The sequence below is a fragment of the Lolium rigidum genome, chromosome 1 (genome assembly GCF_022539505.1).
Source record: "Lolium rigidum isolate FL_2022 chromosome 1, APGP_CSIRO_Lrig_0.1, whole genome shotgun sequence".
NCBI classification, from domain to species: Eukaryota; Viridiplantae; Streptophyta; class Magnoliopsida; order Poales; family Poaceae; genus Lolium; species Lolium rigidum.
In genome coordinates, this window is record NC_061508.1 from 15,035,961 (window position 1) to 15,102,311 (window position 66,351).

Here is a 66,351-nt window from a genome sequence, read left to right on the forward strand (position 1 = left end):
CATCGGATCCCGACAAACACAACATATAGAATTACGGATAGATGATCTTGATCATGTTAGGCAGCTCACAAGATCCGACAATGAAGCACATGAGGAGAAGACAACCATCTAGCTACTGCTATGGACCCATAGTCCAGGGGTGAACTACTCACTCATCACTCCGGAGGCGACCATGGCGGTGAAGAGTCCTCCGGGAGATGATTCCCCTCTCCGGCAGGGTGCCAGAGGAGATCTCCAGAATCCCCCGAGATGGGATTGGCGGCGGCGGCGTCTCAGTAAGGTTTTCCGTATCGTGGCTCTCGGTATTGGGGGTTTCGCGACGAAGACTATATGTAGGCGGAAGGGCAGGTAAAGGGGCGTCACGAGGGGCCCACACACCAGGGCCGCGCGGCCAAGACCTGGGCCGCGCCACCCTGTTGTCTGGCCACCTCGTGGCCCCACTTCGTAAGTCCTCCGGTCTTCTGGAAGCTTCGTGCAAAAATAGGACCCTGGGCGTTGATTTCGTCCAATTCCGAGAATATTTCCTTACTAGGATTTCTGAAACCAAAAACAGCAGAAAACAGCAAAGCGGCTCTTCGGCATCTCGTTAATAGGTTAGTGCCGGAAAATGCATAAATATGACATAAAGTATGCATAAAACATGTAGATATCATCAATAATGTGGCATGAAACATAAGAAATTATCGATACGTCGGAGACGTATCGGCATCCCCAAGCTTAGTTCCTGCTCGTCCCGAGCGAGTGTAAACGATAACAAAGATAATTTACGGAGTGACATGCCATCATAACCTTGATCATACTATTGTAAACATATGTAATGAATGCAGCGATCAAAACAATGGTAATGACATGAGTAAACAAATGAATCATAAAGCAAAGACTTTTTATGAATAGCACTTCAAGACAAGCATCAATAAGTCTTGCATAAGAGTTAACTAATAAAGCAATAAATCAAAGTAAAGGTATTGAAGCAACACAAAGGAAGATTAAGTTTCAGTGGTTGCTTTCAACTTGTAACATGTGTACCTCATGGATAATTGTCAACATAGAGTAATATAACAAGTGCAATATGCAAGTATGTAGGAATCAATGCACAGTTCACACAAGTGTTTGCTTCTTGAGGTGGAGAGAAATAGGTGAACTGACTCAACATAAAAGTAAAAGAAAGGTCCTTCAAAGAAGAAAACATCGATTGCTATATTTGTGCTAGAGCTTTTATTTTGAAAACATGAAACAATTTTGTCAACGGTAGTAATAAAGCACATGTATTATGTAAATTATATCTTACAAGTTGCAAGCCTCATGCATAGTATACTAATAGTGCCCGCACCTTATCCTAATTAGCTTGGACTACCGGGATCATCGCAATACACATGTTTTAACCAAGTGTCACAAAGGGGTACCTCCATGCCGCTTTGTACAAAGGTCTAAGGAGAAAGCTCGCATTTTGGATTTCTCGCTTTTGATTATTCTCAACTTAGACATCCATACCGGGACAACATGGACAACAGATAATGGACTCCTCTTTAATGCATAAGCATGTAGCAACAATTAGTGTTCTCATATGAGATTGAGGATATGTGTCCAAAACTGAAACTTCCACCATGATTCATGGCTTTAGTTAGCGGCCCAATGTTCTTCTCTAACAATATGCATGCTCTAACCATTAAAGTGGTAGATCTCTCTTACTTCAGACAAGACGGACATGCATAGCAACTCACATGATATTCAACAAAGGGTAGTTCATGGCGTACCCAGAAACATGGTTATCGCACAACAAGCAACTTAATAAGAGATAAAGTGCATAAGTACATATTCAATACCACAATAGTTTTTAAGCTATTTGTCCCATGAGCTATATATTGTAAAGGTGAAGAATAGCAATTTTAAAGGTAGCACTCAAGCAATTTACTTTGGAATGGCGGAGAAATACCATGTAGTAGGTAGGTATGGTGGACACAAATGGCATAGTGGTTGGCTCAAGGATTTTGGATGCATGAGAAGTATTCCCTCTCGATACAAGGTTTAGGCTAGAAAGGTTATTTGAAACAAACACAAGGATGAACCGGTGCAGCAAAACTCACATAAAAGACATATTGTAGACATTATAAGACTCTACACCGTCTTCCTTGTTGTTCAAACTCAATACTAGAAATTATCTAGACTTTAGAGAGACCAAATATGCAAACCAAATTTTAGCAAGCTCTATGTGTTTCTTCATTAATAGGTGCAAAGTATATGATGCAAGAGCTTAAACATGAGCACAACAATTGCCATGTATCAAATTATTCAAGACATTGTAGAATTACTACATGTAGCATTTCCCGTTTCCAACCATATAACAATTAACGAAGCAGTTTCAACCTTCGCCATGAACATTAAAAGCTAAGAACACATGTGTTCATATGAACCAGCGGAGCGTGTCTCTCTCCCACACAAGCATTTATTCAAACAAAAACAAAAATAAACAGACGCTCCAAGTAAAGTACATAAGATGTGACCGAATAAAAATATAGTTTCAGGGGAGGAACCTGATAATGTTGTCGATGAAGAAGGGGATGCCTTGGGCATCCCCAAGCTTAGACGCTTGAGTCTTCTTAGAATATGCAGGGGTGAACCACCGGGGCATCCCCAAGCTTAGAGCTTTCACTCTCCTTGATCATATTGCATCATTTCCCTCTCTTGATCCTTGAAAACTTCCTCCACACCAAACTCGAAACAACTCATTAGAGGGTTAGTGCATAATAAAAATTAACATGTTCAGAGGTGACACAATCATTCTTAACACTTCTGGACATTGCATAAAGCTACTGGACATTAATGGATCAAAGAAATTCATCCAACATAGCAAAAGAGGCAATGCGAAATAAAAGGCAGAATCTGTCAAAACAGAACAGATCCGTAAAGATGGATTTTATTGAGGCACCAGACTTGCTCAAATGAAAATGCCCAAATTGAATGAAAGTTGCGTACATATCGGAGGATCACGCACGTAAATTGGCATATTTTTCTGAGCTACCTACAGAGGGGCAGGTCGAAATTCGTGACAGCAAAGAAATCTGTTACTGCGCAGTAATCCAAATCTAGTATGAACCTTACTATCAAAGACTTTACTTGGCACAACAAAGCACAAAACTAAGATAAGGAGAGGTTGCTACAGTAGTAAACAACTTCCAAGACTCAAAATAAAAAACAAAATTACTGTAGCAAAAACATGGGTTGTCTCCCATAAGCGCTTTTCTTTAACGCCTTTCAGCTAGGCGCAGAAAGTGTATATCAAGTGTTATCAAGAGGTGGAGCATCGACATTACCTTGGGTGTTGGGAGTTTTCTCAACCATGCATAGTATGTTGGATACATAAGTTTCAGCGGCTCCCTTTTCATTAGTCTTGGGCTTGCTACTCTCATCAAACAAATTTTCAGGAACAAACCAAGCATAGTTATTTTCTAGCGCTTCATTCATCGCCAGGAGCTTACATGGTATTGGTGCTTTGATCTCCCCACCATCATTAATATTATTAGTGTACCTTACTCTCTCCATGTCCATCTTTTCAAGGATACTAACAAAATTAGTATAAGAACCAAGCATCTTATATTTAATAAAGACCTTTCTAGCCTCTCTTGCTATACCACCAAATTCTCTAAGAAGGGTTTCTAAAACAAAGTCTTTCTTTTCCCCTTCTTCCATATCACCGAGTGTAAGAAATAAGTGTTGGATTATAGGATTGAGATTAACCAATTTAGTTTCCAACATGCGAACTAAAGCAGCAGCAGCAATTTCATAAGTAGGAGCAAGTTCTACCAAGTGTCTATCTTCAAAATCTTCAACGGTACTAACATGATTGAAAAATTCTTCTATATTATTTCTCCCAATTATAGACCCACGTCCTACCGGTATGTATTTTACGGTAAAATTAAAAGGAAACATGTTGAAATAAGTAAAGCAAATATAAGTAACTAATTTTTTTGTGTTTTTGATATAGAGTGCAAGAAAAGTAGTAAATAAAGTAAAGCTAGCAACTAATTTTTTTGTGTTTTGATATAATGCAGCAAACAAGGTAGTAAATAAAGTAAAGCAAGACAAAAACAAAGTAAAGAGATTGGATTGTGGAGACTCCCCTTGCAGCGTGTCTTGATCTCCCCGGCAACGGCGCCAGAAAAAGAGCTGTTGGTGTGGGAGTTGAAAATCTTTGTGGTGTAACTTTCCTTCGTTCCCCGGCAACGGCGCCAGAAAAAGAGCTTGATGGCGTGTAACTCACACGTTCGTTGGGAACCCCAAGAGGAAGGTATGATGCGCACAGCAGCAAGTTTTCCCTCGGAAAGAAACCAAGGTTTATCGAACCGGGAGGAGCCAAGAAGCACGTTGAAGGTTGATGGCGGCGGGATGTAGTGCGGCGCAACACCGGGGATTCCGGCGCCAACGTGGAACCTGCACAACACAACCAAAGTACTTTGCCCCAACGAAACAGTGAGGTTGTCAATCTCACCGGCTTGTCTGTAACAAAGGATTAGATGTATAGTGTGGATGATGATTGTTTGCGAGAAAACGATAAAAAACAAGTATTGCGGTAGATTTGTATTTCAGATGTAAAGAATGGACCGGGGTCCACAGTTCACTAGAGGTGTCTCTCCCATAAGATAGCATGTTGGGTGAACAAATTACGATCAGGCAATTGACAAATAGAGAGGGCATAACAATGCACATACATGACATGATGAATATTGTGAGATTTAATTGGGCATTACGACAAAGTACATAGACCGCTATCCAACATGCATCTATGCGTAAAAAGTCCACCTTCAGGTTATCATCCGAACCCCTTCCAGTATTAAGTTGCAAAACAACAGACAATTGCATTAAGTATGGTGCGTAATGTAATCAATAACTACATCCTCGGACATAGCATCAATGTTTTACCCCTAGTGGCAACAGTACATCCATAACCTTAGAGGTTTCTGTCACTCCCCCAGATTCACGGAGACATGAACCCACTATCGAGCATAAATACTCCCTCTTGGAGTTAAGAGTAAAAATTTGGCAGAGCCTCTACTAATAACGGAGAGCATGCAAGATCATAAACAACACATAGGTAATAGATTGATAATCAACATAACATAGTATTCTCTATCCATCGGATCCCGACAAACACAACATATAGAATTACGGATAGATGATCTTGATCATGTTAGGCAGCTCACAAGATCCGACAATGAAGCACATGAGGAGAAGACAACCATCTAGCTACTGCTATGGACCCATAGTCCAGGGGTGAACTACTCACTCATCACTCCGGAGGCGACCATGGCGGTGAAGAGTCCTCCGGGAGATGATTCCCCTCTCCGGCAGGGTGCCGGAGGAGATCTCCGAGAATCCCCGAGATGGGATTGGCGGCGGCGGCGTCTCTGTAAGGTTTTCCGTATCGTGGCTCTCGGTACTGGGGGTTTCGCGACGAATACTATATGTTGGCGGAAGGGCAGGTAAAGGGGCGTCACGAGGGGCCCACACACCGGGGCCGCGCGGCCAAGACTCGGGCCGCGCCGCCTCGTTGTCCGGCCACCTCGTGGCCCCACTTCGTAAGTCCTCCGGTCTTCCGGAAGCTTCGTGCAAAAATAGGACCCCGGGCGTTGATTTCGTCCAATTCCGAGAATATTTCCTTACTAGGATTTCGAAACCAAAAACAGCGAGAACAACGAAGCGGCTCTTCGGCATCTCGTTAATAGGTTAGTGCCGAAAAATGCATAAATATGACATAAAGTATGCATAAAACATGTAGATATCATCAATAATGTGGCATGGAACATAAGAAATTATCGATACGTCGGAGACGTATCAATGATCTTATTAAAGTCCTCCCATTCAGGGGTGCCAGGCTCAAAAAGGTCAAAAGGGGGGCATCAGGGGCCTTGGCAAGTGCAATTTTCCTACAACGCTTAGCAGCATCATCTAGGACCGGAGATCTCGCAGGGCTATCAACAGATTGATGTTCACGGGCATCCTCAGATGGGCAAGAGGAGTCTCTAATAATAGCTGGCTGTGGAACATCCGATGCAGCGCGGTGTGATGGAACATCAGAATTTCTTGGTGCAAGCTCAAAATCACAATCTTCTGAGTAAGCCGTAGGAATATCATCATCATCATCATCTGCAGAACCATCCTCTTCTGGATCATCCACATCAATATCAGCACCCTTAGACTCCTCCTCATCAACATCCTCATCACTAGAGTCCTCCTTGTCAGACTGCTCATCATCATCTGCATTAACATCCTCTCCTAGATCAGTGTTTACATCTCCATGCATACTTTGGAATGTAACACTTGGACCTTCTTGTGTCTGCGATGCAACATCAACATCACAAAGGAGAGCAGCCATCCTTTGAGACTGCATACGCTTGACACCAGCAACATAATTCTTGTTTGCTATATCAAATTCAGCAGCAAACAATGTCTTGTGCTTCTCATGCAAATGCTTATAACGGTCCGGAACTCCGAAAAACATAATCATTTGAATGTAGCAAAATGATATATGAGCAGTTCATATTAAGTATTGTAGCAGTTCATATAAAGTATTGGAGCATAAAAACAGATACAAAAATTACAGCACCAAAAAACAAAAAGATAATCTATAATTAGCAAGTACAGATCAGTAGCAACCAAATGTGCATGAAGGTAGCAAAGATGTAACACTAAAGTAGCAACAATAAAATAAGATTGCAGCATGAACAATACATCAAGTTCCTGGCTGCTAGGGAAAACAAGCCAATCATTTAGTGAGGCTGAAGGGTTCACTTCAGGTTCAACAGGAGCTCCCTCGGCACGTCCAGGTAGTCCATTTGCATACGGTGTTTCACTTATATCAAGGAACTACACACATAACAAAAAAGAAAGGAACAAGGAAAAACATGATAAGAATCCTAATTGAAGCAAGTAAGAAAATAACAAACAAAACCATGGAAATGCAGGTTACTTCCTTACCGGTCTCCTACCAAAAACCTTGGTGTTGTGAAGAAACAACTTGGAAAGGTTACATTGAACTGCAAAAACAAAATCACTGCATTTGACATGACAAACTCTTGGCAGTGAATAGTCTATGACATGACTGCTGGGAGGAAACTGAAGATGGTCCAAATAGATTATCTGCAAAAATAAAATAAAGAGAAAAACAGTAAACAGTACGTGAGCAACCAAAACTATGCTTGTAGAATTAAGTGCAGGAAGTGAAACAAGTTGTCGGAATGAAAACATACACCAAGAGCAGCAAATGGGCCAGAGATCCAAAACTCAAACTTGGGATTCCCTTTCTTAAGAGAAGGAGTCTTTAACCTTTTCTTCTGCATCTTCTTAACCTCTTGCATCAACTGCTCCCGGATGTACTCATCCCAGGCATATTCATGGGTTATAGATGGATGAAGCATGCTACCTAAGTAGTCCATACCAACATGATTGCTGCTCTTTGATACGTCTCCGACGTATCGATAATTTCTTATGTTCTATGCCATATTATTGATGATACCTACATGTTTTATGCACACTTTATGTCATATTCGTGCATTTTCTGGAACTAACCTATTAACAAGATGCCGAAGTGCTAGTTCCTGTTTTCTGCTGTTTTTGGTTTCGAAATCCTAGTAACGAAATATTCTCGGAATTGGACGAAACGAAGACCCAGGGCCCTATTTTTCCACGGAGCTTCCAGAAGACCGAAGAACACACGAAGTGGGGCCACGAGGTGGCCAGACTATAGGGCAGCGCGGCCCAGGCCTTGGCCGCGCCGACCTATAGTGTGGGCCCCTCGTTAGCCCCCCGACTCTGCCCTTCCGCCTACTTAAAGCCTCCGTCGCGAAAACCCTGATGCGAAAAACCACGATACGGAAAACCTTACTGAGACGCCGTCGCCGCCGATCCCATCTCGGGGGATTCTGGAGATCTCCTCCGGCACCCTGCCGGAGAGGGGATTCATCTCCCGGAGGACTCTACACCGCCATGGTCGCCTCCGGAGTGATGAGTGAGTAGTTCACCCCTGGACTATGGGTCCATAGCGGTAGCTAGATGGTTGTCTTCTCCTCATTGTGCTTCATTGTTGGATCTTGTGAGCTGCCTAACATGATCAAGATCATCTATCCGTAATTCTATATGTTGTGTTTGTCGGGATCCGATGGATAGAGAATACCATGTCATGTTAATTATCAAGTTATTATACATGTGTTGTTTATGATCTTGCATGCTCTCCGTTTCTAGTAGAGGCTCTGGCCAAGTTTTTACTTTTAACTCCAAGAGGGAGTACTTATGCTCGATAGTGGGTTCATGCCTGCATTGACACCAGGACGAGTGACGAAAGTTCTAAGGTTGTGTTGTCTTGTTGCCACTAGGGATAAAACATTGGCGCTATGTCCGAGGATGTAGTTGTTGATTACATTACGCACCATACTTAATGCAATTGTCTGTTGTTTAGCAACTTAATACTGGAGGGGGTTCGGATGATAACCTGAAGGTGGACTTTTTAGGCATAGATGCCGTTGGATGGCGGTCTATGTACTTTGTCGTAATGCCCAATTAAATCTCACTATACTTATCATGTCATGTATGTGCATTGTTATGCCCTCTCTATTTGTCAATTGCCCGACTGTAATTTGTTCACCCAACATGCTTTTATCTTATGGGAGAGACACCTCTAGTGAACTGTGGACCCCGGTCCATTCTTTAATACTGAAATACAAATCTGCTGCAATACTTGTTTTTACTATTTTCTCTGCAAACAATCATTTTCCACACAATACGGTTAATCCTTTGTTACAGCAAGCCGGTGAGATTGACAACCTCACTGTTTCGTTGGGGCAAAGTACTTTGGTTGTGTTGTGCAGGTTCCACGTTGGCGCCGGAATCTCTGGTGTTGCGCCGCACTACATCCCGCCGCCATCAACCTTCAACGTGCTTCTTGGCTCCTCCTGGTTCGATAAACCTTGGTTTCTTTCTGAGGGAAAACTTGCTGCTGTGCGCATCATACCTTCCTCTTGGGGTTGCCCAACGAACGTGTGAAATACACGCCATCAAGCTCTTTTTCGGCGCCGTTGCCGGGGAGATCAAGACACGCTGCAAGGGAGTCTCCACTTCTCAATCTCTTTACTTTGTTTTTGTCTTGCTTTATTCTATTTACTACTTTGTTTGCTGCACTTATATCAAAACACAAAAAAATTAGTTGCTAGCTTTACTTTATTTGCTATCTTGTTTGCTATATCAAAAACACAAAAAAATTAGTTTACTTGCATTTACTTTATCTAGTTTGCTTTATTTACTATTGCTAAAATGGCTACCCCTGAAAATACTAAGTTGTGTGACTTCACTAGCACAAATAATAATGATTTCTTATGCACACCTATTGCTCCACCTGCTACTACCGCATAATTCTTTGAAATTAAACCTGCTTTACTTAATCTTGTTATGCGAGAGCAATTTTGCAGTGTTAGTTACGATGATGCTTGCTGCCCATCTCAATAATTTTGTTGAACTATGTGAAATGCAAAAATATAAAGATGTAGATGGTGACATTATAAAATTAAAATTGTTTCCTTTCTCATTAAGAGGAAGAGCTAAAGATTGGTTGCTATCTACTGCCTAAGAATAGTATTGATTCCTGGACTAAATGCAAGGATGCTTTTATTGGTAGATATTATCCCCCTGCTAAAATTATATCTTTGAGGAGTAGCATAATGAATTTTAAACAATTGGATAATGAACATGTTGCTCAAGCTTGGGAAAGAATGAAATCTTTGGTTAAAAATTGCCCAACCCATGGACTGACTACTTGGATGATCATCCAAACCTTCTATGCGGGACTAAATTTTTCTTCGCGGAATTTATTGGATTCAGCTGCTTGGAGGTACCTTTATGTCCATCACTCTTGGTGAAGCAACAAAGCTCCTTGATAATATGATGGTTAATTACTCTGAATGGCACACGGAAAGAGCTCCACAAGGTAAGAAGGTAAATTCTGTTGAAGAATCCTCTTCCTTGAATGATAAGGTTGATGCTATTATGTCTATGCTTGCGAATGATAGGACTAATGTTGATCCTAATAATGTTCCATTAGCTTCATTGGTTGCTCAAGAAGAACATGTTGATGTGAACTTCATTAAAAATAATAATTTCAACAACAATGCTTATCGAACAATTCTAGTAATAACTATAGGCCATATCCTTATAATAATGGTAACGGTTATGCTAATTCTTATGGGAATTCTTACAACAATAATAGGAATACACCCCTGGACTTGAAGCCATGCTTAAAGAATTTATTAGTACACAAACTGCCTTTAACAAATCTGTTGAGGAAAAGCTCAATAAAATTGATATTCTTGTTTCTAGAGTTGATAGTCTTGCCTCCGATGTTGATCTTTTGAAATCGAAAGTTATGCCTAATAGGGATATTGAAAATAAAATTGTTACTACAGCAAATGCCATCCAAGTTAGAATTAATGAGAATATAAGATTAATGGCTGAACTGCGTGCTAGGTGGGATAGAGAAGAAAATGAAAAACTAGCTAAAAAAGAAAATGTAGCTAAAGTTTGGACTATTACCACCACAAGTAATGTTGATTCTTCATATGTTGCTGCACCTCCTACTATCAATGGTAAAATAATTGGTGTTGGCAATGCTTCTACTCCTAGTGCAAAGCGCGCAAAATTACCTGAAACTGCTAAAACTGCTGAAACTGCCTGTGATAAAACTGCTGAAATTTTTTCCAACCTTGGGGATGATAATCCCATTGCTTTAGATTGTAATGATTTAGATTTTGATGATTGCCATATCTCTGAAGTTATAAAGTTCTTACAAAAACTTGCTAAAAGTCCCAATGCTAGCGCTATAAATTTGGCTTTCACAAAACATATTACAAATGCTCTCATAAAAGCTAGAGAAGAGAAACTAAAACTTGAAACTTCTATTCCTAGAAAGCTAGAGGATGGTTGGGAGCCCATCATTAAAACGAGAGTCAAAGATTTTGATTGTAATGCCTTATGTGATCTTGGTGCAAGTATTTCTGTTATGCCTAAAAAAGTCTATGATATGCTTGACTTGCCACCATTGAAAAAATTGTTATTTGGATGTTAATCTCGCTGATAATGCTAAAAAGAAACCTTTGGGGAAAGTTGATAATGTTCATATTATGGTTAATAATAACCTTGTCCCCGTTGATTTTGTTGTCTTGGATATTGAATGCAATGCATCTTGCCCCATTATATTGGGAAGACCTTTTCTTCGAACCGTTGGTGCCACTATTGATATGAAGGAAGGTAATATTAAATATCAATTTCCTCTCAAGAAAGGTATGGAACACTTCCCTAGAAAGAGAATGAAGGTACCTTATGATTCTATCATTAGAACAAATTATGATGTTGATGCTTCATCTTTCGATGTTACTTGAGATACACTTTCGCGCCTAGCTGAAAGGCGTTAAAGAAAAGCGCTTATGGGAGACAACCCATGTTTTTACTACAGTACTTTGTTTTATATTTGTGTCTTGGAAGTTGTTTACTACTGTAGCAACCTCTCCTTATCTTAGTTTTAAGTTTTGTTGTGCCAAGTAAAGTCTTTGATAGAAAAGTAAGTACTAGATTTGGATTACTGCGCAGTTCCAGAATTCTTTGCTTTGTCACGAATCTGGGTCTATCTCCCTGTAGGTAGCTCAGAAAATTACGCCAATTTACGAGCATGATCCTCAGATATGTACGCAACTTTCATTCAATTTGAGCATTTTCGTTTGAGCAAGTCTGGTGGCCTAATAAAATCCATCTTTACGGACTGTTCTGTTTTGACAGATTCTGTCTTTTATTTCGCATTGCCTCTTTTGCTATGTTGGATGAATTTCTTTGATCCATTAATGTCCAGTAGCTTTATGCAATGTCCAGAAGTGTTAAGAATGATTGTGTCACCTCTGAACATGTGAATTTTTATTATGCACTAACCCTCTAATGAGTTGTTTCGAGTTTGGTGTGGAGGAAGTTTTCAAGGATCAAGAGAAGAGTATGATGCAATATGATCAAGGAGAGTGAAAGCTCTAAGCTTGGGGATGCCCCGGTGGTTCACCCCTGCATATATTAAGAAGACTCAAGCGTCTAAGCTTGGGGATGCCCAAGGCATCCCCTTCTTCATCAACAACATTATCAGGTTCTTCCCCTGAAACTATATTTTTATTCGGCCACATCTTATGTACTTTGCTTGGAGCGTCGGTTTGTTTTTGTTTTTTTTGTTTTGTTTGAATAAAATGGATCCTAGCATTCACTTTATGGGAGAGAGACACGCTCCGCTGTTGCATATGGACAAATATGTCCTTAGGCTCTACTCATAGTATTCATGGCGAAGTTTCTTCTTCGTTAAATTGTTATATGGTTGGAATTGGAAAATGATACATGTAGTAACTCTAAAATGTCTTGGATAATTTGATACTTGGCAATTTTTGTGCTCATGTTTAAGCTCTTGCATCATATACTTTGCACCCATTAATGAAGAAATACTTAGAGCTTGCTAATTTGGTTTGCATATTTGGTTTCTCTAGAGTCTAGATAACATCTAGTATTGAGTTTTGAACAACAAGGAAGACGGTATGGAGTCTTATAATGTTTACCATATGTCTTTTATGTGAGTTTTGCTGTACCGTTCATCCTTGTGTTTGTTTCAAATAACCTTGCTAGCCTAAACCTTGTATCGAGAGGGAATACTTCTCATGCATCCAAAATCCTTGAGCCAACCACTATGCCATTTGTGTCCACCATACCTACCTACTACATGGTATTTATCCGCCATTCCAAAGTAAATTGCTTGAGTGCTACCTTTAAAATTCCATCATTCACCTTTGCAATATATAGCTCATGGGACAAATAGCTTAAAAACTATTGTGGTATTGAATATGTACTTATGCACTTTATCTCTTATTAAGTTGCTTGTTGAGCGATAACCATGTTTATGGGGACGCCATCAACTATTCTTTGTTGGATATCATGTGAGTTGCTATGCATGTCCGTCTTGTCTGAAGCAAGAGAGATCTACCACCTTCATGGTTGGAGCATGCATGTTGTTAGAGAAGAACTTTGGGCCGCTAACTAAAGCCATGATTCATGGTGGAAGTTTCAGTTTGGACATATATCCTCAATCTCATATGAGAATAAAAATTGTTGCCACATGCTTATGCATTAAAGAGGAGTCCATTATCTGTTGTCCATGTTGTCCCGGTATGGATGTCTAAGTTGAGAATAATCAAAAGCGAGAAATCCAAAATGCGAGCTTTCTCCTTAGACCTTTGTACAGGCGGCATGGAGGTACCCCATTGTGACACTTGGTCAAAACATGTGCATTGCAAAGATCCGGTAGTCCAAGTTAATTAGGACAAGGTGCGGGCACTATTAGTATACTATGCATGAGACTTGCAACTTGTAAGATATAACTTTCATAACTCATATGCTTTATTACTACCGTTGACAAAATTGTTTCATGTTTTCAAAATAAAAGCTCTAGCACAAATATAGCAATCGATGCTTTCCTCTTTGAAGGACCATTCTCTTTACTTTTATGTTGAGTCAGTTTACCTATTTCTCTCCACCTCAAGAAGCAAACACTTGTGTGAACTGTGCATTGATTCCTACATACTTGCATATTGTACTTGTTATATTGCTCTATGTTGACTATTATCCATGAGATATACATGTTACAAGTTGAAAGCAACCGCTGAAACTTAATCTTCCTTTGTGTTGCTTCAATACCTTTACTTTGATTTATTGCTTTATGAGTTAACTCTTATGCAAGACTTATTAATACTTGTCTTGAAGTACTATTCATGAAAAGTCTTTGCTATATGATTCACCTGTTTACTCATGTCATCACCATTGTTTTGATCGCTGCATCCACTACATATGTTTACAAATAGTATGATCAAGGTTATGATGGCATATCACTTCAGAAATTATCCTTGTTATCGTTTTACCTGCTCGGGACGAGCAGAACTAAGCTTGGGGATTCTTGATACGTCTCCGACGTGTCGATAATTTCTTATGTTCTATGCCATATTATTGATGATACCTACATGTTTTATGCACACTTTATGTCATATTCGTGCATTTTATGGAACTAACCTATTAACAAGATGCCGAAGTGCCAGTTCCTGTTTTCTGCTGTTTTTGGTTTCAGAAATCCTAGTAACGAAATATTCTCGGAATTGGACGAAACGAAGACCCGGGGCCCTATTTTTCCACGGAGCTTCCAGAAGACCGAAGAACACACGAAGTGGGGCCACGAGGTGGCCGGACTATAGGGCGGCGCGGCCCGGGCCTTGGCCGCGCCGACCTATAGTGTGGGCCCTCGTTAGCCCCCCGACTCGCCCTTCCGCCTACTTAAAGCCTCCGTCGCGAAAACCACGATGCGAAAAACCACGATACGGAAAACCTTGCGAGACGCCGTCGCCGCCGATCCCATCTCGGGGGATTCCGGAGATCTCCTCCGGCACCCTGCCGGAGAGGGGATTCATCTCCCGGAGGACTCTACACCGCCATGGTCGCCTCCGGAGTGATGAGTGAGTAGTTCACCCCTGGACTATGGGTCCATAGCAGTAGCTAGATGGTTGTCTTCTCCTCATTGTGCTTCATTGTTGGATCTTGTGAGCTGCCTAACATGATCAAGATCATCTATCCGTAATTCTATATGTTGTGTTTGTCGGGATCCGATGGATAGAGAATACCATGTCATGTTAATTATCAAGTTATTATACATGTGTTGTTTATGATCTTGCATGCTCTCCGTTTCTAGTAGAGGCTCTGGCCAAGTTTTTACTTTTAACTCCAAGAGGGAGTACTTATGCTCGATAGTGGGTTCATGCCTGCATTGACACCTGGGACAGTGACAGAAAGTTCTAAGGTTGTGTTGTGCTGTTGCCACTAGGGATAAAACATTGGCGCTATGTCCGAGGATGTAGTTGTTGATTACATTACGCACCATACTTAATGCAATTATCTGTTGTTTAGCAACTTAATACTGGAGGGGGTTCGGATGATAACCTGAAGGTGGACTTTTTAGGCATAGATGCAGTTGGATGGCGGTCTATGTACTTTGTCGTAATGCCCAATTAAATCTCACTATACTTATCATGTCATGTATGTGCATTGTTATGCCCTCTCTATTTGTCAATTGCCCGACTGTAATTTGTTCACCCAACATGCTTTTATCTTATGGGAGAGACACCTCTAGTGAACTGTGGACCCCGGTCCATTCTTTAATACTTGAAATACAAATCTGTTGCAATACTTGTTTTTACTATTTTCTCTGCAAACAATCATTTTCCACACAATACGGTTAATCCTTTGTTACAGCAAGCCGGTGAGATTGACAACCTCACTCGTTTCGTTGGGGCAAAGTACTTTGGTTGTGTTGTGCAGGTTCCACGTTGGCGCCGGAATCTCCGGTGTTGCGCCGCACTACATCCCGCCGCCATCAACCTTCAACGTGCTTCTTGGCTCCTCCTGGTTCGATAAACCTTGGTTTCTTTCTGAGGGAAAACTTGCTGCTGTGCGCATCATACCTTCCTCTTGGGGTTGCCCAACGAACGTGTGAAATACACGCCATCACTCTTCGGATCAACAACAGTAGCCATACATAGGAGGTCCCAGGACCTAACTATAGTATCCTCATCAGTATCTTCACAACCTTTCAGGACCTTGATGGTGGTAGGAATGTCAGGTCTAGGATTAGAACCCCTGTAAACATCTCGAAGGGCACTTTGTTCAAACTTTTTGAGTTCAACAACTGGGGTTTGCCCTGAGCGTATACCAAACACCTAGGTAATCATATCTCTGGTGAAAACAATCCGCTTCTTCCCAACTCTGAACTCATGGAGAGACGGTGTGATATGTTGCGCAACATAGTCTATGAGCTCATTCGGTATGTTGAATGGTGCAACATTTAGTAATGAACTAAAGGCACTCTTCTGCTCAATAACAGCTCTTTTCTCAGGCTTCAACTCATCTGCAACACCACGCAGACGCTTCACAGCAAAACGGTCTTTCGAAGTCCACTTAGCTTGATCCTCTGCACTAGGCATAGGTTGCTTCCCAGCTTTTTTGGAAACCTGAAACAACAAAAAATGAACAAAAAATAAGTGGTATATCAAAAAACAAATGAAGCAAAAAAATGGAATAATGTAGCAATACACATACATTTACCAAAAAATGATGCACATGGACATGGACAGATATAAACACAAAGGAACAAAAGTTTGGTACAAACTACCATAAACAAACACAAAAATGCTGCAATGGATCCATGAGCACACTATAAAATACTACATAAACAAATAACTAACAAACACATGAACATCTGCTGGTAGAATAAAAGGAACATCTGCTAGTACATCCTGATATTTCAGTGGAAATACTCACATCCATCTGTAGCAAAAGTGGAAGTTTCTTCCTTCCTTGTCTACCAATAGATCATGGCGCCTTCTACCTTCAATACTATGCCAAAAATGCCAGAAATAGGAAGGAAATTCCATTAGTGAGGGGGAGGGGGTGGGGGGAAACATGCTTCAAATCAAGCAGGAGGACATCCATAAGCAGCAGAAAGGAACAAGAGATGAGAAGGGAAGCTACTCACCCGAAGAGATCGGCAACGAAGAAGAACCCGACGCGGAGGAGGAGATCGGCGTTGATGAACCTACATAGCTAGGGGTTGAGAAATCGAGCGAATGGCGGGGAATGGGGTCTAGGGTTCCATGAGAGGAGCACGAGAGGACGACGAACCTCTACTACAAAGCTTGGCGCCGCCGTTCTCCAGTGAGCGGAGGGAAATCGTCGTCGGCGGCGGTTGAATCGTCGTCGGCGGCGGTTGAATCTCCCAGCACGCTCCACAGCACCGCTCGCTTCCTCCGCCACCTCGCGCGAGAGCGTGATTAAGGGCTCGCGGAGAGGCGCAATAATGAGGGCGGTCGGGTGCGGCGCGGTCGGGAGAGACGCGGTCCGGCGCTCGTATAACACGATGATGTGGCGCAACGTGAACGGTTCGATGGAAACGATCCAACGAGTCTCAGGTGGGAGGATTAGAGAGCTGTTCCCCCGGGGGAACGTGAGCGTTTTCCAATCCGTAACCCTGCACCGTATCTCAAATTTCCCCTTTCTTCTCCGCAAATTGTCATTCTTTGCAGACTCAATGTCCAGATACATTCATATTCGTCATAACAATTACCAAAAAAAAAAGTAAAGCTAAAAGAAAAGTAACTTGGAAGTTGTAGGAACATCTTAATCCATCGTGCCTCGCAAGACGTCCAACTTCTGTTGAGCTATTGATGGTCGGAGCTATCATGCACCGGCACAATGCCGTTCTGCAATGACACGAGCTTTCTCATCCTTTTAGCCACCACTTGCCATTCAACAACACACTTCCTCACTCTCATTGCTCCTTGCGTCGTCTACAAACTATCGCAACGGGTGTGCGTGCGTGTTCTGATGAGGAACATAGGTCGCCCGCAACGGTTTCAAATAAAAAACGTGTGATGTGTTATGATTTTAGGGACGCTAGGATGATTTTTCTGACCGCCAAATCAAACTCCTAGTCGATCCAAGGATTTATATTTATGTGTGTATCATCGACATACAGTCACTAGCTAGATATTATCCAAGCCTTCATATCTACCAAATGAAAGAGCCATTCTTACTTCATAGGTTTCAACTAACTCTCTCCTAATGTGATCTCCTCAATCAAGGTTGTTGTTGCACGCCGCAACACACACGCCCCTGCATCACAATACCTGACAAGGTAAATAGGGCACCATCAACATTAACTGGACATATCCTTCCGACGAGGGAGTTCAAGAACCTACCACAGAGGGCCCACGCCTACGGATTGTTTTCGATACATAGTAATGCATTCGTCGTGGATAACAACATGGTAATCAACTTGGCCAACAAGAGGATTCTACCCGTCATACGGCTAATCATAAATCACTGGAGTAGCGCTTACTTTCGATAATCATGTTGTGCATGATAAGTTGATAACACAAGAATTAATGACCTCTCAAACCTCTATGCCAGGGAGGGCCATTCAATTGCGCTTATTAACATAGAAGACAAGAGATAATCATCAAGTGCTTGTCATCATCGAAAACATTGGGTTCCTCCTCTTGCATCGGATATTGGATAGTCAACTTATTATCATCATGTATAGTCTAATAATAAAAAATGAACCAATCGAACAAACACTATATTGTCTAAATTACATAGACAAATATCTAGATGGAGAACATACCAAGGCAAACAGTTGAACACCTTGTGTGTGAGGAAGGTATGAGGTGTCTCGGTCGGAGTTGTGTGTCCGGCGAGTCGACAAGCATCGACCATCAAAAAAGAGTTGCTAGCCGGTCCAGATGGTATAGAGGAAGATGCTAGAATGGCATGCACAAGCAGCGGTGGCATTGAGTTGCCAACGACCAGATCCAGGTACCATCGGCGCCTTCGAAACAATGGCGAGAGTGACAGTCGAACCGTGTGAGGGTTTGCGTCGTTGTTGGGAAGTCACCATCGAACTCTCCCCATTGAAACGAGGGGCGGGGGTGGTGGCAACACGAGAGATGCAATATGAGGGGTGGATAATGCGTGGGTTGCTACCATGTGGTAGCCACATGTTGTTATCCTACACGGTGCCACCTTCTAGACGTATCCGACACTTCGAAGCCACTCCCTATGGATTGGCACTAGGGTGGGAGTGATGGACAGTTTATCGAGGCACGTTTCACGAACGGGTGATGTAGGAGCCGACACTAGGGACCTCGTTTCATTAATAGAAAATTAAGTTATATGAGTAAACAAGATGTGAAAACTTTGTGAAGACGTGCATCAAGGTCCCTTCCCTCACACCGCCGGAGCGGCATGAAGGAGATGAGACTCATGCTATGGCTGGTGGAGATGGGAGGGAACCCGTCGCCGTCTATCTCACGCAAGAGGAAGACAGCCGGCCGCTAGGCCTTATGCGCGTGTAGAAGACGAGACGACGCTATTGATGGCGAAGGCTGCATAGAAGCGGAAGCGAAGATCGCTGAAGTGATGTGCTCGAAACCGGCCTTGCGCAGCGGGCCCGTGGGAGAAGCCAGCGCGGAAGATACTTTGAGCTTTAATCGGGCCGGCCCACTGGATCTGATCTGATTACGCCACGACAGCCCAGCCCAGTCACAAAGCAAAACTCGGGCCTGGTCCAGCACGGCAGGCCGTGTTGTGTAACAGTTTCTGGTGCCCACGTTACGGTTCGTCCCTTCCCCTCCCCCTTTTCTTCGTCTTCCTTTCTTTCTTTTATATACGAGACGAGACGAGAGCAAGGTAACAGCCACCACCACCACCACCTCCGCCACCGCCAGAGACGGAATCTCTAGGGTTTAGGGTTCCGGCGATGTCGACCACCAGGCGCCCTACCTCCAACCGCCGCGCACCCGCCTCCGGCCCCGCGCCGCAGCCCGGCAGCAGCAGCACCGGCCCCCGTCCCGCCGCCCCCGTCCCCGCCGCGGGCGCCGGCCCCGTGAAGCTGCGCAAGCCCGTCTTCACCACCGTCGACAAGCTCGAGCCCATGACGGAGGGCAACAACCTCGTCGCCCGCGTCCTCTCCGCCCGCACCGTCCTCGACAAGCCCCTCCCCAACCTCACCTCCTTCCGCCGCACCCAGGTCGCCGAGTGCCTCGTCGGGGACCACACCGGCACCGTCCTCTTCACCGCCCGCAACCACCAGAGTATGTGCCCCGCCCTACTTTCCCCTCCCATCCATCTACAGGTGCCCGCGCGCTCGATTGGTCCCATGAACCAATCTGCCTTTTTGACGTGCCCGTACGTGCCCGTTTATTCCGGCCGCCACGTATCAGTTTGTTCCAAGATCGACGCGTCCTAGATCAAGTTTACTTCGCTAGTCCATGGCCGATGGTTTTGTTAGATCTGCTTCTCCGTCGCTGCTAGCTGCTGCATTGTCCTGTACATGCTTCTTCTTGATCTATGGACTGTTGGGGAGATCGACACAATTGCTTGCAGTTAGAGTGGATGGGTACAGTCATCATTTGATTTCCTGTTACATGCGGCTAGTGTTGGTACCGATGTATTTGGGTCCTGCATTTGGGGTACGAAAGCTTTAAAAGTCTTGCATTTGCTTTGGATAAATCCTTGAGCTTGGATTGTGTGCGTATGATTTCAAGGGACATGTAGCTTGCTCTGTTGTTTATGCTTGTTTCTCATCAACTGTTGGGGTTTCAGTTTCTGTTTCGCACTGGGGGGAAATTGACCTGTTGCATAAATTCAAAGGGACACGCGCAAGACGAATTCACTTACACTGCAGTTGCCATATCAGCGTTATATCTTCTGTTACAGTGACCATGTGCAATTTGCACAACTAATTTGGATACATGTTTACTAGTAGTAATTATCACGCTAGTCGTGCGTACATGATTTAAAGGGCGTGTGGCTTACATTGTTGTTCATCAGCTGTTGGGGGGATCAGTTACAGTTACCATGGTATTAATCGTCATTGTTTGGTTTTCTGTAACACTAATGCTGGTAGCTCTCCCTTTGGAAAATGGTTTAGCATCCATTGCAGAAAGCTCACTTGCTGCATATATATGATTTGAAGGGTCATGCACAAGATCAATTCACTTAAGCTGCAGCTACCTGTATCAGCATTTTATTTTCTGTTATAGTCATCATACAGCCTCACTTTACTGCCATGTTATTTTTTATACATAATATGCACTAATAACTTGAATGTGAGATGTGTCCATTAGGATATATATGTACCTAAGCAAGATAGGTTTGCCTGTCGTGTTGAAACATCTGTAAATTTGTCGTTTATGCTGGAGGTAGATGCATGTGACAAGTTAACTCATTTTCCAAAGTAAGATTCATATATGCATATGCTCCAGGCTTGATCCAAGTGAAACTGTGGATGATGTTGTGCATCTGTGGTTGATTAGGGAATAATAGTGGACGCCCATAAGCTGGTTATTTAAGTCTGCTGGATGATGTGTGTTTATACGCTTGTCACTTCTTGATATAGAAACCATACTACATAATCTGTTATCCCTGCATGTTTAGTTCACACATGTTAATGTTTTATTCATCTGATTTTAGTTTCATTTAAGTTATATGAATAACATCTTGTCTATAGTAATGCTCTGCTTACAAAGTTGCAGCACACAGGCTAATCTAACGAGTGGCATTTTCCTGTCAACAGTTGAGATGGTGAAGCCAGGGAACACAGTGATCTTCCGCAATGCCAGGATCGACATGTTCAAGGATACGATGAGGCTGGCGGTGGACAAGTGGGGCCTGATTGAGGTGATCGAGGAGCCTGCTGGCTTCAAGGTGAATGAGGACAACAACGTATCGAAGGTGGAGTACGAGCTGGTGAACGTGGTGCCAGAGAAGCCGAAGAAGGCGGAGAAGGCAAATGTGAAGCCGGAGAAGGCGAATATGAAGCAGGAGGAGCGTTATTGAGCTGTGTGTCGGACCGGCTCTCTCTGACTGTGGACATAGATTTTGAGGCAGTGGGTAGCAGTAGATTCACTTTATCATCCTGGAATGCGCCATTAGTAAGGCTCTTAAGCAAGTGGCTTTGTCTGTTGAAAAAACGGAAGGTCTGATCTCTGTTCGGGTTTATGGATGGAGTGTGTTTTGTGTTGGTGGCGGCGTGTAATTGGCCAACCTACTAGAACTTGTTTAAGATGTTGCAGTTTCGAATGTTATGATGGCAATGTTCTGGGATTATCAAGTGACGTGCTCTTCTGATTTCTGATTACTAATGTCGACAATTATTTCTATATATCCATATATGGGCTCTGCAGGTTGTATAATCTCCCGATTCGAGGTAGCAGAAGATTGTCAATCATGAATCCTGATACTTGATGCCTGCTGCCATTTCATATCCTTTTATGTGGTTGCTGTTTTCGTGTTGTCATTTCCCTATATATTTGTGATGTGATTTAGAGAAAATCCAGACCATTTTCCTGATTAAGATTTGTGATTTCATAGCAGGATTATAGTCCTCGGCGCTGCCTCTCTTACCCCTTCATCGACGTAACCTCCACGTGGAACATCTGCAAGAACCACTGTAAGGAATTGACCTGCCTTCTCGAATCAATTTCTTCATGCTGATCCACCCAATTAAATCTCTCTGTTTCTTACAATTGCACACTTTAACACTTGTCTCATGTATACCCCCCTTCAAGCTTATTAAGATCATCAACAAAACATGCCCTGATGCCATGAAACACATAGCCAACCAATCTGCTACCCCGAGCAATAAATTAGATAACCTATCATCTATTGGAAAGACGATGTAGTTTAGGATAAGTAAGATTGAGGCCACTTTCAGAGGCATCTCTCCTGGTGATCCTGCTCCTAGTGATAACAGCGAAGATAAGGATAAAGACAAAAACAAAGATGACAAGAGCAAGGATGATAACTACAAATCACTTTAGTCTTACAACTCAAGTATATTGCAGTATACTTGAATATAGCACAAGTCGCTGATGTTAAAAAAAAACGGAAGGAGAAACGATCCCACTGCTAGTGCAACCTTAACAGACAGGCTCGATCTAACAGCGAAGATAAGGATAAAGACAAAAACAAAGATGACAAGAGCAAGGATGATAACTACAAATCACTTTAGTCTTACAACTCAAGTATATTGCAGTATACTTGAATATAGCACAAGTCACTGATGTTAAAAAAAAACGGAAGGAGAAACGATCCCACTGCTAGTGCAACCTTAACAGACAGGCTCGATCCACATAAGGATGAGGATCCTTTTGAGCTTTAGCACCTAGCTGTAGAGTCCAGCAATGGAGTCCAGCATCAGACTTGTGATAAGTTGGTATGTTGTCTCTGTTGGATGGACGGCATCCCAGTAGAGATACTTGCTAGGATCTGGGCATGTCCTTCGCCCTCTGCATGTCTGACCAACTTCGATCATCCCTGATCCGCAGCACCCTCTTGATACCTCCGACAACCCTACCGTTCATTCATCCAGTCATTACATAAAAAGAAAAGATCGATTAATCACGCTTAAGAAATGCTGCATCTTGCCAATGTCCAAAAGAAATGTGAAATGCATACCATAACTCTGAGGGTTATCTGTTGCCGCCTGTATGATTGTGTAGGTGTCAATGTAGGCACTTCTTAACCGGGGTTGATAGTTGATGAAATTCGATAGCTGAATCAGCCTCGAGTTGAAGGAAGCCGCTAGCTGGTTTAAGTTGCTGTCGCATCCATCTGGGCCCCTTCCAAGCAATGTTCTCGCTATCGGTAAACATCCGATCGGTGGTAGCCCGACAAATAAGAATCTTCTCCCTCCAAGCATTCTCATCACCTGCATGTGACATTCAACGTTGATTAGTACAGAACATCCAAGCTGTATGTGCCGGATGCTAGCTAGTTTGGTCCAAATTCATGTGTACCTGGGTATAGTTGCCGAGGCGTGATATCAGGTTGTTCTCATAACGCAGCATGCCAATAGGACCAGCTGACCGGTTTGATGCGATGTAGTTCAGAAGCATGTCATTTGTGCCAGCGCTTATGATGAAGGTAGCCCTGTTAACAAGCCTCTCCGCTCTTCTCGGTCCGTGCAATGCTCGGATCAGTAGCTTGTAGCGCCAGAAGTGCCATAATTGTCTCCGAAATGGCAACGCGCTCTGTAAGTAAGAAGCTTAGCTTGCTATGCTACTACAGTACTAATTGTGGAGTACTCTCCAATTAAGTTTGCACAGGTTGCTTTCCATAAGCTTACCATCTAAGAAGTTTCTCTGCTTAACTCATGTTACCATTTTGATGTGCAATCGTAAATGAGTAGCTCAATTTCGTTTTGATTTCTTCAATAGCATTACATTTTATATTTACCCTCCAAGTAAGCCTTACGAATGAAGTGAATGGAACAAGTACTCCCTCCAGTTCATATTAAATGACTCAACTTTGTCTAGATAGGCATGCATCTAGTCCAAAAACTTAACTAGATTCATACGAATCTATACAAAGTAGAGTCCATCAATATGAACCGGAGAGAGTACTGAACTTTTTGGTGCTGTTTGGATAAACCTTGATGCATGATCAGTCATGACTTTGTGGCCTACTATATATGTATAAGTTAACTCTACTACATGGTAGATTCTTTCCATGTGAATAACAAGACATGAATTCGCTAATATCACTATCAAATAGATGACTTTCATGCAGTGATCTAACAGAAAATATTAACAATTGTTGTCAATGACGTACTAATGTGCTGGCAGTGATATCGTCGTATCCAGAGCCTGCCGACGCAAAGCTCACACCCTTCCTGAGCTGGCCCAGCTTCAACGTCGGGTCAAGAAAGCCTGGAACAGTCCTCTGTATGCGGAGCCTATCCGCTGCACAACCGGCAAATCTGTCAGCCAGGTATCCTAAACAGTAGACAGAAAAATGTGTGGAAGGGGAGGGAAAAGTGTGCTCTGTTACCCAGCATATCGGTGGCTAGCCTGCCATTCGAGAAGCGTCCAGTCGGCCTCCGGCCATAGAAGTTGATGCCGTAGGGCAGGAAGTTTGCCTTGGCGGTCGTCCTCAGACGGTTGTTGTTTCCAGGATCCACTGTCGAGTCCCCAAATATGAGGAGTGTAGTGCAGCCGACAGTGTAATTGTTGGTCCTCGCCCTGGGTGGCGGTGGCGGTGGTGCCGCCAATGCGGGTTCCTGTGGAGGCACAACCTGCCGTGGTGGCGACGGAGGGTTGGGCCTCGGAGGAGCCACTGGCCGTGGTGGTGGCAGCGGTGGATCCTGCCCCCGAGGAACCGCTGGCGGCGGGGCTCGTCCGTGCGGCGGTCCGTGTGGCCGTCGCCGTGGCTGCGGTGGTGCTGTTGCGCGCCGCGGTGGTTGAGGAGCCTGCAGTGGTGCTTCTGGCTGCGGTGCCTCTGTTGGCAGCGGTGGAGATGGTGTTGCCGATGCCTCTGCTGGTGAGGGTGCTGTTCTTGCGCAATGCAGCTCTCCGGCAAGCAGCAGCGCTGCTGCTACAACAATCGCAAAACCCCTCATGGCTCTCGTAGACAACACCAGAACGTCAGCTAGTTTTCATCTATATGGAGGATGCAAAAAATCATGCCTAGTATATGTGGATGAAGAGGGGGCAGGCCTGGTGAGAAGAGTGCGGGCTGCAGCCACAAGGTTGCAATGCAAGGTGGCTTGGTGCCCGTTAGGTGAGCGCTTGTTACTTTGGGTCACTTTGTGTGAGCAGCAGCTGGGTAGAGCTCTGCACAGGATTTCTAGGTGTTTGCATTCCCTTGCTAGTAAGTAGTTGTAGGTGGAAAAACAGGAGTGGGGGTAGATAATTTGCTTCACTGGTTTCTCATCTTCTTGTGTTACCTGTTGCTTCCAGACAGGTTTAATCCACTTTGTCTGAAAACCCCATCCATGCGGCGAAAAGGATAGTCTTTGATGAACTTAAAAGAGATCTATTTATTAGAGCGCTGATCTATATACAACCTCGTGCATTTTTGTTTTTTGCTTCAATTCACAGCTTTTGTTATGATTACATTTTAGTGTCTATTTGTATTGTTCATGATTTGAATAGGCAGGGAAGTATTTGGGTGCTGATCTTGAAGACAGGTAGTGTTTTGCATCCTAGGGGTATATATGCATAGGTGTTTGGCTGTGAGCTTTGAAGATGCCAAGTTGGCAACCTAGGAGGTTTGGTGATTTTCAGTTTGTTTACAGAGGTCTCATGAGGTAACCGTGTTTCAGGTATACATATTCAGCAGGAAAGATAGGCAGCGTGTTTCAGCAGTCAGTCACTGACTGTAACTGCATTTCCAGCAGTGAGGGTGTTGAAGTTTGTTGTATTATATACAGGCATGACAGAGGTATTTACATCTAACTAAGGTACAAGTGTTTAGCACTAGTATGGTATTGTGAATAGAGTCTGACTCTCTAGTCTCTCCATATATGTATTGAGATCTGAAGCATCAAATGGGTTGTTAATCTGCTGCTAATCAACCTGGTCCGCTGGCTGGATATTTTGGACGGCTGCGATTCCAAGACTAGTAGTAGATGATGAGGGCGCTGAGTCAGCACCAGCGGGAGTTTGAGATCAACTCTGACGGACACTTCCAACACACAAGCCGACGACGACGGCGAGCAGAGAGAGTCAGTCACGGCTTGCTTACTCGCCACTCGCTCACCGCCGGCCTCCCGGAGCTACACGCATTCGCCAGCCACTCGCCATGTCCAACTCCAACGACCCACGGCCACCGCCGCCGCAGCTCGAGGTGGACGACACCTACAGGTACCTGTCGGGGCTGGGCAACAGCTTCTCGTCGGAGGCGGTGCCGGGCTCCCTCCCAGTCGGCCAGAACAGCCCGCTGCTCTGCCCGCTCGGCCTCTACGCCGAGCAGCTCTCCGGCACCTCCTTCACCACCCCGCGCCACCGCAACCTCCGCACGTACCCACCCACCCACCTACCTACCTTCTTCCTCCCCGGCCTGCTCCTCCAAGATCCATGGATTCTTACTCACTACCAACCGCAGGTGGCTGTACCGGATCAAGCCGTCGGTGACCCACGAGCCCTTCCACCCGCGGGACCCGCCCAACCGCCGCCTCGTCGGGGACTTCGACGACCGCACCACCACCGTCGCCACCCCCACCCAGCTCCGCTGGAGGCCCCAAGAGGTGCCGCGCGCCCCGCCGCATGTCGACTTCGTCGACGGCCTCTACACCATCTGCGGAGCCGGCAGCTCCTTCCTCCGACACGGATTCGCAGTCCACATGTACTACTGCTCAATCTGCCTCGCTGCTTGTAGCTTACTACTAGGCTTTACGCTTCAGTGTTTAGTTCATGCTGGTGGCATCATGTTCCAGGTTCAGACCAAATGGAACGACTCATTAACTGCTCACTCATGTTGTAGGTATGCTGCCAACAAGTCTATGGATGGATGCGCCTTCTGCAATGCCGATGGTGATTTCCTCATTGTGCCTCAGCAGGGAAGTAAGTTTTTCTTGCTTCACCCCATGCAATTTACACACATCTCTTAAGACTCTCAGTGTTACTTACCTGTCGACAAACATGTTCATGGCTTCTACTTGTCTCTGCTGTCCTATCGCTTGGCAGCCATTTTAGTGGAATTGTCTCAAATTCAGCCACACAAAGCACCATTTTTTTTGTTACTAACACCAGACCCCACTACCACTACAGTTACAATCACATCTTTCTGTTGTTCCCCAAAATTTTGTGCTCTGGCATCCTTTTCAGTGCTCCACCTGTGCCGGTTTATGTCGTTACGTGCAATTGCTGACATACTTTTATATTTCTAAAAGAAATAGAAACATTTACTTAATGCAACTCCTGTCCAGCTATGCTTACCTTTGATGGGAATGTCTATCCTCATTATCTTCCATGGTTTTGGTGTCAAGCCCAGAGTTATTGATCACAACTGAATGCGGAAAGATGCTAGTGCCGCCCGGTGAGATTGTGGTCATTCCTCAAGGTTTCCGATTCGCTGTCGACTTGCCTGACGGCCCTTCGCGTGGCTATGTTTCCGAGATTTTTGGTGCCCACTTCCAGCTCCCTGATCTTGGCCCAATTGGTAATACTCTTGTGCCTTCGCCTTTTATTTTTGTACTGTGAAAGATCGGCAGCTCATGCTCTTAGAAGATGCCTAATAAGTGATTGTTGTGCAGGTGCTAATGGTTTGGCTTCAGCGAGGGATTTCCTTTCTCCCACAGCATGGTTTGAGCAAGCCCACCGCCCTGGATATGTAATAGTGCAGAAGTATGGTGGTGAGCTATTCACCGCCACGCAGGACTTTTCGCCGTTTAATGTGGTAGCGTGGCATGGAAATTATGTCCCTTACAAGGTAACCAGCCATTTCAGCAATGCCAGTGCCTGGTTGATTCACTTTTAACTGTTAAACATTATCTTCAGTTTTCTGCATAACTGATCAGGAATAGCTGTCTGGTTGCTTCGTGCCCACCACATGCTATATTTGCCTAACTTGATCTTATTTCCTTTCAGTACGATCTGAGTAAGTTCTGTCCATTTAATACCGTCTTGTTTGATCACGCTGACCCATCAGTAAACACAGGTGATTGCTTCGCACTGAGATAATTCTGTTTGGGGGCATTTTAGCTGCTTCTTGGGTTATGTTGTGTGACTAACGTTTTCTCAATTTTCAGTGCTGACTGCTCCAACTGATAAGCCTGGCGTCGCACTACTTGATTTTGTGATATTCCCTCCACGATGGCTTGTGGCCGAGAACACGTTCCGTCCTCCGTACTATCATCGCAACTGCATGAGCGAGTTCATGGGTTTGATCTATGGGATATATGAGGTAATCTCTAGCCTCCTTATCATAAATTCTCCGTGGTGAATTATTAATCAAACTAGTTCTAGTTGTGTTGGATGGTGGTTGTTCCCTGAACTGAACTGAACTTGTGGTGCAGGCTAAAGCCGATGGTTTTCTCCCCGGAGGCGCCAGCCTCCACAACTGCATGACACCGCACGGACCGGACACCAAGACGTACGAGGCAACAATCAGCAGGCTCGGTGGCGAAGCAAACGAGCCATCGAGGCTGAGTGGCACTCTGGCCTTCATGTTCGAGTCGGCACTGATCCCCCGTGTGTGCCGTTGGGCTCTCGAGTCGCCGTCCCGGGACCTCGACTACTACCAGTGCTGGATTGGGCTCAAGTCCCACTTCTCACACGAGGAAGTTCATGGAGACGATGGACCTGCGGCAACCGGCGGCAACAAGGATGACAAGAACGAATAGTTCCCTAGAATCAATAGCTCTGGTTCCTCAGGTAGGAATAAATTCCCAGGCCATGTATACTAGGTGCCTGTGTAAAGGCCAATAATCCAGTAGGAATAAGCAGCTGCAGCATGTACAAATCTATCCTCCTAGCCAACCCAATCCAATCCCATATTCTTATCCCATCGTGTATGTGTATACCATAAGCAAAGAAGCATGTCAACTAGACTAGATTGGTGTATGTAACATAAGCAAGGAGGAGCATGATGAAGATTGTTTGTACGACAAGAGGAAGAAATAAAAAAGCATATACTTGTAACTTGTTGGTGATGCAATGACATTGGCCATGATGTGGATGTGTGAGCTTTTCAACAAAAAAGGAGGAGAAAAGGAGGTGTGGTGGTGTGACATGCAACTGCATCAGGATCAGGATAGCAGCAAGCAGCCTTGAGCAAGGCAAGAGCTGCCGGTGTCTGTTTCTGAAGCTTTTCTCGGGTAGGGACTGTCCTGGGCAGGGGAATGCTTGGTTCAGATTCAGAGTCTTTGCGTGCTCTGTATCTGGTGGAATGGATGGATGCGGAAGTTGGAACAAACAACATGTTATATTGTTTTCTTGTGGGAGTGGCCCATCCATGTGTTGGTTGTTGGGGGATTATCTGCTGATTGCTGATTGGAGATAGTACTAGTACTATATATGGTGATTAGATTATGTGATTGGTGCTGGATGCCATTTGTCTCGTTCCTTGACTTTATTCATTTTTACTTTTATCATCACGCGTATGCAACACGGATGGAGAGAAATCGTGCCCACGGAATCTCTCTCATATTTTTTGCTCTACAAATGTAACAGTACTAGTACTACAAGACTAGGTATACCAGAGTTGTTGCAGACTAATCAATCAGTCAATCAGCCAATTGCTCATTTGCCTGTGTCTCATCAAAGGTTAACTGTCTAAAAACATAGTACCAATTTCAACGAAGTAGTAGGATCAGCTAGGTTAGCCTTCTCTCTCTCAAAAAAAGAAGAAGCTAGGTTAGCCATGTCGACTGCTGACTGGATCGAGCTTGGTATTCAACACGCGTACGTATCGGTAACTTGCGAGGAAAGGTGATGAGAGTTCACACGGCATTAGCAACCCCCGCCAATTAAGTGATACTTATCCGGAGCTGCAAAGAGCGTCATCAAAATCAACACGGGAGGAAGTGCTTAGCTACTAGTAATAGCCAGTGCTGGAATATCCTGTAGGACAAAATATAAAAGTGGTCATCTAGTCAAGCAGCCAAAGTAATCATCTTTTTAATTGCCTGCAAGTCACATCCAAGACTTTTTTGCATCCCATCCATCATCCATGGATTGGATTGTAGCTAGCTCTATCACTCTTTTTTTTTCTCTATTTTCCTTTTATGACGGATTCTGGTATTTCTTGGAATCTGGAATCGGCCAAGACTGAGTATGGTCTTTTGTTGGCTATTTTTTTAGCTGTTTGTAGTAATGTTTTTCTTAGGATGTTGAGGCCGGCGATTATATCCTGAGATTAGAGTAAGATCCCGCCTACCCTATCCAAGCATGTGGAGTTGTCTTCCTAATGGATCGCTTAGGACAGTCGGTGCTGTTGTAAGTTATAGCCTTTTTGATTTACGGTTATCATCTTTTTGTGATATTTGCAGCTCTGGTTCGCTGGTTTTTAGGGGCTCTTCACATCTGCCTAGTACATCAAACTCTAACACGACAAGTTTTGTCCGTCTCTTGTTAGGGAGAGGCCAGGACATCGGCGCGCATTCATCCCGCTCTAGTCTTGGTGGCCCAATGATCTATTTCTTTCGAGGAATAAGGATCTATTTATGACTTTTAGAGCTCTTTGTAATACCGTTGATGGTTATTAATACAATATCAGAGAGAAAATGCACTAGAGCTTTAAGTTCTCTTTGGTTTGCGGTAATTGGAAAACATAGTAATATGAAAGAAACACAGTAGCTATTGTGGCAAGTGGGATTTTAATGGAATTGATGAGAACTCAAGACGAATGCATTAGATTGCGCTGGTGGAAAAAAGGCAGAAATACTTTATAAACGGAGTGCATGTTATAGTTGGCATGGACATGTAAGAATTTTTTCAAGAGGTTTGGTCAAACCTCTTGCTAGAAGAACTCTTATATATGATTAAAGTGCAGAAAAGCAATTCATATTTAGAGTTTCATTCTGAGAAATTCTAATGGATTGGAATCGTTTATTAATTCCTTTCGAAAATTCTTTGAATTAAAAAAAAACCTTATTAGAATGGGGAGAAAAGAGGGGTGTGTGTGGGAGGTGGTGTTTTTGCTCGCAGGTGCATCTGAACCAATTATTGAAAATGCATAAATATTACATCTCAAAAATATATTAAAAAAAATTGGAAATAAAATTTAACGTGTGCATATGAACATTCTATGTTCTCACACAAGCTTTGGAGGAAAACTAATAAGCCGAAATGCATTTTCCGGTGTGTGTGTTAAAAGATGGTTTCCTTTTTCTCTTTGCCTTGGGAGGAGAAGTAGTAGCGGTGATGGTAAAGCGGACGCGAGGCGGAATTCCAATGCAGCCTATGCTGCTGCCCCCCCAGGCCCCCACGCACGGACGGCCACGAGCGCGTCCAGACCGGTCTCCTCGCTGACGACGCGGGCCCAGGCGCCAGGAACGGGCTCGTGGCCCCACCACTCGGAGCTCTGTGGGCCTCCCGTGAGGCCGCTGGCCACTAGCGGGCGCGCTAACCGACACGCTGCTGAGACGCTAGCCAGGCTACAGGTGGGCCGCCAGTCGTACCCGGCCCCACCTGTCATCGGAGAGTGAGCAGCAGAGGACGGTACGAAAGGACTGGCCTCAATCATCATAGCTGTCCCTATCCATCCCACTACTCCTTCCCAGACGATTTTTTTATTATCTAGTAGATTATTTTTATTTCCCGAGTGGATAGATAGATAATTTTCCTGGCGTCCACTACCAATTGCTTCGACTACTAAAATTAAGCTCCATATAATTATTATTTCTCATCTCTACTACTTATAAAAGCACGAAGTACCGTAGGAAAATTAAATCTGAACCGTTCATCGGTGTGTATCCCACGGTTGACAATCAGTTGTTCTCCCTCCCCAAATCACGCGATCTATCCCGTAATCTCCTCTGTGCTAGAGAAAAAATCACTTCGTCCCACCCAAAAATACAGCTCCCGACGGTTTCTCTCTTTCGCCTCTTCCACTCCTTCCCTAATCTGCTCCTCCTCGCTGGCTACCGCCGCCGCTCTCCCCGCCGTGCTCTCGGCGCCTCTCCCACACCACCCGGCCAGATCATGCGCCTCGCCGGCGGGTCGGCTGGCAGCGCTCCTCACCGGCCTGCTGCGCTCCCCACCGGAGCATGTTCAATCTGATGTCGGCATGATCCGCCGCCACCCCGTCCTGGCGCGTAGGCGTCGGCCTAGATGTCTCCGCCCGCCTCTGCAGCCGTTGCCCCCCAAAGCTAAGCCCGCCTGCATGAGCAAGGTTAGCCTGCACTAGCAGATTGGTCGCAGTTCATATTCTACTTTCTTGTGCAATCGCTAGAGTCCAACATGCTCAACATCTCGGTTCACAACCTGTAAGGATAATCTACCTATCATCACTTTCGCTATTTTGAAATTAATAGTTCGTAAAGCAACCATCTAATGGTTGCATATGTGGCCACTTCGCAGCTAGACGAAGATAGCATAACATTTGATTAATTTCCTTTCTATGAAGAGCTTACTTATGAAAATTGACGAGGCTGTGTTCAAGGCTTTTGCCCTTTATCATGTTTATATTGTGTTCCACGGTTCCACATTTGTCAGGCATGAATGTCAAGTGATGCTTCCTTTGTGCACCTCATACTCATGAATTACGAAGTACTAACATCCATGCTGGCTCTTTGGATGACCGTAGGTCCATACATGGAGAAAATGGGAAGATTAAGCATTTTGGGATAATCACGGTCTTTTTTCCTGTAAGTGTACTTCTCTTTATAGTCTTCTTATCTTAGAAGAAAGGGTAAGATACAACTCTGAAACATATTTGAGTTTATGATGTCAAATAGAGCCTATGCTTCTACGATTGCGAATGACGAATTCAGTGTTAGTTCCTTAGACATTCATATTGAAATAACAAGACCTGAGATAATATGCCTTAGCAGTTTTTCTCAATTTTGCAGTCATTTTAATTCAGCCATCAATTTGGTTCTATTTTTTTGCTTTCAAAATTCAGATAAGGAAAACATTCTGATGGACCATTAAAATGTACTGTTCTTGATATGCCTTAGCAGTTTCTCTCAATTTTGCAGTCATTTTAGTTCAGCCATCAATTTGGTTCTCTTTTTGCTTTCGAAATTCAGACAGGGAAAACATTCTGATGGACCATTAAAATGTACTGTTCTTGCTTCTTTAATTGGAGCAATTTCCTTGTGCTATTCATAGTGCTGTATATATTTAACTATGTTTGATGTTAAACTGCATCTGATCAATCCTCTTCGAATTAACATTTATCATGTGATTGCCTATCTATCAGCAACTAGAGGGCGACCACCAGCATTGACCAAATCCTATTCATGTTGATGTACATATTTAACTATGTTGATGTTAGCTCATCTTAAGTAATGTTCCTTTACAACAGGCTATCATGTAGATCTCTATTTAAATTGTCCATCCAGTTCACCATTTCACAATTTCACCTTCCATACTAACTGAAGTTGCTTCAATTTCCACATATTAATACAACAGAAGATGAGCATCATGCAAAGAGGTAGTTTTGCACTTCGAAGGAGTTATTTTTTGTTTCTGGAGTCGGAAGAACTCTATTTGGATCCAAATCCAACTGATTCTTCGTCGTGGTTTGCATCATGCCTCCAATGCACGACAAAAGTAGTCCGCTCTAGAGATATAAAGGTGAGAGTGCAAAAATATGTTCCTCCCTTTACAACATATATAACTATTGTACTTGAATTTTCCATTCGAATGTTATATTTTTTCTAACCAATCTATCCCAATATATTTATTTTTATTGATTTCTAAAATTCTTCATGTCTTCATAAGTAGGTATTACAAAGTTGGAAATTCTGATGTGTCAAATGTTGCATTAAAGAACAATATTGATTTTTTTTAATTACCGATCTTAATTTTTAAATAGATGGCTTTAATGAAATAGGATGATACCCAATCAAAATGGTTAGTACTTTCTTACTGATTTACTTTGTTTTATGACACTTTATGCATGTGCACCCACAAACAATGTTTTTGGCCAGAAAAAATGTGATAGATTGGCGATAGATGTCATGGTGACGGTGTTTGGCCGGGGTGAAAGCCCTGCTCGACGGTGGCTGGCTGAACGCGGCGATGCCCGCGCCGTTTTCCTTCTCGGAAGCGTGTTCATGGACGTGTTCATTGTCTTCACCATGCCTCCCCTCGGATGCAGTGGAAAACCCTAGGTCGGGTCACCAGACCAGGCGGTTGCGGCACCACGGTGTCATCATCTTCTGGAAGACGTCGTCTAGGCCATGAGGGGAGTGGCCAATGTGACAATTGGAGTTGGAGGCATTTATGCACCGCCGGTGTTGGCCATAGCCCTAGGCTTGTGCTTCCAAGGCGCAACGTACGACATAGCGTCACATCTTGTTGGGCGACTTCCCGGAGTCTGTCAGGCTGCCTCCTCCTCACCGACTCCTCTAGGCACATGAGTCGAAGTCGTGCTACGGTGTGTCTTTTTTGGTTTGTGACTCGGTTTGGAAGCCATGTGATCCTCTTGTCATTCTTTGTTGGATGTTGGCAAGGCGAGCCGTTTATTATCTGGTTTGTACATGGTGTTTTTGTTTGCCTCTTGACGTTGCATCGTGGAGTGGAGTTGTGTCCTTGTTGGCGTTGTATCGTGGTGTGAAGTTGTAACCTTTTTGGCATTATACCGATTGTCTTTGGCCTTTCTTCTATATGATCATACCCCTTTTAGGATGTATTCTCGAAAAAAATGTGTTGCCTAAAAGTTGTAAGTATAATTGCATGGTAAATGTAAGAAGATTTTATCTGTATAAAAGTGTATATGATTGCAGTTCGAGCTGCTACAACATGTCATACGTTAATTTTATGGCTGAATAAATTTAGCGTATATATTAACAGCAAATGAAGACGTGCGTGCACGTGCATACTTACTAGTATATAAAAAAAGGAAAGAGAGAGGAGAGAAGAGAGCGCAAGACAAGATTTGGGCTTTCTCTTTCTCTTTCTCTTTCCTTTCCCCTCTTCTTCTTCTCTTCTTCCCATACATCGCGAACCAACGCAAGCACGGACGGAGATTTCTCAGGGCGGCTAGGGTTTCCCCACACCCCGACGGAGGAGCCGCGCGCGCGCGAGGTCAGTTGCTCCTCCCTCCTCCTCCTCCTCCTCCTCCGCGCCGCCGCCGGTTCTTCCTGGGTTTAGCGCGGCCGTGATCGTTCTCGTTCGGTTACTACTGCCTAGGGCTTAATCCGCGGCTGCCTCCATGAATCCGAGCTGCTGTAGATTCATGATCGTGGCAAGGCCGGGTTTCCTTGGCGCCGCCGCTCTTCTCGCCAAGTCAAACTTCCGTTGCTTCGTGCTTATCCACTTCCGGAATACACTCATCCCCTGGTTGACCCGGTTCGCTTGCCTTGCGTTGCGTCTTCCCCCTCCCTCGCCCGCCCGCCGTTTTCCACCGAATTCATTCATCGCCGCTCCAACCCACTTCTGATGAGACAGAGGTTACCTAGTAGTTTCTACTAGCTGTTGATTCACACTGAGCCTTTCCCCGCCCGCCCGCCCAGGCGTCCAATCACTCGCGCGCTCGTCATTCATCCGCGCGCGGACGGGAATATTATTACCTGTTTACATGTAAGGGGACTCGAATTCGAATGCTAAAATCAGCTCCGTATCTCTGCTTGCTCGCTCTTGCAGGTACCCGCCCCTCCTCGGCGACGAATGCGGTGATGGACCCTCGGTCGCCGGCCCCGTTCAGTCCACCAGGTACCAATCCCCCCCCGCATACACTGCTTTGCAGCTACCTGCTCGTCCATTGTCTGAACCTCTGCCTTTTGACTTTGTCTTACTTATTAGGTTTTGCGGTGCCGCTCACGGTCAAGAAGCGGCAGACGGCGGGCAGCAGCAACCCGTGGGGAGTCCCTCCGGCGCCGCAGTCCAACGCGCGCAATGGCCTCAGCGGCGACACAAGCATCTTCTCCACCTCGCTGCCTGTTCTTCCGCATGAAAAATGTACACTCCCGTGTTTTATCTCTAGCCTTGTTTATGGGCATCATCTTTCTTGAGTACCAACGTCACAGTTGCTTGTTAGCATTATTGCACAAACACCCTGGTTTCCGGCAGACCTGCGGTCGGGCTACCAAGAGGCGAGAGCTAGTAGTGATTATCCGCAAACCGGGTGTATGAAAAAGGAAACACCATCTTGTTGTTGACTAATCTCAGATTTAGTGTGCCAGAAATCTTGCTAATCTCAGAATTATGTTTCTGTTGCTACTCCTGACCGCGTGTGCTCTGTTTTCTTTCAGTAATCTCTCCTGATTCTGCGCATGGCACACCTCTGGTGATGGACGACGCCTCTGCAAAGCTCAAGGACTTCGACCATGATCCTCTAGGGAACGATGACTACAAGTTCGACTTTGATCTCCGGCAAATCGACGACTTGCTGCCTGATGAAGACGACCTTTTCGCGGGGATCACAAACGAGATCGAGCCGTCGGCTGCGCAGCCAAACAACCCTGCCGAGGAGCTGGAGGAGTTTGATGTGTTTGGCAGTGGAGGGGGCATGGAGCTTGACTCGGACCCTCTGGAGAGCATCACGTCTGGTCTGGGGAACACCAGCATCGGGGATGGGCTCAGAGGCAGCAATGGGGTCAACAACAATTTCGGCCTCTCAAACAGTCCTGGGGCTGTGGCTGGGGAGCATCCCTTTGGGGAGCACCCTTCAAGGACATTGTTTGTCAGGAACATTAATAGCAATGTTGAGGACTCCGAGCTGCGCTCTCTGTTTGAGGTATTATTAACCCCACTGCAAATTAGATATTTTTTACTACGGAGTACTTTTAATTGTATTGCCAGCCCGATTTGTTCCTTCTACTAAGCAGTATGTCTATCCTGTATAACTGAACAACTATGCATAGGGCATTGATGATCTTGACACCTTCTCATCTGCTAGTATGCTGTTAGGCTTTAACAGTGTTCATTATTGTCATCTTCACTTGATGAACCTGAATTGGTCTTCACAGTGCTCATTTATTGTCATTTCTTTCAGCAATTTGGGGATATTCGAACCCTTTACACTGCAACAAAGCATAGGGGCTTTGTAATGATATCTTATTTCGATATCCGAGCTGCTCGTGGTGCAATGCGTTCATTGCAGAATAAGCCTCTGAGGAGGAGAAAGCTGGACATACATTTTTCTATCCCAAAGGTTTGCTATGTTTCTCTTTTACACCCTTAGACCTTTGCTCACGAAAGCACTCCTTGAAAATGACCACCATGTTGATTTTGCAGGAGAATCCATCCGACAAAGATTTAAACCAGGGAACTCTTGTTATTTTCAACTTAGATCCATCTGTTTCTAATGAAGAAGTTCGCCAAATTTTCGGAGCATATGGGGAAGTGAAGGAGGTCAGGATGCTACTCCCAAGTTTCCCCTGAATGAAGTTCTTTCATGAAAAAACAGGTATTCCTTTCGGTATTCAAGCTGATGATGTTTGATTTCTGTTTGCAGATAAGAGAGACGCCTAACAAAAAACACCATAAGTTTATTGAGTTCTATGATGTGAGGGCAGCAGAAGCTGCTCTTCGCTCACTGAATAAGAGCGAGATTGCGGGAAAACGCATCAAATTGGAGCCAAGTCGCCCTGGTGGAACACGCAGAAGGTATGCTTGCACCTAAATTCGTTGTTTCTGTGCCCAGTTTCTTTCAATCTTCCTGGATAAGTTGTGTGTGCTGTAGCTACATTTTATTTATCTGCTATACAACTAGTACTAACGTGTATCAAGTTTTCATCATTTGGCATGACCATGGCAATGTCAATTTTCCATTTTGAGGTTTTCCCTTAGTAGTTATTGGTTATTGCTATGTTAGTGAAACCCTTCATACTCCCGTAGTTATTTAACTGTATATTGTTTAAGCTGTAGATATGCCTGTTTGCTCCTCTAGAGATGTTCCTTGAGTTTCAGACATCACAATTTTGCAGTTATTTGTATTCGACATGTACCAATCTGATGTGATTCTTTTTTATTGTTTTCTTTTGATTTAGCTTGGTACAACAGCTTGGTCATGAACTTGAACAAGATGAACCCAGAGGATATAGGAATCCTCATGTTGGATCGCCTATGGCTAATTCTCCTCCTGGTACATTTACTGTATTAGTTCCAAGTCTTGTTATCCTCACTTCATCATTATTCTTCCAAACACCTGCTTAGAACTAAAACTCATGATCTCTTGACAGGCGTATGGGCTCAATATGGCAGTCCAACCGATAGCAATTTGTTGCAAGCATTTAACAATTCACCTACTGGAAATGGAATGAGCCCTATTGGAATCTCCCCTTCAATGATGTCAAATGCTATGAAGATTGCACCCATCGGGAAGGATAGCAACTGGTCTAAATATGATCAAGTATTCTCAAACAGCAACCACTCCCTTGGTGCTGCATTTCAGCATTCTCAGTCATATCAAGATCACAAAAGTGAGCATATGAGCTCAAGTCCCGGGACTTTAACAGGGCCTGAGTTTCTGTGGGGTAGCCCAAAGCCTTATCCGGAACATTCTCAATCGTCAATGTGGCGCCCACCATCAATTGGTCATGCAATGTCATCTAGTAGCCGCCCTCAGGGTCAAGGCTACTTGTATGGTAGTCGCCAGGCTTCATTGTTTGGATCGTCAGATCAAAACCGTCATCATGTTGGGTCTGCCCCTTCAGGTGCTCCATTCGAGAGTCACTTTGGATTTTTACCTGAATCGCCCGAGACGTCTTTTATGAATCAAGTTAGGTTTGGGAATATTGGGAACATTGGTACTAACCGAAATGGGGGAGGCCTCATGATGAACATGGCTTCTCGTGCTTCTCTAAATCCTGTTTCTTCTCTAAGTGGAAGCCTGTCAGATAATAACTCAGCTAACTTCAGGCCAATACTGTCATCACCAAGGTTGAGCCAACCTTTCTTTGGGAATCCTACATATCAAGGGCCTGGTTATTTCGGACTTGACAGCTCAATGGACCGTGGCCGTAACCGCCGGGTTGACAGCAGCGTGTTCCAAGCAGATAGCAAAAAGCAGTATCAGCTTGATTTGGAGAAGATCCGTAAAGGGGAGGATACTCGGACAACATTGATGATTAAAAACATTCCAAACAAGTATGCAGTTTCCATGTTGTGTTTCGTTTTGTGATCTTTATTTGCTTGTTAGTTTTCCTCATTTGGTTTTTCCTGAATTCGATAGGTATACATCTAAAATGCTTTTAGCTGCAATCGATGAGCTCCACAAAGGAACATATGACTTCTTCTACCTGCCAATTGATTTCAAGGTAGTATATTTACATATAACCACTGTTGTTTTCAAGGACTTATTATTTGGATACCCTGGCAATGTAATAATTATTTTTCCACTTCTCCCTGCAGAACAAATGCAATGTCGGCTATGCGTTCATTAACATGATATCCCCTGTGCACATTATATCTTTCTACCAGGTGGGTTTTTATTGGCAGTGCAGCCTAAGTTTGCTGGTTAAATTATCTGTGTAGCTTGAAAGGTCACTTTTATGCATGTCTTCAATTTGCAGGCGTTCAATGGGAAGAAATGGGAGAAGTTTAACAGCGAGAAAGTAGCCTCATTGGCTTATGGTAGGATACAGGGAAGGAACGCACTTATCTCACATTTTCAGAATTCAAGTTTGATGAACGAGGACAAGAGATGCCGCCCCATTCTTTTCCATTCCAATGGGCCAGAGACTGGAAACCAGGTAATAATTTACACTTCAGTACCAGTGTGTTTATTTATGCGATATCGCCCCTTGGTGCAAAGTGCTCTAATACCACAAATGAAATCCAGGAACCATTTCCCAACGGGATCTGCATCCACATGCCTCTGGATGGCGGGGCAGTTGCCAGCAGGGAGCCCCTCGGCTACGAAGAGGATGATAATCCCAACGACAAGATGGCCGGAGAGAGTTCCATGATGGGAAGTTTGTAGAGTAACCAACCAGCAGGCCCGGAGTCGCCATAATGTCTAACTGTCGATGACAAGGACGGTATCCATCCCAAATTGTATAAAAAGTGAGGAAGATGATTGGTTTAGTGCAGGAAGGATTCCTGGTGTGGCGCATCTACTGGTTTTTGTCGCAACAGATGTCTCCTTTTGACCCCCCTCTGTACAGATAGATGTGTGGGGAGTTGATGATGATGATGACTGGATGATGATGCTTTTGGTTTGGTTTCTGTAAAGAACAAAAATTGTACAGTTCGGAAGAGACTTGTGTTAGTTCTTCATGTTCAATTTCTGTATGGTTGAAACACCTGATGACAGTGGTAATATAAAATTTCCAAATTGTGAGTGCTTCTTCTGTCATTTTATTCTGGAGAACTTTGTTCTAGTATGATGGTTCATTTTCATGTAGTTGCAAATGCGTGACAATATAAGCATGCACAATATTGTATGCGTTGTTCCCTGTTGTGCATTTTGAATTGTTCTTGTATGATGGTTGTGTTTGTTCATCTTACCCAATAATTTACATGCAACGCAGATGCCCAACATGCCATTTACCTTCTGGGTTCTTTTGTTGTAGTAAATACAACACATTTGTTCTTGTCATTCCAAGCCAACAGCATTGACCATGTATATTATGGAATTTGGAACTGGAAATTCGTGACACGGAAATTGAAATTTTGTAACCTGGTAGGCATATATACAGTATTTTCATCTGATTTCTTGAGTATTTTTGGCACTTCGGTTGCACAAAAATTTGGATGCATTCTCTAAAACAGAAACATCACACTTCTCATAAAGACACAGTATAGAGTATTTGATGTTCATATCCCATCCATTAATTATATCAAAAGGATGTCTCTCAGCATAACTTTTGAGTACAAACTGTGTCACATTACTAATACTTTTTCAAACTTGTTCGACTAAATTCTCCGATCTTCTCCCGTAGTTCCACAAGTCAGGCAGTTCACCTCTTATCCAACCAAGCACAACAATAAGCCCTGGTACGAAAACAAATGATATACTCATCAATCGCGCATACAGCAAAGGGAGTAAGTTAAGATGGATGTATATATGAAATTACCTAATGTACATGGAACTAGGTATAGCAACGCTGGTTGACCGTGCCCGTCCATTAGGAAGAGCGCAAGATAGGTAAGGAAAAGGCCTGCATCAGGGTGTGAACAAAATCTGAGCTCTGCAGTCTTACACACAATCCACACAACTATTGGGAGTATATGAGCATAAGCAATACCACAAGAGACACACCATATAGCGCTAGCATCTAACCGTTCGACAGAAATATAATGGAGAACAGTATGAATCAAGCACTTACCAACAGCATATCCCACCGTCAACCACATGAAATATCCATTTAAGATACCCTTTTTGCCTGCCCTGTCAAATCTGCATCGCACACGGAAGTGATGGTGTATCATTTAGAAATGAATGTAAAACCAAAATGAAATTTGATAAAATAAAGATTACACATCAGGTAATCAAAACAGAGTAAAGCTCTGGTTGTTAAATGTCCGCAATGTTCCCCAGGCCATCACTAGTTGCTGTGGTTTAGTGTCACACCAGTAAAGCTCTGTTTGTTAAATGTCCATCTTGGACACACCTTGGACAAGCTTTGTGTCTGATCATTCCACAAAAAAACAACTTCGGTTTTGGACTGACTTGTTACAAAATGCCCACCTATCCCAGCAGCTACACCTCACTAACCATACCGATACCATGCTCCAAACAGTAGGTTTCAAAACTGGACCGGTCACTAAACCAGCAACAGTCTGTTCAGTGGTTAAACCGGTGGGTATACCAGTCGGACCACGGTTCTCTATATTTTAGAGTATGCAGAATCCAACACATAGAGTACCTGTAGCTGAATGCAACAAGCAATCCAGGGAAAATTATGTCACCAAAGCCAATCATGTCATAGCCACCCCATGGATCAAAGAAACGAGGTATCCTTAGGAGCATTGGAATTGCTTCCCCTGAGCTGTCACCACTAGCAACCTGGGAGTTTTCATAAAATGGTGAGTAACTTTAACTCAATCACAAGTCAAAGCCCAAAAAGAATGACAGAGCGCTAGGTTACTAAACACGAGCACTTGGTGGATAATAATCTATATAACATCGAACTATATATCACAGAAGAAGCATATGTTCTGAGCATTTCACTACAGTTTCAACTGTGCACATTTGCCTCAACGATATGGGTCATAAGAGCACCAAATTAGATCATAACAGTTCACACTAAATATATCTTATATTGAAAATGGCTTCATCACATAGTTGCAAGATTATTTGATTGACTTTACTGGAAAATCTACTGTACAAATTGTACAATTAATGCGTAACTGATAGCAAGTCTTAGTGTAAACGTAAAGGTCAACGATGCACTTACTGCAATCATGACACTCTTATGGAATATAAGAGGAGAAATGAAGACCCAGAAGATGTCATACACAAATGCAGCACTAAGAAGAGCTGATGCAACCTGCAAAGATAGTCTTAGATACTTCTGATACATGTAGAATCCATAAAGCTGTTACTTGACGACAATCACTGGAAAAAGACATGCCAATACCCTGATATTAGGTAAGCGCGCCATCTGAAGCACTGTTATCATCAAGCAGATACCCTGCGACAAATACACAGAATGCATGGTTAATGATATGTACTTAATTTTGCAAATACCCTGGGACAAATACACAGAATGTGTGGTTAATGATATGTACTTAATTTTGCAAAGGTCACGTGCAAGCTTTTAGAACATTACATGCCAAGAAATTTAACAACCCAAGTATCAAAATATTAAAAAATGTCGGCAAGCAGATGAAGTTCACTTATTCAGGGAGTTAACCACACATCCTAGTATCAAGATATTAAAAAAGGTCGGCAAACTGATAGCTCTTTTCATATAGTATCAAGCTTAGAAACAGTGCATTTCCAAATACACTGTTATCATTAGCTCTCGAATGACATGCATCTCTTTTCATATAGTATCAAGCTTAGAAACAGAATATGTGATCTCATCCTAAATCCAGCGAATCATAGGTGTAAACTGAAGATATCTGGTCAACACTTTTTTACTTCTGATCTCCATCTCTAGTCCACAGTGGAACTAACATGTGAACCTAAGCATCCTAGTGCCAACGTACTAAGTGTGCAACTAATTTAAATGCAAAATTAAGTACATATCATTAAGTGTGCAACCAATTACACAACGCATTTCCAAAAAAAGGAAGAAAAAAAATCCAATATCTAACTCTTTTAAAGAGATTAACCTACTGCCTTTCACTTCCTTCTGAATCAAAATGTGGAGTGTATACAACTAAGGGAGTGGTCATCAAAAAATAACTCTCATCCGAACACCCAATAAAGATAAACATAGCAAGAGAACACAAGAATGATCATCGATTCATCTTACAAGGATGTCTTGGCCTATCCAAGCAAATGAAGAACGCCGATAAACGACCCATAGAATGGCAAAGACCGTACAAAACGGTAGTATTCCAACAGACAAAGTCAAGACTTCCCCAAGAAAGGGGACTTCTACAGTTTTTTGTCCCCACTCCTTGAAAATCCTGTAAAAGAGGCAATCAATGAGGAGATAAATAGATAAAGAGTATTGACCAACTTGTTAATTTCAAACTCTTCAGGTGTTACCTAGAGAATATTGTCACCAAGCAACTATGCATACCCTGCAAGACACAAACCACAAGCAAACTCATAACTTTATATCTCTCAAAAGAAATATAAGAAACCAAATAAACGTTTCAATAACCAAGCACCGGTAGAAGCATCTGTACAAATAACCAGGCCATGTGATTGAAAAAGTGTAAGCTATAGAATATACAAGAAAATACCTCAATACCACCAATGCAGAAGAACACAATCAGCACCCAGGTGACCCAAGACGACATTAGGTAGAACAGGAGGAGAAGAAAAACCGAAGCTACTACAATAAAAACAGCAGCTCCCTTGGCGCTGATTCCAAATATTTCCTTTTCTTGTCTGTGGTTTGTTCCAGAATTAGGTCCTTCCTGCTTAGTTTGAAATGACGAAATTTATATGTGAACAACTTAACGAAGTGATTAAAACTCAAAAATTACTACTCGTTAGCTAGAAACAAAATCAATAAAACAGATTTTTTTTGAGAATTATTTGTATGTAGCAAGCTTGCCCCAAAACAAGATAGTTTTTTTAACAAATGCAGAAATGCTGTAAAGTCAGGGCAAAAACGTCTGTAGAATAGCACAGAATCAAACGGCAACATTATATTCTATATTACAGTCTTATTAATGACCCATCAATCGTCCATCTTTCGTATATGATTTACTGATTAGTGGTAAAGCATTGTTCTGAGTTTCAGCATATTTACCACATTTACTACAATTTTGTCAATGATTGTAGCCATAGAAATGTTGAATGCATTCTTGTATGGCATGAGAAGATAAATAGCAACAATATGTCATATAGTTTGGATTGGCACAGAAGTCAGAACCTGCCGTGTGAGCTGATTGCAATGCTCATCAACCTGCTCACATGCAACGAATTCACTCCAAAGTGAGGAGCAGACTATTGTTCCTACAGCCATTATCAATAAGAAGCCTGCTGAAAGTTCCACAACTGGTCGAATTGGCGAATACAACTGGAGCTCAACTGCAGTAAAAGAGCATTCTCTTATTAGCATGCATAGTCTGGTATATCATAAATAAATTCACCAGAATTTGTGACTTATATTAGTCATTCAAGAGAACATTTATTATGCAGGGCACAGTGAGTTACATAGGCGATTGTTAAGTAATTAGCCATTTTATCAAAAAAACAGAAGCTAAGTAAAGAAACTCTACCACTGGAGCTAAGTATAAGTATTATTAAGAATATTACGAAGTCAACACTAGTATGGAGAATTATGAGTAGGTACTTACCCCTTGCTCCCTGATCCAACAAATCCTTCAGATTCTTCCCTGCTGACTGTGGTATCATTAGGACAGGGATCGTGACATTAATCGAAGTGTCATTCTCATTGCAAACCATCGCATAAAGCTCTGAGAACACGAAGTTAACCAAATGGATTAATAAGAATCAGGCATGCCTACATGAGCATGACAGAGATTACAATATTCCAGGCCGTCCATTTATTTAAATAATACCTTCATTGTCATTTATAACCAGTAAACCAGCTGCACCAGCGGCCTGTGCATATTCTGCTTTGGCGGTGAAAGGACATCCTCCACGTGTTGCAATAGCAATAGAATTTGTTAACTGCAGCAGTAATGATTATATTTGATTAGAATATGCTTGTGAAGACAACTAGATTACCAAAAAGTTACTTCATTGGAGTCGAAATTGAACCTTTGTAGTCACATTAGAGCAGCAGTCAAGAGGATCCGTGAGGACAGAGAACGCCTTTTGAGCTTCATTGACAGTTGCAGGCAAGGATGCTCCAAATGCTGCGCTTAGTCCAACAAGAGTGGTGCCTTCACTTCCGTTCACCCAATTCTTCACCTTGACCTGGAGATAATTTGGAGCATGAGAAAGAATGGGGGACTAGGCACAGTAGTATTGCTTCCGTTTAAAATGTGGGTCAACGAATACAGGGCCTAAGTCTTGGTGTTATCTCTGCTTTTGTTGCGGAACTTGTTGGTTATAGTGCCAAATATATCAATCAGGGTGGAGAATAGAAAAGGGGTAGCTGCCCTTGTATTAGGAACGTGTACAGCATTTTTTTGCAGAACTGGCAAGACAGACAGACAGGGGTGCTACTTCATTAGTTCAACTGAGGTGGACTGTCGACTAGGCGCACTTTCTTGTGTTTGCATACACTCTGAAGTGTAACAGGAGAAAACTTTTGGGTTGCTACTGGCCAGAGTGGGTTACTTTGTGTGCCCAGATAGGATCGCGAGTTGATTTACTGGTTGCTGTTGCAGAAGATTATTATACTCAGGATATCTGGTTCCTACATACAAGTTGTTTTGTGCTGGCCATTAGAAAGCAAGTAGGATTCTGCCAACGTCACAACAGGGTTCCCATCTATTAGCCCAGCCCTGAGCACATTAGTGTTGTTCTGAACTGGAAGAGATATTGCTTCTTGCCTACTACTAGCATGGAAGGGTGGGTACAGATTGGACATCAAACAGAGTTAGCTATCTATGTCGAGAAATCCCACATTGTTCGCCGGGAAATCGTGTTGGACTAAATTCTCGAATCGCTAGCGGAGCGTCAGAGAGATCTCGTGGAGAAGAGAACGGATGGGGATTGGATGCTAGTAACGAGTTACCAGCTGGAACTTGTTGGAGCAGCCGGGGGAGGCGGCGTTGCCGCGGTAGCTCCTGGAGGCGTCGTCGGCCGCCGCGCGTCCGGGTACGGCGAGGAGCAGGAGGGCGACGAGTACGGACAGGAAGAGGCCGCGGCGGACCGCCATGGCCGTCGGCCGGATCCCTGGCCGAGCTCCACGGTAGTGCCGCCGCAGGTGATGGTCGTTGTTGGAACTAATCTTGTTAGTTAGTAGTTTATGATGTTAGAACTAGCTGTATGCATGTCAACATGGCGTAGCGGCCGGAACAACAGCATAAAGAGTTAGTGTGTGCGCGTGAGTGGATCGGCAAGCCAGGAGATGAGTGCATGATGCATTGCTAGTTTACTTAGTCAAGAGTTATGTGTTTAGTTAGTGGCAGGCTACATGCATGGATCAAGATAGCCGAGCTGTGTGGCCTTGCGTGAGCCGTGAGGATCGGTCTGCAAGTGCTAAACGTGTTAGTGGAGTTATTAGTGGAGCATGTAGTTAATGGATGAGTGGCTGTGTCAGCCGTGTGTGGCTATTTAAGCCAATGTAATCATCCGAGTTTGCTGAGTTGAATAAGAAAAAAAAGGTACGAAGGTGCGGTGCCAGAAAAAGCCTCTGTGTGTTCTTCTCCAATGTGTATATGTGTGTGTTGATCCTTGGGCGAATCTGTCAGTCGTGTGAGTCTCAGACCTCAACACCACTTTGATTAGTTTCGATTTGGACCGGAGATGGGATCCAACCAAGGCAAAGGAACGTGTTTGCAAAATGCCGCTTTCATGTCCTGAATACATGTTTCTGTTTTTTTTTCTCTCTTAGAGCAATCACGAATACATGTTTCTGTTTTCTTCTTAGAGCAAGTGAGCAACCATATATTTTATCAGGGATTTGCTAATGAACTAAATTTATGTTCAGTCAAATCCTACACCATTTAATTGCATCGTGGATCATGCATATGAATTGCAAATTAAATTGCAACTGAGCTTTTTTCAGTTGTAAGTGTAGTTGCAAATGAAGTCATGGAGACATGGAGTGGATTCGATCTCAAAGCATCTTTGGGCTACATTTGGATAAACTGTTTCGATATGTAGTTTTTGTGGGGCTAGGTCTTGGAGAAATACATGCAGGGCTGCATGGATTAAACTTTGCATATCATTTGCTTCAGCTTACTCTCTCTTTAACCTCTTTTACATACTCTTTCCTAATCATACTCGAGTTTTCTTAGCTGCAAATTTTCAATTTCATGCTCATGTTCAAAAAAAAATTGAGCTGATTTTGCTAAATTAATCGCACACGATCGACCATTTGAAGATTCATATGAGGAGTACGTTCACCTCACCGGTTCACTCAACTTTCATATTGTATGTATTTGTTTGGGCGAATGTAGATTAATAGATATGTACCGAGTCTTTGGCACATGAGCACCGATGCTCCTGCTTTTTAAAAATCCTATTTTTTTTAAATCTAAAAAATTGAAATTAAATACCCACATGCATATAAACATTTCGAAGGTACAGTAAGAATTTTGGAGAAAAATATGTTGTATTTTGAGCTATGCAAAAAGACAAATTTCTTACAAATATCAACCCTGTAGCAACAATTTTTTTGCATGTAGCTCAAAATACAATGCAATTTGTACCAAAACTTCGCACGAGTATTCGCAGATGCTCAACATGGCATTTACCTTCTGGGTTCTTTTGTTGTAGTAAATACAACACATTTGTTCTTGTCATTCCAAGCCAACAGCATTGACCATGTATATTATGGAATTTGGAACTGGAAATTCGTGACACGGAAATTGAAATTTTGTAACCTGGTAGGCATATATATAGTATTTTCATCAGATTTCTTGAGTATTTTTGGCACTTCGGTTGCACAAAAATTTGGATGCATTCTCTAAAATAGAAACATCATACACTTCTCATGAAGACACAATATAGAGTATTTCATGTTCATATCCCATCCATTAATTATATCAAAAGGATGTTTCTCAGCATAACTTTTGAGTACAAACTGTGTCACATTACTAATACTTTTTCAAACTTGTTCGACTAAATTCTCCGATCTTCTCCCGTAGTTCCACAAGTCAGGCAGTTCACCTCTTATCCAACCAAGCACAACAATAAGCCCTGGTACGAAAACAAATGATATACTCATCAATCGCGCATACAGCAAAGGGAGTAAGTTAAGATGAATGTATATATGAAATTACCTAATGTACATGGAACTAGGTATAGCAACGCTGGTTGACCGTGCCCATCCATTAGGAAGAGCGCAAGATAGGTAAGGAAAAGGCCTGCATCAGGGTGTGGACAAAATCTGAGCTCTGCAGTCTTACACACAATCCACACAACTATTGGGAGTATATGAGCATAAGCAATACCACAAGAGACACACCATATAGCGCTAGCATCTAACCGTTCGACAGAAATATAATGGAGAACAGTATGAATCAAGCACTTACCAACAGCATATCCCACCGTTAACCACAGGAAATATCCATTTAAGATACCCTTTTTGCCTGCCCTGTCAAATCTGCATCGCACACGGAAGTGATGGTGTATCATTTAGAAATGAATGTAAAACCAAAATGAAATTTGACAAAATAAAGATTACACATCAGGTAATCAAAACAGAGTAAAGCTCTGGTTGTTAAATGTCCGCAATGTTCCCCAGGCCATCACTAGTTGCTGTGGTTTAGTGTCACACCAGTAAAGCTCTGTTTGTTAAATGTCCATCTTGGACACACCTTGGACAAGCTTTGTGTCTGATCATTCCACAAAAAAACAACTTCGGTTTTGGACTGACTTGTGGGCGGGGATAATCATTCCGGTCCTGGGAGAGGTGGCGACACCAGTCTGAGCTGAGGGAAGCCAGCCAATTAAGTCACTGAAACGACCGCAAGAGGCGCACCCTAAGCCCAGCTTCTCGGAGCTGCCCACCTATCCCAGCAGCTACACCTCACTAACAGTAGGTTTCAAAACTGGACCGGTCACTGAACCAGCAACAGTCTGTTCAGTGGTTCAACCGGTGGGTCTCCCAGTCAGACACGGTTCTCTATATTCTAGAGTATGCAGAATCCAACACATAGAGTACCTGTAGCTGAAAGCAACAAGCAATCCAGGGAAAATTATGTCACCAAAGCCAATCATGTCATAGCCACCCCATGGATCAAAGAAACGAGGTATCCTTAGGAGCATTGGAATTGCTTCCCCTGAGCTGTCACCACTAGCAACCTGGGAGTTTTCATAAAATGGTGAGTAACTTTAACTCAATCACAAGTCAAAGCCCAAAAAGAATGACAGAGCGCTAGGTTACTAAACACGAGCACTTGGTGGATAATAATCTATATAACATCGAACTATATATCACAGAAGAAGTATATGTTCTGAGCATTTCACTACAGTTTCAACTGTGCACATTTGCCTCAACGATATGGGTCATAAGAGCACCAAATTAGATCATAACAGTTCACACTAAATATATCTTATATTGAAAATGGCTTCATCACATAGTTGCAAGATTATTTGATTGACTTTATCTGGAAAATCTACTGTACAAATTGTACAATTAATGCGTAACTGATAGCAAGTCTTAGTGTAAACGTAAAGGTCAACGATGCACTTACTGCAATCATGACACTCTCATGGAATATAAGAGGAGAAATGAAGACCCAGAAGATGTCATACACAAATGCAGCACTAAGAAGAGCTGATGCAACCTGCAAAGATAGTCTTAGATACTTCGATACATGTAGAATCCATAAAGCTGTTACTTGACGACAATCACTGGAAAAAGACATGCCAATACCCTGATATTAGGTAAGCGCGCCATCTGAAGCACTCGTTATCATCAAGCGGATACCCTGCGACAAATACACGTAATGCATGGTTAATGATATGTACTTAATTTTGCAAATACCCCGGGACAAATACACAGTAATGTGTGGTTAATGATATGTACTTAATTTTGCAAAGGTCACGTGCAAGCTTTTAGAACATTACATGCCAAGAAATTTAACAACCCAAGTATCAAAATATTAAAAAATGTCGGCAAGCAGATGAAGTTCACTTATTCAGGGAGTTAACCACACATCCTAGTATCAAGATATTAAAAAAGGTCGGCAAACTGATAGCTCTTTTCATATAGTATCAAGCTTAGAAACAGTGCATTTCCAAATACACTGTTATCATTAGCTCTCGAATGACATGCATCTCTTTTCATATAGTATCAAGCTTAGAAACAGAATATGTGATCTCATCCTAAATCCAGCGAATCATAGGTGTAAACTGAAGATATCTGGTCAACACTTTTTTACTTCTGATCTCCATCTCTAGTCCACAGTGGAACTAACATGTGAACCTAAGCATCCTAGTGCCAACGTACTAAGTGTGCAACTAATTTAAATGCAAAATTAAGTACATATCATTAAGTGTGCAACCAATTACACAACGCATTTCCAAAAAAAGGAAGAAAAAAAATCCAATATCTAACTCTTTTAAAGAGATTAACCTACTGCCTTTCACTTTCGTCTGAATCAAAATGTGGAGTGTATACAACTAAGGGAGTGGTCATCAAAAAATAACTCTCATCCGAACACCCAATAAAGATAAACATAGCAAGAGAACACAAGAATGATCATCGATTCATCTTACAAGGATGTCTTGGCCTATCCAAGCAAATGAAGAACGCCGATAAACGACCCATAGAATGGCAAAGACCGTACAAAACGGTAGTATTCCAACAGACAAGGTCAAGACTTCCCCAAGAAAGGGGACTTCTACAGTTTTTTGTCCCCACTCCTTGAAAATCCTGTAAAAGAGGCAATCAATGAGGAGATAAATAGATAAAGAGTATTGACCAACTTGTTAATGTCAAACTATTCAGGTGTTACCTAGAGAATATTGTCACCAAGCAACTATGCATACCCTGCAAGACACAAACCACAAGCAAACTCATAACTTTATATCTCTCAAAAGAAATATAAGAAACCAAATAAACGTTTCAATAACCAAGCACCGGTAGAAGCATCTGTACAAATAACCAGGCCATGTGATCGAAAAAGTGTAAGCTATAGAATATACAAGAAAATACCTCAATACCACCAATGCAGAAGAACACGATCAGCACCCAGGTGACCCAAGACGACATTAAGTAGAACAGGAGGAGAAGGAAAACCGAAGCTACTACAATAAAAACAGCAGCTCCCTTGGCGCTGATTTCAAATATTTCCTTTTCTTGTCTGTGGTTTGTTCCAGAATTAGGTCCTTCCTGCTTAGTTTGAAATGACGAAATTTATATGTGAACAACTTAACGAAGTGATAAAAACTCAAAAATTACTACTCGTTAGCTAGAAACAAAATCAATAAAACAGATTTTTTTTGAGAATTATTTGTATGTAGCAAGCTTGCCCCAAAACAAGATACGTTTTTTTTAACAAATGCAGAAATGCTGTAAAGTCAGGGCAAAAACGTCTGTAGAATAGCACAGAATCAAACGGCAACATTATATTCTATATTACAGTCTTATTAATGACCCATCAATCATCCATCTTTCATACATGATTTACTGATTAGTGGTAAAGCATTGTTCTGAGTTTCAGCATATTTACTACATTTACTACAATTTTATCACTGATTGTAGCCATAGAAATGTTGAATGCATTCTTGTATGGCATGAGAAGATAAATAGCAACAATATGTCATATAGTTTGGATTGGCACAAAAGTCAGAACCTGCCGTGTGAGCTGATTATAATGCTCATCAACCTGCTCACATGCAACGAATTCACTCCAAAGTGAGGAGCAGACTATTGTTCCCACAGCCATTATCAATAAGAAGCCTGCTGAAAGTTCCACAACTGGTCGAATTGGCGAATACAACTGGAGCTCAACTGCAGTAAAAGAGCATTCTCTTATTAGCATGCATAGTCTGGTATATCGTAAATAAATTCACCAGAATTTGTGACTTATATTAGTCATTCAAGAGAACATTTATTATGTAGGGCACAGTGAGTACATAAGTGATTGTTAAGTAATTAGCCATTTTATCAAAAAACAGAAGCTAAGTAAAGAAACTCTACCAGTGGAGCAAAGTATAAGTAATTAAGAATATTACGAAGTCAACACTAGTATGGAGAATTATGAGTAGGTACTTACCCCTTGCTCCCTGATCCAACAAATCCTTCAGATTCTTCCCTGCTGACTGTGGTATCATTAGGACAGGGATCGTGACATTAATCGAAGTGTCATTCTCATTGCAAACCATCGCATAAAGCTCTGAGAACACGAAGTTAACCAAATGGATTAATAAGAATCAGGCATGCCTACCTGAGAATGACAGAGATTACAATATTCCAGGCCGTCCATTTAAATAATACCTTCACTGTCATTTATAACCAGTAAACCAGCTGCACCAGCTGCCTGTGCATTTTCTGCTTTGGCAGTGAAAGGACATCCTCCGCGTGTTGCAATAGCAATAGAATTTGTTAACTGCAGCAGTAATGATTATATTTGATTAGAATATGCTAGTGAAAACAACTAGATTGCCAAGTTACATTGGAGTCGAAATTGAACCTTTGTAGTCACATTAGAGCAGCAGTCAAGAGGATCCGTGAGGACAGAGAACGCCTTTCGAGCTTCATTGACAGTTGCGGGCAAGGATGCTCCAAATGCTGCGCTTAGTCCAACAAGAGTGGTGCCTTCACTTCCGTTCACCCAATTCTTCACCTTGACCTGGAGATAATTTGGAGCATGAGAAAGAATGGGGAACTAGGCACAGTAGTATTGCTTCCATTTAAAATGTGGGTCAACGAATACAGGGCCTAAGTCTTGGTGTTATCTCTGCTTTTGTTGCGGAACTTGTTGGTTATAGTGCCAAATATATCAATCAGGGTGGAGAATAGAAAAGGGGTAGCTGCCCTTGTATTAGGAACTTGTACAGCATTTTTTTGCAGAACCGGCAAGACAGACAGACAGGGGTGCTACTTCATTAGTTCAACTGAGGTGGACTGTCGACTAGGCGCACTTTCTTGTGTTTGCATACACTCTGAAGTGTAACAGGAGAAATCTTTTGGGTTGCTACTGGCCAGAGTGGGTTACTTTGTGTGCCCAGATAGGATCGCGAGTTGATTTACTGGTTGCTGTTGCAGAAGATTATTATACTCAGGATATCTGGTTCCTACATACAAGTTGTTTTGTGCTGGCCATTAGAAAGCAAGTAGGATTCTGCCAACGTCACAACAGGGTTCCCATCTATTAGCCCAGCCCTGAGCACATTAGTGTTGTTCTGAACTGGAAGAGATATTGCTTCTTGCCTACTACTAGCATGGAAGGGTGGGTACAGATTGGACATCAAACAGAGTTAGCTATCTATGTCGAGAAATCCCACATTGTTGGCCGGGAAATCGTGTTTGACTAAATTCTCGAATCGCTAGCAGAGCGTCAGAGAGATCTCGTGGAGAACAGAACGGATGGGGATTGGGTGCTAGTAACGAGTTACCAGCTGGAACTTGTTGGAGCAGCCGGGGGAGGCGGCGTTGCCGCGGTAGCTCCTGGAGGCGTCGTCGGCCGCCGCGCGTCCGGGTACGGCGAGGAGCAGGAGGGCGACGAGTACGGACAGGAAGAGGCCGCGGCGGACCGCCATGGCCGTCGGCCGGAGCCCTGGCCACGCTCCACGATTGTCGTGTGAGTCTCAGACCTCAACACCACTTTGATTAGTTGGGAAGGAAGGAGGAGGAAATTCGTTTCGATTTGGACCGGAGATGGGATCCAACCAAGGCAAAGGAGCTGGAACGAACGTGTTAAAATGACGCTTTCATGTCCTGAATACATGTTTCTGTTTTTTTCTTCTTTCTCGAATACATGTTTCTGTTTTCCTCTTAGAGCAAGTGAGCAACCATATATTTTACGCAAAATCTAATTATTGCCTGGGCACTGTCTTGTCTTACGCGGTGCTCACCTTTCACGTCCATCCGATCAACGATCACACGGCTCACTCGCTGCGGGGCAGGTAGGACCACGTGACACGCACGCACAATCCCCAATCCTCTTCATCTCTCACGGGCACACACAGAGACGGGAGGGATGGCTGCCGACGGCCCCCACGCGATCCGCCGTGCCCTGGAGAAGGCATGCGCCAGCCCCGGCCGCCGCGCCCTGCCCTCCGCCTTCTTCCCGGCCTCCGACGCCGAGCCCGCCGCCTTGATCAGTGGGTGGTCCTCGCCTCCCTCTGCCTCCATGCCCACCCTTGAAGACATCGACGTCGTCGCCGCCGCCGAAGACCTCCTTCCGCGTTCGGGTCGACCTCGGGCCCCGGCCCGCCCTCGTATGGTGCTGGTGTCTAACCTCCGGAGCGGTATGGTTCGTGCTCCAGAAAGTCGTCGTGGGCGCCATCTTCGCCCTTCCGGCGCGGGCGCAGCCGCAGAGTAGACAGTAAGCATTTTTTTGCTTCAACAGGATGCATTTTCACGATTAAAATGTGCAAGGGATTGCTCATACGGATGTAGTATTGTACTCATAGGATGTTTTTTTGTGCTCTGAAGTTATGGTTAGATTAGACACTAGGGATTTCTGATATTTTTTCGCATCAACAAGATGGAGTTTAAAGATTAAAATTTGCGAAATGGATGTAGTCGTTTCTACCAGGATGTAGTTATTGCCCAAATTTTACACCCTGATTATGCTCGCATGAATATAACTTCAAGAATTTTGTACTTGCACATGCACTCATGGGTCTCACGACTCAGTTTTTTGCCCTACCAGTAGCAGACTGTGAGCTCTAAGCCTCTAATACATGATGCAGAATCCATGGTTGCTTCGCACGTCTGTGGGGCAACGGTACCAGCGGGTGTGGGAGCCTGGGAAGCGGAGCTGGTTATCGGCTGCAAGGCTTCACAAGGGTTCTGCTAGGTTCTCAGTCTGCTGTCCTTATTTTCGTTCAGGTAGGGTTCCCGATTGATTTTCGCAGTTCGGTTTGCTTCGATGGCAGTGAGTCCCCTGCGGCCTCCTATGTGTGTTTTTCGCTGGGAGATTTTGCATCTATAGAACACTAAAATCTCGATGTAATCGGATGTTTCTGTCATTTGATCTAGGTTGATTTTGGAAGGGAATCTGAAATTGTAGCTTGAGCGATTCGTTAGTACAACTACAGAGGGACAAGTTCATCCACAGATCAAGGTGAGAGGACTTTCTATTTGGGCTATATTAATATATGTCTGTGTTTAGGTTACGTTTTGGTCAGTTCAGCGTGTTTGTGTTCATGAGTACAACTATTGAGGGACAGGGATGTAACTAGACTTGTGTGTGTTCTTAAGCATGTATCATGGTATTAATCATCGTGGCTAACTGGCTATGCTTTTATGTACATTTTTTTGGCACACAAGATGTAGCTTTTTAAATATTTTTTGGAAACTGCAATTTTAAGGATGTAGCTTCTGTAGGATGAAACTTTAATATTCAGGGGTGACTTTGGGATGCACAAAAAATGTTCTATATGAAATTCATTAGGTTATGATGTAGCTTATTCTGGAAACTGCAATTTCATGGATGAAACTTTAATATTCAGGGTGTAGTTTACAGCGTTCGGGATCCAAAATAATTTAGTTCATGAAAATTCACTAGTTTACGGTGTAACCAACTAACCATTATTAAGTCTTTCCCTCTTATGATGTACTTTTTAATATTCAAGATGTAATAATTTTTATGCAAACTGTATCTTTCATTGCATAATTTATGATGTAATTCACAACATTGTTTATTGGCATTTTGGATTAAAAATACGATGTAAATAGTATGAAAAATTCTAGTTATTAGGATGTAGTTTTAATATACGTACAAACTAATGTGCAAAATTCTACTTTCTAGGATGTAAATAGTTTGCAAAATTCTAATTATTAGGATGCAATTATACATGCAAACTGTTTCTACCAGTATGTAGTTATCTAAACATGATGTAGTTTTTGACTTCTCATTCATGATGTAGTTCTTTTTTCAGTTTTAAAAGGATGTAGTTTCATTTTCTTATTTATTTTCATGCGAGAATATGTCATCATGTAGTTCTGATGGATGTAATATCTTAGTTCTGATAGATGTTCTTATAGTTCACCATGGATAAACATGTTCATGGTTTCTTCATAGTCTATTTTGGTACTTCTATTTTTGCACTGGAGTAAGTTCTTAATGTTACATACTCTGGATGCAATTCTTTTTCTTTCTACTTCAAAAGTTAATAAGATCTAGCCACTGGGGCACAAATCGTAAGAACTTACTTTTATAGGATGTACTTTGTGCAAAAACTTGATAAAATCATTTTTGTCTATGGGGATACCTCTGTGTGACCTGAGTATCTCTCGAACGATATTATTTTAATCGTTTCGTGTGTATGCTCCTCTACGAACATAGTTACATGCCATTTAACCGCTTTTCTCTCAACCCTGAGATGGCCCTGGAGTCCGTCTTCTTAGTTATGATGCAGCTCCTTTGCCTTACAGCTGGCGCTTCCTGCTTATTTATATCCTCATTCTTGCCACTCTTGTTTCAAACAAAGATGTATTTCTCCTTTTGCTTGTCCAAGGTATAATTCCAGGAGGTGCTGGTCTTAATGGAAAACCCATATGTTTTGCATATTTGTTGTAGTGTAATTTTGCTGCTTCCCAGAAATCAAAAATCATGCTAGGGTAGTGGGTCTTGGGTGGATTCTGATTGCTTTGTGTAGACTGAACCTCGTCATCGCTAGCAGATTCTTCACTAGAAAGTCTTTGGCTTGTCCCATCCCCTGTGTCAGCAGATGGAAGGGTGCTGCTGTTTGGATGACTAGTAGTGGGCTTATTTTCACTGTCAACATCACCATTCATCTTATTGTATCTGGCCTGTAACTGCTGCTCCAAGTTCTTGCATTTCCACATCTGGTTCTCCTTGTTGATTTGGCATTTCCACATCTGGTTCTCCTTGTTCCTTTCGCATTTCCACATCTGTTTCTGCGGGTTGATTCAGGTTTAAAACTACAACTCTAACAAGATCATACATATCTGCAATAAAAGAAGTTCTTTATGTCAGTACACATTTTTTTTTGCTACATTCGCAATGCATACATGTTTGTTATACAACATCACATCTAACTGAATTATTTCTCTCTTTATGTAGTTTTACATAAAGACACACAGCACAAGGTATAAAGGGAACACATCAATTCTGCTCAAGACTTGTACTTTGTCACCTACAAAACATCTGCATAATATCGTTGTGGTAGCTGTGACAATGTTTCCGCTTAAAAAAACCGAAACAATGTTTGTATTTAGACTTCCAATTTTGCCACAGGAGCAAGATAATGAACAAGTTTCTTACATTCCTTGTCTCTGCTGTACTTTTCAAGTTGAATTTTTTTCTTCATGCCCTTAAATTACATCCCAGATGATATGCATATTACCAATGCTGTGTTGGTACTAGGATGTACATAATCTTTATGGACCTGTTTCGCAGGAAAAATGTGTCAGCAACACCTGTATCAGTTCATTACCCAGCTACCTGTAGTTGTTCAATTCAGGGTGAAAACTACATTTTCTTTCAAGAATACCTGGAGTTTCTGCTTCAGGCTTAGTTGTAGGGACGGGGGATGTAGACTGTAAGCTATTTCCGACGGTTCAAACTTCAAACTAAGAGCATGTCTAATAGGCCCCTTATTTCTCTGCCCCGTATAACGCGAGTTTTTCGCCCCGTATCAGAAAAGTACGTCTAGCTGAACCATTCCGTCTAGCAGACCCCGTATTTTGCCCCGTATTTTTAAAAATTAAAACCCCGGAAAATTAAAACCATAGTTCATCTTTATTGTTCATACTATGGATCATACATACATAATGGATCCTACACTGCGATCCTATCTAATCGTCAAGGATGATGAATAGCACGAACGGCCCTCTGGCGGTAGCCTCCTGCGCCTCGAATTCCCTGACGGCGGCGATGGCCGCCGCCTCATCCTCTGCCTCCGCCCGAGCCTTCTCGGCGGCCTCTGCCTCGGATGCGGCCACCGCCTGCCGCCTCCTCCTCTGCCTCCTCCGCTTCCTCCTCGCCGGCACGCGGATCGCCTCCGCTTCCTCCGCCGCTGGTGCTGCCGATGCGTGCCGCCCATGCCGCCTTCGCCGCGCGCTCACGCTCCCACTCGGCGCGCCACTTCTCGAAGGCGTCGCCGCTCATCGGCTTGAGCGGCGGATCTTCTTTGTACCACCGCCCGCCCGCGGCGAACTCACGAAGCGACGACGGCATGTACAACGCGCTGGCGTACCGGCAAGCCGCACGGTGACTCCCGACGGCGGAGCGCTTGCATTGCCGCCGCCACGCCTCCTCGACGGTGTCCGGCGAGCGGGATCGCTTCGATCCGCTCGCCATACACGCGGAGCAGCTTCGGCGACCGGACATGGCGCGCGGCGGCTTGAATGCGGACGCGAGCGGTGGGCGGCGGTGCACGGCGGAGCTAGGATTGCGAGTGAGGGGTTAACCCCTCACTTGCCCCTTCGCCCGGTATAAGTAGGGGGCGGTGGTGCGGATTTTCTGGGCCCCGTATTCCGCCGAAACGGGCCGGCCCGAATACGGGGCCTGCTAGACGGCCCAAACCGCGGCTGCCCCGTATCCCGCCGGAATTTTATGGGGTGGACGGGTTATAAGGGACCTGTTAGACATGCTCTAAGCTGATCTCTGGAGGGAGAATGTAATTTGCATGCTAGTAGTACTATTTTAGATCTAGGGGTCACATGGATGCATAAGAAGTTACAGGGAGGAGTGGGAGATTATTCAGTACCTGCTGGGGAGAGGAGGAGAAGCAGCAGCTCCTAATCGATCTTCCTTTATGAGCAGTTATTTTGTACTATGTTAATCTGGTGTTTTTTATGTAAGAAACTGCAGCTACCAGGTGTAGGCAATGGAGTTCTTCATGTGCGGCCTCTGCAAAGGCAGCGGGGTGGGGACAGGGGCTAGAGACGTACTAGCGGTTTTGGAGGACCTGGGTGCGCGGGTGTCTTTTTTTCTTTAAGCCAATTTAGACTCCCGTGCTATGCGACCAGCGTGCCAAAATCCAGAAAGGGAAAGGTCCAGGGCACCTTTTCCGTTTCAGGTGCTTGTCTGATTCCGACAGGGGGAGCACTGCGGAGCGCAAAACAGTGCCCGCGCACTCCCTAGCCACGTCCTATATTTTATCAGGGATTTGCTAATGAACTAAATTCATGCTCACTCAAATCCTACACCATTTAATTGCATCATGAATCATGCATACGAATTGCAAATTAAATTACAACTGAGCTTTTTTCAGTTGTAAGTGTAGTTGCAAATGAAGTCATGGAGACATGGAGTGGATTCGATCTCAAAACATCTTTCGGCTACATTTGGATAAACTGTTCCGACATGTAGTTTTTGTGGAGCTAGGTCTTGGAGAAATACATGCAGGGCTGCACGGATTAAACTTTGCATATCATTTCCTTCAGCTTACTCTCTCTTTAACCTCTTTTACATACTCTTTTCTAATCAACACAACCATACTCGAGTTTTCTTAGCTGCAAATTTCAATTTCATGCTCATGTTCAAAGTTTTTTTGAGCTGATTTTGTTAAATTAATCGCACACGATCGACCGTTTGAAGATTCATATGAGGAGTAGGTTCACCTCACCGGTTCACTCAACTTTGATACTGTACGTATCTGTTTGGGCGAATGTAGATTGATAGATATGTACCCAGTTTTTGGCACATGAGCACCGGTGCTCCTGCTTTTTCAAAATACTATTTTTTTTAATCTAAAAAATTGAAATTAAATACCCACATGCATATAAACATTTCGAAGGTACAGTAAGAATTTTGGAGAAAAATATGCCGTATTTTGAGCTATGCAAAAATTCAAATTTCTTACAAATATCAACCCAACAATTTTTTTTGCATGTAGCTCAAAATACAATCCAGTTTCTACCAAAACTTCGCACGAGTATTCAAGACATGCTTATGTATTCATGGAATAAATATGACGATTTTTTGAAACACAAATGTATAATTTTTAAATATTTTAAAAACTGAGAGCATTGTTGCTCATGTGCTTCCGCTACTCGCTAGTATACTTAACTTCTGCACATGTGGACGTTCATTTGGGTGTTGTGTAACGTGTTACTCGACCTCTGTTATCACCAGAATTTGACCGGATCAGAGGTGGGCCGTGATTGGAGATGGGCTTGAAGAATATATATAGAAGAAATACATGAATCGGCCTTATGTACCAAGTTTGGGCTAATTGCCCGTGTATCTGTACCATAGTAGGATACGTGTCGGTTAGAAGTTAGAGTTTAACCCGTGCACGGTTAGGTGCACGCATGAATTAGAAAGTCCCCGGACTATAAATATGTATCTAGGGTTTATGAAATAAACAACAACCAACGTTCAACACAAACCAATCTCGGCGCATCGCCAACTCCCCCGTCTCGAGGGTTTCTTCCGGGTAAGCACCATGCTGCCTAGATCGCATCTTGCGATCTAGGCAGCACACGTTTATTCGTCGTTCATGCGTTGCTCGTACTGAAACCTTTTTGATAGCGAGCAACGTAGTTATCATAGATGTTTTAGGGTTAGCATTGTTCTTCGTATCATATGCTATCGTCGTGCAACCCTTAGGCATCTAGCCGCCCTTACGCCTATCACGGGTGTAAGGGCGGCACCCCGCTTGATCATCGTTTAGTAGATCCGATCCGTTATGATTGCTCCTTGTTCTTCAAGGATTAGTTTAATATCCGCATTGTTAGGCCTTACAAAGGGTTGGAGGATCCAGCGGCGTGTAGGGTGTCGTTCGCTAGCCCTAGACGAGATGTTCCGGGGATCAACCTCGTGTTGGTTTTTAGGCCCTGTCTAGGATCGGCTTACGATCACCGTACGCGGCCGCGAGGCCCAATCACGAGTAGGACGTTCCGATTATGCGGTGAAAACCCCAGATCGTAGTAGGTCGTTTTAGCTTTATCTTGATCAAGCAGGACCACCATCTGATCGTACACCTCGTACGTATCATGGGTGGATCGGCTCTTTGAGCCGATTCACGAGACAACCCGAGAGCCGATCGAGGCTCGTATTTAACGTTTACGTGTATGCCATGCAGGAAACTAAGCGAGGCATCATCCAACACCTTCCCGACCGGGTATAGGTCGAGTGGCACGCCCTTGCATCGGCATCGGACGTGTGCGCGAAGGCTTTGCGGGCCGTCGCTCGGAGGGACCAGGGCCAGCCGCAGATCCCGGGAGATTCCCGGCTCTACGGTGTTGCCCGTCGGCCGCTCGCCGGTGGGTTTCTCGACCGCAACACATTCTCGGCACGCCCGGTGGGACCATCTTCGACATCCACCGCATCGCCATCTACATCCGAGATGGCGGAAGGCACTCCGGTCAAGTACGAGGATCCGACCGAGGAGCTCAAGAAGAAGCATGACGAGATCAAAGCAGTCCTCGAAGCCGACCTCATCGGCTCTTTTCACGTAACCCGCTCACATGGCATCGAGTGGAAGGGGTTCTCGCTCAAGGCGCGCTCGATGGAGTGGACCTGTCCTCCCCGTCGAAGAACGCACCGTGTCGCTCGCGTCGGAGATCAACTTCATGGTGGCTCATTCAATGCACCGCCACTCGAGAGCCCGGTGAACACTTTGGAGCGTGTCGCTCGCGCGTGATCCAGGAAATCATGAGCCATCGGTATTCTCCGTCGGGACCAGCTCGGGGACTTACCAAGGAGAGGTGCCACTCCGGTCCCGTCCACCGCCGCCGTTCGCGTTGGCAGCACCAGAAGTGCCGAATTCATCGGCATACGTCGTCTACAAGATTGGTGGTGACCCTAGTGACTACCAATTCTTACATGAGGCGCCTAAGGAGATCCCGCACGGATACACGTGCGCCTACGTGCCGGACTGCAGTAGTTGGGCGCTCTCAAACCAGGCTGCAACAGCAGGGACTTCTGGAACAGCAGGAGGAGCTTCGGGAACAGATCTTGAGAAGCAGACGTGGCTAGCTAAGTACGCCACTCCGACAAACCTCCAGAGCTCAGCTCCCGCAGTTGGCTCAGAACTGGAAAAGCAAGCATGGCTGGCTAAGTATGCCACCCCGGCGAACCTTCAGAGTTCGACGCCTGCAGCCATCACCGCGGATCAGATTTGTACGATTCTGAAAGACCAGTTCGGCATGATGCCAAAAAGAAGGACAATCGGCTATACCAAGCCGTACCCCAACGAGTACGAATTGATCCCGCTACCACCCAAATATCGGCTCCCGGACTTCACAAAGTTTAGTGGATCAGATGGTTCCAGCTCCATCAAGCATGTGAGCCGATATTTGGCACAGCTGGGCACTATCTCAGCATCGGACGAGCTGCGTGTGAGGTTCTTTGCGCAGTCCCTCACAGGATCGGCTTTCGGGTGGTACACTTCGCCGCCACCAAACTCAATCCGGACTTGGAAGCAGTTGGAAGAGCAGTTCCACATACAGTATCACTCAGAGGCTTCCGAGGCTGGCATTGCCGATCTAGCACAAGTACGACGTAAGCGCGGGAAACAGTGGCGGTAATACGTCCGCCGCTTCAGACCGTTAGGAACCGATGCTATTCGGTTCATGTAAGTGAAAAAGAAGCGATCGAGTTGGTGGTGGTGGGTCTCTCATCATCGATCAAGGACGTGGCCTCCCAAGCGGACTACCCTTCACCGGCGCACATGGTGCGTAAGCCGTCAGCATATGAACAGCGCCACCCGGATGTTTACCGGGATAAATTCAAGCGTGCGGTGGTCCTGGTTGAGGCGGACGAAGATGAAGGTGCTCGCGGGAGATCAAGAGGTAGCAATGGCTGAATGGACTCGGGGGCAAGCCCCGTGTCCTGTAAGTGGGTTAAGCCACAAGGTCCTCCAAAAGGATTTGACTTCGACGTGACCAAAGCTGAGCAGATTTTCGACCTCTTACTCAAGGAGAAGCAGCTAAAGTTACCCGAAGGCCACAAGATCCCCACGGTGCAAGAGCTGAACGGAAAGCCATACCGCAAATGGCATAACACGTTCACCCACGCCACCAACGACTGCAGGGTGTGGCGTCGGCAGGTCCAAATGGCGATAGAACAAGGGCGGCTAAGTTTCAGCCGAGTACGCCATGAAGGTCGACACACACCCCTTCCCCGCCGTTAACATGGTGGAGTATACTTACCATGGAGGGTGCCGACCAGATTTCTCGTGCAATATCAACATGGTAGGACCTGGACAACACTCTGGTAAGGACGGAGATGAGGGCAGCTGCTCTCATAGCAAGGATACAGAGGAAGCCGCTCCACGCGATCGGCTCCGTCACGATGGCAAGCGCTACATCACAGAGGGAGAAGTGAGGAACGTAAGATATCAGCGACCTCTCTCTGATCACCTCCTCAACAAGTATGTGGGTCAATACGACCAACGCCGGCGATACAACGACGATGATGAAAGAGATCATCTGGCTAGGGACGACAGGAGACGTCGTCGGCATGATCGCGACGAGGAGCGATATGAGCGCCACGCCAAGGAAAAGTCGAGGGAGCAAGACGACGTGGATAGGCACCGGGACTGCCCCTTCTTCAGACACTGCTGGGATTCAGGAATGAGCCGATTGCCTACAATCGGCAACTGCCCAGAATGTAAACAAAGGAAGAAGGATGCAGCTAACGTGTCCGTGTTCAAACGTTTAGGGCCTCTCCCGCCTCGGAACAAGCATGCTGAGTCCGCTCGGGTGGAAGATCTCGAGGAACTAGAGGACGATGATGAAGAAGAAGACAAGTATCATCGGCCAAGGTGGTGCCCTGATGGGCTCAGCCGTTCCCAAAAGCGAAGGGTTCAACGACTACGTGGGTTGGAGGAAGCCGAAAGGTTATACCCGCACACGTTGAGGAAGGCGCGGCCCGATCCGGCCGCTAAAATTCAGCGAACCCTGGACGAAGAAGGTCGGCCACAAAGGAAAGAGTGGCGCCCCGTACAAAGAAAGCCGATGATGAGACATCGGCTGGCACAAACATGGTATTCATCCTTCCAACGGAGTTTAGTGCTCCAGGATTAGACGAAGCACCTGTGGCACAACTTGACTGCGGCCCACGGCCGGTCATCCTTGAGAAGCCACGAGAGAGAAGCTACAGGCATCTGAAGGCCCTGTACTTGCGAGGTTACATCAATGGGCAGCCTGTCAACAAGATGTTGGTGGATGATGTCTACGGGAGCTTCTATTCTTGTAGACAGTGTTGGGCCTCCAAGAGCAGAGGTTTGTAGAACAGCAGCAAGTTTCCCTTAAGTGGATCACCCAAGGTTTATCGAACTCAGGGAGGAAGAGGTCAAAGATATCCCTCTAAAGCAACCCTGCAATCACGATATAAGAAGTCTCTTGTGTCCCCAACACACCTAATACACGTGTCAGATGTATAGGTGCACTAGTTCGGCGAAGAGATAGTGAAATACAAGTAGTATGGATGTATATGAGTGGTAATAGCAATCTGAATAAAATATGGCAGCGAGTAAACATGCAACGTAACGATAGATAAACGGAGATTTGATGTTTGGAAACAAGGCCTAGGGATCATACTTTCACTAGTGGACACTCTCAACATTGATCGCATAATAAATAACTCTTTCTCTTATGTGCTACATGAAGCCATGTGCATCCGAAGGCCCCGTACTTGCGAGGCTACATCAATGGCGGTGCTCGTCAACAAGATGCTGGTGGACACCGGAGAGCCGCAGCTAACATTATGCTGCTACTCCATGCTACGCTCTGGGCTGGGACGCTCTAGCTCGGATCCGATCAAGACCAATGTGACACTCTAGGCCATTTCAACGGCCGTGCATCCGACGCACAAGGTGTTCCGAACGTGGATCCGACCGCAGGAAGGAAAACCGTCCCTACGAGACGTTCTTATTGTCGACAGCAAGAGCTCCTATGCCGTCCTAATACTAGTGGAGAGATTGGATCCACGCCAACCGAGGCATTCCATCCACGATGCACCAATGCCTAATACAAAGGGGATGGAGATGAAGTAGAAGTCGTCCACGCAGATGGGATCTCAGCCGAGATTTCAACGGCCGGGGCATGAACGCTTGGGAGACATCGTGCCAAGAGCCACTCGTGCATCAATTTGGACGATCATGAGCAAAGCATCGACGTGACAAAGGACGGGGTTAGGCTGGAGCCATCCACCGGCCCGACCGTGTAACAAAAGCAACATCGATGGACAAAAACGTAATAGCCGATCCAGGACGTCCTGGCGGAGGAACATTACAAACCTTCATCGAGCAAGCACATGGAGGCCGATTCCAAAGAACGGGCCAAAATTATCCTCACCATACATTCTGCTCGGGTTCAAAGATTTGATCCAACAGTAATTCGAAGAGCCGATACCCTCAATTACTTGAAAGAATCGGTTCTGGGGTACCCTAGGTGGATAAAACACGAGGATATGAAGTGGAAGTGGTTTTTCTAATGCCCAATAGCCCAAGATATTCTTTCGATGGTGGTATTTAGCATGGGGTTTATTACATGACCGGCCGTAAAAAATTCAAAATTTTTTAAGACCGGCCCAACTTCTTTTGCAAGTATTTGAGTCCGCAATATCAGCTGGGGCAAGTTTGAGGGATCACAACTCGACTAATACCAAGAACAAGATGGACGTGCGTATCAAAGTTAAGGATGGGTTGCATCAATCCACAAAAGGAAAGGAGCCGATCCGATCAAAGAAGGCGCAAGAAGTGGATCGGAGTTCTGGGGCAGCCACCCCGAAGGTTCTCCTCGCTTCGGGGAGCCGACATTTTGTTGAAATCGTCGGCTCGCATTATGACTTGGAAGCTGATGGTGGCACATTTGGTTGGCTCAAGGCTCTGGGGCAACTGATCAGGTAGATATTCTCAAGTTTAAGAAGCCGATTGAGATTTCATCTACTGGCCCTCCATCATAATCTTCTTCAAGGATCGGGCAGGTTTGAAGAATATCACCTGACTTGTGATTATCACTCGAATATCTCAATATCCAGGTCTCGCTTCAGCGTCAAGTCGTTTCAAGCAGCGGTTCCCTGGGGCTCTCTTAAAGGCGTT

At 44.1% G+C, this 66,351-nt stretch overlaps 6 protein-coding genes and 2 long non-coding RNA genes across 10 annotated transcripts; 5 read left to right on the forward strand and 3 right to left on the reverse strand.

The window, feature by feature from the left end:
- The first annotated feature begins 19,408 nt into the window (after nt 1-19,408).
- Nucleotides 19,409-21,737, forward strand: LOC124684968 (uncharacterized protein At4g28440-like). The gene is made up of 2 exons (XM_047219231.1): nt 19,409-19,742; nt 21,227-21,737. Exons 1-2 carry the CDS (start codon nt 19,409-19,411, stop codon nt 21,487-21,489), a joined length of 597 nt encoding a protein of 198 aa, XP_047075187.1. The 3' UTR covers nt 21,490-21,737.
- Nucleotides 21,738-22,816: 1,079 nt separating this feature from the next.
- LOC124704456 (GDSL esterase/lipase At5g45950-like) lies at nt 22,817-25,051 on the reverse strand. The gene is made up of 5 exons (XM_047236714.1): nt 24,484-25,051; nt 24,265-24,395; nt 23,451-23,684; nt 23,110-23,362; nt 22,817-23,004 (listed from the first exon to the last, which is right to left on the reverse strand). Exons 1-5 carry the CDS (start codon nt 25,049-25,051, stop codon nt 22,817-22,819), a joined length of 1,374 nt encoding a protein of 457 aa, XP_047092670.1.
- A 1,165-nt stretch (nt 25,052-26,216) lies between these two features.
- Nucleotides 26,217-29,075, forward strand: LOC124684969 (homogentisate 1,2-dioxygenase-like). The gene is made up of 8 exons (XM_047219232.1): nt 26,217-26,453; nt 26,539-26,778; nt 26,917-26,996; nt 27,427-27,594; nt 27,689-27,864; nt 28,023-28,092; nt 28,184-28,338; nt 28,451-29,075. The coding sequence occupies exons 1-8, from the start codon at nt 26,236-26,238 to the stop codon at nt 28,775-28,777; spliced, it is 1,434 nt and encodes a 477-aa protein (XP_047075188.1). The 5' UTR covers nt 26,217-26,235; the 3' UTR covers nt 28,778-29,075.
- Nucleotides 29,076-32,190: 3,115 nt separating this feature from the next.
- Nucleotides 32,191-34,733, forward strand: LOC124667878. 2 transcript variants are annotated; one of them, XR_006991446.1, is made up of 3 exons: nt 32,191-32,268; nt 32,683-32,743; nt 33,513-34,733. It is a non-coding gene; the product is annotated as an uncharacterized LOC124667878 (long non-coding RNA). The 2 variants fall into 2 exon arrangements; XR_006991444.1 differs by having other exon boundaries at nt 32,683-34,733.
- A 974-nt stretch (nt 34,734-35,707) lies between these two features.
- On the forward strand, nt 35,708-40,347 carry LOC124684970 (protein MEI2-like 2). The gene is made up of 12 exons (XM_047219233.1): nt 35,708-35,759; nt 35,850-36,005; nt 36,299-36,783; nt 37,042-37,200; nt 37,284-37,400; nt 37,504-37,655; nt 38,039-38,133; nt 38,231-39,137; nt 39,223-39,307; nt 39,402-39,470; nt 39,563-39,742; nt 39,832-40,347. Exons 1-12 carry the CDS (start codon nt 35,723-35,725, stop codon nt 39,970-39,972), a joined length of 2,583 nt encoding a protein of 860 aa, XP_047075189.1. The 5' UTR covers nt 35,708-35,722; the 3' UTR covers nt 39,973-40,347.
- A 435-nt stretch (nt 40,348-40,782) lies between these two features.
- Nucleotides 40,783-46,424, reverse strand: LOC124684971 (signal peptide peptidase-like 2). 2 transcript variants are annotated; one of them, XM_047219235.1, is made up of 14 exons: nt 46,274-46,424; nt 45,349-45,507; nt 45,147-45,258; nt 44,922-45,041; nt 44,495-44,652; nt 43,857-44,033; nt 43,657-43,691; nt 43,418-43,574; nt 42,575-42,628; nt 42,392-42,484; nt 41,861-42,000; nt 41,321-41,391; nt 41,069-41,152; nt 40,783-40,985 (listed from the first exon to the last, which is right to left on the reverse strand). In XM_047219235.1, exons 1-14 carry the CDS (start codon nt 46,415-46,417, stop codon nt 40,894-40,896), a joined length of 1,596 nt encoding a protein of 531 aa, XP_047075191.1. In that variant the 5' UTR covers nt 46,418-46,424; the 3' UTR covers nt 40,783-40,893. The 2 variants fall into 2 exon arrangements, with proteins under 2 accessions (XP_047075191.1, XP_047075192.1); XM_047219236.1 differs by lacking the exon at nt 43,857-44,033.
- A 1,723-nt stretch (nt 46,425-48,147) lies between these two features.
- Nucleotides 48,148-54,072, reverse strand: LOC124684972 (signal peptide peptidase-like 2). The gene is given in 15 exon segments (XM_047219237.1): nt 48,148-48,405; nt 48,489-48,572; nt 48,741-48,811; nt 49,373-49,512; nt 49,905-49,997; nt 50,087-50,119; nt 50,121-50,141; nt 50,932-51,088; nt 51,171-51,205; nt 51,371-51,547; nt 52,011-52,168; nt 52,434-52,553; nt 52,655-52,766; nt 52,851-53,009; nt 53,776-54,072. Coding segments are annotated over 15 exon segments (1,596 nt in total). The 5' UTR covers nt 53,920-54,072; the 3' UTR covers nt 48,148-48,313.
- Nucleotides 54,073-54,437: 365 nt separating this feature from the next.
- LOC124667888 lies at nt 54,438-57,618 on the forward strand. Its single transcript, XR_006991450.1, has 4 exons — nt 54,438-54,707; nt 55,078-55,216; nt 55,367-55,451; nt 57,417-57,618. It is a non-coding gene; the product is annotated as an uncharacterized LOC124667888 (long non-coding RNA).
- Nucleotides 57,619-66,351: the final 8,733 nt, after the last annotated feature.

Excerpts from the sequence above, each read along its gene's own strand:
- LOC124684968 (XM_047219231.1), top strand. The coding sequence starts at position 19,409 with ATGTCGACCACCAGGCGCCCTACCTCCAACCGCCGCGCACCCGCCTCC. Across the intron at positions 19,743-21,226 it reads CACCGCCCGCAACCACCAGA|TTGAGATGGTGAAGCCAGGG; the intron begins GTATGTGCCCCG and ends TCCTGTCAACAG.
- LOC124704456 (XM_047236714.1), bottom strand. The coding sequence starts at position 25,051 with ATGAGGGGTTTTGCGATTGTTGTAGCAGCAGCGCTGCTGCTTGCCGGA. Across the intron at positions 24,396-24,483 it reads GCTAGCCACCGATATGCTGG|CGGATAGGCTCCGCATACAG; the intron begins GTAACAGAGCAC and ends CCGGTTGTGCAG. Across the intron at positions 23,363-23,450 it reads GCCTCGGCAACTATACCCAG|GTGATGAGAATGCTTGGAGG; the intron begins GTACACATGAAT and ends TGTCACATGCAG.
- LOC124684969 (XM_047219232.1), top strand. The coding sequence starts at position 26,236 with ATGTCCAACTCCAACGACCCACGGCCACCGCCGCCGCAGCTCGAGGTG. Across the intron at positions 26,779-26,916 it reads CACGGATTCGCAGTCCACAT|GTATGCTGCCAACAAGTCTA; the intron begins GTACTACTGCTC and ends CTCATGTTGTAG. Across the intron at positions 27,595-27,688 it reads CCCTGATCTTGGCCCAATTG|GTGCTAATGGTTTGGCTTCA; the intron begins GTAATACTCTTG and ends ATTGTTGTGCAG.
- LOC124684970 (XM_047219233.1), top strand. The coding sequence starts at position 35,723 with ATGGACCCTCGGTCGCCGGCCCCGTTCAGTCCACCAG. Across the intron at positions 39,138-39,222 it reads ATTAAAAACATTCCAAACAA|GTATACATCTAAAATGCTTT; the intron begins GTATGCAGTTTC and ends TGAATTCGATAG. Across the intron at positions 39,308-39,401 it reads ACCTGCCAATTGATTTCAAG|AACAAATGCAATGTCGGCTA; the intron begins GTAGTATATTTA and ends TTCTCCCTGCAG.
- LOC124684971 (XM_047219235.1), bottom strand. The coding sequence starts at position 46,417 with ATGGCGGTCCGCCGCGGCCTCTTCCTGTCCGTACTCGTCGCCCTCCTG. Across the intron at positions 45,042-45,146 it reads GGTTATAAATGACAATGAAG|AGCTTTATGCGATGGTTTGC; the intron begins GTATTATTTAAA and ends TCGTGTTCTCAG. Across the intron at positions 44,653-44,921 it reads GTTGGATCAGGGAGCAAGGG|TTGAGCTCCAGTTGTATTCG; the intron begins GTAAGTACCTAC and ends CTTTTACTGCAG.